This window comes from Macaca fascicularis, chromosome 3 (assembly GCF_037993035.2).
Source record: "Macaca fascicularis isolate 582-1 chromosome 3, T2T-MFA8v1.1".
Lineage (NCBI taxonomy): Eukaryota > Metazoa > Chordata > Mammalia > Primates > Cercopithecidae > Macaca > Macaca fascicularis.
The window spans coordinates 74728535-74800623 of NC_088377.1; the positions used below are offsets into that span (position 1 = coordinate 74728535).

The 72089-nt window shown below is 40.0% G+C and overlaps 2 long non-coding RNA genes and 2 pseudogenes across 2 annotated transcripts; 3 read left to right on the forward strand and 1 right to left on the reverse strand.

Annotated features, from left to right (window-relative positions):
* Positions 1-11031: 11031 nt before the first annotated feature.
* Positions 11032-25385, forward strand: LOC135969887 (uncharacterized). The gene is made up of 4 exons (XR_010585243.1): positions 11032-11595; positions 12312-12526; positions 15582-15720; positions 25233-25385. It is a non-coding gene; the product is annotated as an uncharacterized lncRNA (long non-coding RNA).
* A 1503-nt stretch (positions 25386-26888) lies between these two features.
* Positions 26889-28377, reverse strand: LOC102135276 (tubulin beta chain pseudogene; annotated as a pseudogene).
* Positions 28378-34489: 6112 nt separating this feature from the next.
* LOC102142837 (cell division control protein 42 homolog pseudogene) lies at positions 34490-35985 on the forward strand (annotated as a pseudogene).
* A 7036-nt stretch (positions 35986-43021) lies between these two features.
* LOC135970139 (uncharacterized) lies at positions 43022-51327 on the forward strand. The gene is made up of 3 exons (XR_010585651.1): positions 43022-43442; positions 44122-44161; positions 49925-51327. It is a non-coding gene; the product is annotated as an uncharacterized lncRNA (long non-coding RNA).
* Positions 51328-72089: the final 20762 nt, after the last annotated feature.

Sequence of the window (72089 nt, forward strand, 5' to 3'; positions counted from 1 at the left end):
CCATTTGTCAATTTTAGCTTTGTGTTTTGTTTTTTGAGACAGGGTCTTACTTTGTCGCTCAGGCTAGAGTGCAGTGGTGCAAACACAGCTCACTGCAGCCTCAACCTCTTGAGCTCAAGCGATCCTCCTGCCTCAGCCCTCCAAGTAGCTGGGACAGCATGTGTGTGCCAGCATGCCTAGCTAATTTTTGTATTTTTTGTAGAGACAGGGTTTTGCCATGTTGTCCAGGTGTTCTCAAACTCCTGGATTAGGGAGGGATCCCTCCGCATCAATATTTTGGAATAGTTTCAGCAGGATTGAGAACGGCTTTGGTTCTGATTCAGCTGTGAATCCATCTGGTCCAGGCCTTATTTTGGTTAGTAGGTTTTTTATTATTGCTTCAATTTCAGAACTTGTTACTGGTCTGTTCATGATTTCAGTGTTTTCCTGGTTCAGTCTTGAACATTTTTGTGTTTCCAGAAATTTATCTGTTTCCTGTAGAAGTTCTAATTTGTGTGCATGGAGGTGCATGGAGGTGTTCATAATAGTCTCTGAGGATGTGTTTTATTTCTGTTGGATGGGTTGTAATGTCATCTGTGGTGTTTCTGATTGTGCTTATTTAAATATTCTCACTTTTTGGTTAATCCAATTAGAAGTCTATCAATCTTTTTTAATCTTTCAAGGAATCAATTTTTGTTTATCCTTTGTGTGGGTTTTGGGGTTTCAGTGTCATTCAGTTCTGCTCTGATTTTAGTTAATTCTTCTGCTAGCTTTGGGGTTATTGTCTTATTTTTTGGTTCCTCCAAATGTAATGTCAGATTGTTAATTTCAGATCATTCTAATTTATTGGCATTTGCATTTAACACTGTAAACTTTCCTCTTAGCACTTCTTTTGCAATATCTCAGAGGTTTTGATATGTTGTGTATCTGTTTTTGTTTATTTTGGAGATTTTTTTGTTTCTTATTTAATTTCATTGTTTACCCAAAAGTCATTCAGGAACAAGTTTTTTAACTTCCATGTAATTCTGTGGTTTTGAGATATCTTGGTATTGATATGTTTTTATTGCAGTGTGATACAAGAATGTGTTTGGTATGATTTTATTTTTTAATTTATGGAGACTTGCTTAATGGCCAAGCATGTGGTTGACCTTAGAGTATGTTCCATGTGCACATGAGAAGAAAGTATGTTCTGTGATTTGGGGATAGAGTGTTCTGTAGGTGTCTGTTAGGCCTAATTGATCAGGAGTCAAACTTAAATCCAGAATTTCTTTGTAGGTTTTGTCTCAGTGGTTTGTCTAATGCTGTCAGTGAGGTGTGCAAGTCCCCTATTATTATGTGGCTCTCTAAATTTTTTCATAGGTCTGGAAGTACTTGTTTTATGAATCTGGGTGCTCCAATGTTGGGTGTGTTTATATTTAGGATAATGAAGTCTTCCTGTTGAATTGAGCCTTTTATCATTATGTAATGCTTGTCTTTGTGTTTTTTTACTGTTGTTGATTAAAGTCTGTTTTATCTGATACAAGAATAGTGGCTTGGCGCAGTGGCTCAGGTCTGTAATCCCAGCACTTTGGGAGGCCAAGGCGGGCGGATCATGAGGTCAGGAGTTTGAGACCATCCTGGATAATATGGTGAAACCCCATCTCTACTAAAAATACAAAAATTAGCTACTTGGGAGGCTGAGGCAGGAGAATCACTTGAACCTGGCGGTGGAGCTCGCAGTGAGCTGAGATCACACTACTGCGCTCCAGCCTGGGTGACAGAGCAAGACTGCATCCCAAAAAAAAAAAAAAAAAAAAAGAATGGCAACCTTTACTCTTCTTTGCATTTTATTTGCATGATAGATCCTTCTTCATTCCTTTACACTGAGCCTTTGCATGGTATTGTATGTGAGATGGGTTTTGAAGACAGCCGATGGTTGGTTTTCGTTTTTGTGTTCAACTTACCACCCTGACTTTTGAGTGGAGCATTTAGACCATTTAATTTGAGGTCAGTACTGGTGTATGAGGTTTTGATCTTGTCGTGATATTGTTAGCTGGTTGCTCTGTGTTCTCCATTGTGTAATTGCTCTGTAGGATCTGTGGGCTATGTACTTAAATCTGTTTTTGTGATAGCAGTTACTGCTTCCTTCCTTTATGTGTTTGTAACTCCCTTAAGAATTTTGTTTGTTTGTTTGTTTGTTTTTGTGACAGAGTCTCGCTCTGTCGCCCAGGCTGGTTGCGATCTCAGCTCACTGCAAGCTCCACCTCCCGGGTTCACGCCATTCTCCTGCCTCAGCCTCCCAAGTAGCTGGGACTACAGGCGCCGGCCACCATGCCCGGCTAATTTTTTTGTATTTTTAGTAGAGACAGGGTTTCACTGTGTTAGCCAGGATGGTCTTGATCTCCTGACTTCGTGATCCACCCACCTTGGCCTCCCAAAGTGCTGGGATTACAGGTGTGAGCCACCGTGCCCAGCCTCCCTTAAGAATTTTTGTAACACTTCTAGCAGTAATGAATTCTCTTAGAATCTGCTTTTCTGAAAAAGTTTCATTTTTCTACTTTACTGATGAAGCTTGGATTGGCAGTATATGAAATTCTTGGTTGAAGTGACTTTTTTAATTTTAGGATGCTGAAAAGAGGTTCTCACTTTGTTCTGATGTGTAAGATTTTTATTGAAAAATCCACTGTTAGCCTGATGGAGTTCCCATTGTATGTCATCTGACCCTTTCTCTAGCTGCCTTTAAGACTTTTCTTTCGGCTGGGCGTGGTGGCAGACGCCTGTAATTCAAGCACTTTAGGAGGCCGAGGTGGGCAGGTGACCTGAGGTCAAGAGTTCATGACCAGCCTGGCCAGCATGGCAAAATCCCGTCTCTACTAAAAATACAAAAATTAGCTGAGTGTGGTAGCAGGTACCTGTAATCCCAGCTACTCGGGAGGCTGAGGTGGGAGAATTGCTTGAACCTGGGAGGCGGATGTTGCAGTGAGCCGAGTCGCACCACTGCCCTCCAGCCTGGGTGATAGAGCAAGACTCTATCTCAAAAAAATAAAAAATAAAAATAAGAAATTTTTCCTTCACTGTACTCTTGGAAAGTCTGATTGACTTTGTGTCTTATACATGTGATCATCATGTATAGTGTTTCGTCTCCAAAGCTTTGTTTAAAGAGTGATTATTTACTTGATATTTTGGTTTCTCTCTGAGGTTGAGGCATTTTTTACTGAATTTACTTGGCCATCTTGTCCCCCCTAAAAACATCATAGATATTTTAATAGAAATCGCATTGAATCTATAGATCGCTTTGGGTAGTATGGTCACTTAACAGTATTAATTCTCCCAATCCATGAGCATGGCATATTTTTCCATTTGTGTGTCCTTTTCACTTTCTTTCATCGTGTTTTGTAGTTTTTCTTGTAGAAGTTTTTCACCTTGGATTAATTTGTTCCTAGATATTTTATTATTTTTTTAGCTGTCATAAACATGATTTCTTTCTTGATATCTTTTTCAGCTAGTTCATTATGGGTGTATAGAAATATTTCAAACGCTATTGGCTTTATTTTTGTATGTTGATTTTGTATTCTGCAACTTTGCTGAATTCATCAGTTCTAAGAGGTTTTTTTTTTTGGTGGAGTGTTTAGGTTTTCCAGTATATAAGATGGCGTCATGTGAAAAGAGGGATAATTTGACTCCCTCTCTTTTAATTTGGATGCCCTTTCTTTCTTTTTCTCACCAGTTGCTCTGGCTAGGAGTTCTAATACTGTGTTGAATAAGAGTGGTCAAAGTGGGTAACTTTGTCTTGTGCTGGTTCTTAGAGGAAAGACTTTCAGCTTTCCTCATTCAGTGTAATGTTAGCTGTGAATTTGCCATATATTGCCTTTAATGTGTGTGCTGAGGGATGTTTCTACTATGCCTAGTTTGTTGAGAGTTGTTACAGTGAAGAATGCTGAATTGTATCAAATGCTTTTTCTGTGTCTATTGAGAAAATTGTATGGTTTTTAATCTTCCTTCTGTTGCTGTGATACATCCCATTTATTTACTTGTATATGCTGAAACATCTTTGCATCACTGGGATAAATCCCATTTGATCATGGTGTATTATCTTTTTGTGGTGTTGTTGGATTGCTTTTGCTAGTATCTTGAGGTTGTTTGCATCTCTGTTCTTCAGGGATATTGGTCTGTAGTTTTACTTTTGTGTTGTTGTCTACTTTTGGTTTTGGGGTCGTGCTTACCTTGTAGAATAACCTAGGAAGAAATTGGAATAATTTGAGAAAATTGGTGTTAGCTTTTCTTTAAAAGTTTGATATAATTCAGCATTAATGTTATAAAGTTTTGGACCTTTATTGGAAAGCTTTTGTTGCTGATTTAATATTATTACTTGTTATTTGTCTGCTCAAGTTTTCATTTATCTTCGTTCATTCTTAGTAAGTTATACAGTTCCCGGGATTTATCCATTTCCTCCAGGTGTTCCAATTTGTTGGCATATAGTTATTCATAATCGTCTTTCATGACCCCTTGTATTTCCCTGTTATCAATTTTAGTATCTCCTTTCTTGTTTCTAATTTTGTTTCCTTGGTTTTTTTCTCTTTTCTTCTTGTGTAATATTAGCAGTTTATCAACTTTGTTTATCTTTTCTAAAACCAACTTGTTACCAAAATCCTTTGTATTTTATTTTAGGCTCTACTTCATTGAGTTCTCTTCCTTTATCATTTTTTTTCCTTCTACTAAGTTTGCATTTGGTTTGTTCTGGCTTTTTTTTTATTCCTTTGGGTGCATTTTTAGGGTGTTTATTTGAGGTCTTTCTAATTTTAGATGTGTTAGTTACTGTAAACTTCCGTTAACAGCTTTTGCATTTTTTCACAGGTTGTTTTGATGTGTTGTTGTTTCCATTTGCATTTGTTTCAAAAAATTGATTTTTTTCTTAATTTATTCATTGACTCTGGTCATTCAGGAGTATGTTAGTCTGATATGGATTCCCTTGTATCTGACTTGGTGTTTTCCTCTTGCTTTTTTTAGAATTCTTTCTTTGTCTTTGACTTTTGACATTTGACTGTGATGTGACTAGAAGACCCTTTTAAATTGAATTTATTTGGGCTCTTTTGAATATCTTTATCTAGATGTTTATATTTCTCACAAGACATGGAAATTTTTCGACTATTATTTCATTAAATGGATTTTCTATGCTTTTCCCCATCTTTTGTCCTTCTGAACCCCAGCATTCAAAACAATTTTTGCCTCATCGTGTCCCTTACATCATGTAAGCTTTCTTCATCCTTTTTTTTTTTTTTTTTTTTTTGAGACATAGTCTTGCTCTGTTGCGCAATCTTGGCTCACTGCAACCTCCGCCTCCCGGATTCAAGGGATTCTCTTGCCTCAGCCTCCCGAGTTGCTGGGAATACAGGCACGTGCCACCACACCTGGCTATTTTTTGTATTTTTACTAGAGACAGGGTTTCACCATATTGGTCATGATGGTCTTGATCTCTTGACCTAGTGATCCACCTGCCTCGGCCTCCCAAAGTGCTGGGATTACAGGTGTGAGCCACTGCACCCAGCCTCTTCATTCTTTTTCGATTTTTGTTTTTCTGGCTTGGTATAAAGATCTGTCTTCAGGTTCAGAAATTCTGTCTTCTGATTGATCTACTCTACTGCTGAGCTTCTCAGGCATTTATTTTATTTATTGAATTCTCAGTTCCTGGATTTCTGTTTGCTTCTTTTTAATGCTATCTATGTCTCTGTTCAATTTCTTATTTAGATCATGAATTGTTTTCCTGATTCCTTTGTATTATCTATGTGTCTTATTTTGTGTCTCCTTAAGATCATTATTTTGAATTCATTTGTAGGCATTTTGTAGACTTGCTTTTCTTTGGGAGCTGTTACTGAAGAATTACTGTGTTTCTTTGGAGTTGTCACATTTCAGTGCTTCTCTTCCTGTTTTTCATGTTTCTTGTGTTTTTAAGTTTGTATCTGTGCAGCCGTGGAAATAGTCACTTTTTCCATGTTCAGGGCCCGGCTTTCATAGGGAAAGACACTTTTTTTGTAGCTGAATCTGTATTGTTGGTTGAGTATGGTGTTTTGGTATTGAGTGTGGTAGTGGTGACTGTATGGTGGGCGCATTGGTGTAGTCTCCGTTTGCTTATGCTTTGAAAAAAGCTGTAATCAATGTCAGCAGTTTCTGTAAGTTCCTCAGTGGCTCAGGCTGCTACTTGGGGGAGGCTGTGGTGAGGCCTCGATGGGCATGGGGAGGTCAGCAGTCTGGTCCTTAGGCATTTTGGTGGCATGCATGGGTACTAGTACTGGCAGCACCAGGCCAGGCACGCCAGTCCTTGGTAGCAGGGGGTTGCCTTGGTGGGTTGGTCCTGGGGCCTCCAGGTAGTGGGTGCTGGGATAGGAGGTGGCAGTGGCATGACAGTCCTAAGGACCCTGGGTGGAACTTGTGTTACCTACAATGACAATAGCAGTGAAGGGCCAGATCCTGGGTAGCATGAACGAGCACTGGTAATGGTGACAGCAGTGTGGCTGGGCGTTTTCCTGGGCCCCTGTGTAGCACATTTGGGTGGGTTTCTACAGCCATGGGTGGGGCAAGTTTGTTTATGGGTTCACTGAGTGCACATGCAGGAGCCTTTGTCAGTGGCGGTGGGGGAGCCCTGTCCTCAGGCTCTGGAGGCATGTGTGGGTGCCAGTGGGGCAATGGAATTGTTCTCAGGCCCATGGACAGTGTTTCTGGACACTTACAGAAATAGGGATGCCAATCCTCAGGCCCCCAGAATACAGGCACTTGTGGTGATAGTGGCCGATGGGGCAGGCCTGTCTTCAGGCCCCAGAATGCACGTAGGCCTGTGGGGGATGGGCTCATCCTCAGGCCCTGGACGGCATATGTAGGCACTGGCAGCAATAGTGGCAGTGGCAAGCAAGGTGACCTTGTCTTCAGGCTCCCATATGGCTCACACGGGCACTGCCCCTGGTGGGTTGGGCAGGCTGGCTTTCAGGATTTAGGATGGTGCACATGTGAGAGTCAGTCCTCAGGCCTCCTGAAGGTATGCACGGGTGTGCAGCAGTGCTGCCCCTGGAGGGGACAGGGTTACTGTTGGTGGCAGTGGCCTCAGTCAGGTGGCTGTCAGGCTCTGGGAACACACACTTACGATTCCTTTGTCCTAGAGTAGCTTTTCTGGTGTAGGGTGCTGCAAGGTTAGGGTTTTGGGGACCCAGCCACATCAGCTGTTGTGGGTCCAGCTGGCACATGATGCCACAAGTCCTCTCTGTGAATACTGTGAAATGTCACCGGGGCTCCACTGAATGTGGAGATGCAGCGGCTGTTGGGTCTCTGGGCAGGATGTAGTCTGGTTGGGGGGGGTGGGTTGGGCTCTTAAACAGATGCTGATTTAGGTGCTGCAGCTTGAGTCTCAGGGTGAGTGGGACAGGCTTCCAGTAACAGTCTCTTTGAAGCCCTTTCAGCGTTCATTCTTACTCTTCTCTAGGTCCTTTCAACTTCTACTTAGCTCCTGGCCCAACGGTATCCTGCCGTGTTTTAGTAGTATCTTTTAATGGCAGTAACCCATAGTTAGTGTCAGTATCTGTATGTTACCTATTGCCGTGTAATACATCACCTCAAAATTCAGTGTCTCCAGACAGCATCTATTTTGTTCACTATTTGCAGTTTTAGGAAAGGCTCAGTGGGGCCAGCTCACTTTCTCTGGTATCAGATGAGGTGACTTCAAACTCTCCAGTTTGAAGAATCATTGAAAATATTAAAGTCCTGTTGATTTGCCTGTGTGGCAGTTGAAGCTGGCTTTTGGCTGGGAAGTGAAGCTGGGGCAGTCAGCTGGAACACCTACATGAGGATTCATCATGTGGCTCAGTCTTCCTCACAATATGGTGGCTGGATTCTAAGAACAAGCTTCCCTGGAGAGAAAGTCAGGTGAAAGCTTTATTATAATACATTTTCTTATCCAGCGTTAGAAGTCACACCCAGTTCTGCCATATGATGTTCGCTAGAAACCAGTTACCAATGCCAGCTTGTATTCAGGAGAGGGAATTTCATGGGAGACATGTCCAACAATTAGTAGTGGTGCGACTCCACTTACCTTTTTTAAATAAAATATTCATTCCATCTAAAGGAAAAATTATTCTTTCCAACTCAGTAGCATTGAAATTTTAGCAAGATCTTTTGTTATCATTGTTTAGTATGGCGCCCTTACTTTGTGTAAAGTAACAGAGGATTGATTATAAGATCGTGCTATTGAATTCAGACATTTTTGTTCAGAAAAATTGTATGGATCATCATGCTGCTGAACTTTTATACTAGGAGATATAATTGCTGCTTAACCCCAAGAATCATTACTCCTTGAAATGTAATTCAAATTAGCATAAAACATTTATAGTTCAGAAAAAGGCGTATAACATTGGAATCCACATTTACAGGATTTACAAATTAGAGTCTTATTTTCAAAGTTTTATTTTGGGAGCCATGTATTGACTGAGACCTAAATCATTCAATATGATTTCCCTGAAACCTCTTTGGAAATTATGGAGAATGACAATGTAGGGGAAAGAGTAAAAGTCTTTGTAGTAAGGGGTGACATAGAGGCATTATAATAGAAAAAGAAGTGTAAATGTTGTATGGCACAAATGATGACAGTAAAGAATATATTTTTGTGACTCCTAGTGGTTTTAACTTTCTTTTTGATTTTGTGAATAACTCAAGGGTCCAAATATTATGAATCTACTACAGTATATATAACATTTTATTGCAGCTGAATTTCTTTCAAAAGTGGTTATTGGTTTTGTGTTAGACCATTCTCGGCCTTCCTCCTTCATTACCAAACTATTTTATTTCACGCAGGATGATCTTCCAGAAGCATGGAAAACCACATCTTCAAAATGTCTACATCTGGATACAGAGAATGAAGTTCTTCAACAGACGTTAAACAATATAGAAGAAATAATGAAGACAATACAGAATATGAAAACAATGCAGAAGAAATATGAAAACAATAAAGGAGAATTGTGAAACACTACAGAAGAACAATAGGCAGTTAGCACAGGTAGTATTAAACTTCAAAAGTTATATGGAAAGAAATATGTTAGAACAGGGTAAAGCTGAACAATATAAATGAGAGACAAAAGAAAGAGCAAGACAGGAGATTGTAGAAAAGTTAAGTCAATCTCTTCTTGCAGGTTGTTGTGTTTACCTGTAATGTGCTTTCATTCATTTCACTGCAAATTATATTTTGGATATACACATTGTATGTGTTTTCCCTACTTACCTTTATAGCAATTTGTTTGGTAGATTTTAAGAAGGATGGTAGTAGCTGTTTCTTCCTTTAAATAATTTTAGTTCCCATCATTATTATAACTAAGTTGATCTGCCATAATAATGATTCTTACTAGAGGATCCTTTGATTACTAAGACCAATTGGCATAAAACAAGATGAAGAGAGAAATAAAACATTTGTGATTTAGAAATTAAACCATATTCTTGGATTGTTCTTAAGTTATATTGTTCAAATTTTTAAATTTAAAATTCATTATATTATGCTTTGGAATATCACATTATATAAGTACTACCATAAGAATGACTCAGTTTTTTTTTACAATTCAGATTAAGTTGTGAATTCAGTTGATACTCATGATAAATGTATTAAACTTTAGCTTCTTTTTTTTTTTTTTTTTTTTTTTTTTTTTTGAGACGGAGTCTCGCTCTGTCACCCAGACTGGAGTGCAGTGGCGCGATCTCGGCTCACTGCAAGCTCCACCTCCCGGGTTCACGCCATTCTCCTGCCTCAGCCTCCGGAGTAGCTGGGACTACAGGCGCCCGCCACCACGCCCGGCTAATTTCTTTTTGTATTTTTAGTAGAGACGGGGTTTCACCGTGTTAGCCAGGATGGTCTCGATCTCCTGACCTCGTGATCCGCCTGCCTCGGCCTCCCAAAGTGCTGGGATTACAGGCTTGAGCCACCGCGCCCGGCCACTTTAGCTTCTTTTTAAAAAATACCTAAAATCACTCTCTGAACCACTGACTGAAAACTAAATGAAGCAAATACACAATAATTATTCAAGTGATAATTACTATTAAAATGTCTCTTTTAAATGCTCGTTTTAGACAAAAGCAGCATCTCAAGAAGAGTTAGAGCAGTTAAGAGAAGACAGTGTTACTTCACTAAAAAGTCAGATGAAACTCAGAGTTAAAGATCTGGAAGCCAAACTCTCCAAAATGAAAACTTCACAAGCAGACTTTAATAACAGTGAATTGGTAAACTATAAGCAGCTGTATCTGGAAGAATTAAAAATTAGTGGATCCGTTCAGGCGCAGTGGCTCACATCTGTAGTCCTAGCACTTTGGGAGGCCGAGGCAGGCGGATTATGAGGTCAGGCATTTGAGACCAGTCTGGCCAACGTAGTGAAACCCCATCTGTACTAAAAATACAAAAAAATTAGCTAAGCGTGGTGGCGGGCACCTGTAATCCTAGCTACTTGGGAGGTTGAGGCCAGAGAATTGCTTGAAGCCAGGAGGCAGAGGTTGCTGTGAGCCAAGATCGCTGCAGTCCAATCCAGGCAACAGTGCGAGACTCCGTCTCAAAAAAAAAAAAAAAAGTTAGAGGATCCTTGTCAGGTGAACTAAATAAGTCAAGACACAGAATCACTGAAAATAAATGAAGCTCATTAATTTGCCTTCAAAACATAACTTTTTGTGAGACAGGTTTCTGAGATTCGTGGGAAGTCAAAGCTAACTAGATTCGACAATTTTCAAAAGTGATGTTAGTAGATGAACTTACCTTTAAAATGTTAGTCCGGGACAGTTCATGTGCCTCCCCTGTTTTGAGGTTTTATCTGGCATTTTTTCCTTAATATTTCTCATGTAGTTAACCTGATCTATTAGGTTTTCAGCTAAGTATTTTTTATCTTTATAATTTAGACAGTGATAGTATCATAAAATTGTTAGTCATCATTCTCCTAAATAGAAATATCAACAAATGTAATTATTTTCTGAAAGATGACAAAGCAAGAGTCAAGTAGTACTACTATTCTGGGCACATTCTGGCACTCAGTAAATTTCCTTTCCTTGGTTGTGATCTATCTTGGGTATTATCATTAGAGGGTGCCTTGAGACAACAAATACTGTATAGTTTTTCCACTCCACATAAAGGCATACTTCTGAAATAGGGAATGATTAACATTAGGCAGAAGGGAAGTATAATCCACAAAGTGGTGAAAAATAACACCTTGGTCAGCCTGAGAGGGTGTGTGGAAGACAGAAAGGGCAGGCCCCACCTCTGATGTCTGGGCCACAGTGTTAGGAGCTAATTGCCTTTGGAGCTGCTTTAGTTGTCTTTGATCTCAGCTATCTCATTCTCCCCCAGGAGTTGTTGCTCTGTGATATGGTTTGGCTGTGTCCCCACCAAAATCTCTACAGTTCCTGTAATCCCCATGTGTCGTGGGAGGGACCCAGTGGGAGGTAACTGAATCATGGGAGCGGTTCCCCTGCCCCAGCTGTTCTCCTGATAGTGAGTGAATTCCCCTGAGATCTGATGGTTTTGTAAGGGGCTTTTCCCACTTTTCTCGGCACTTCTCTCTCCTGCTGCCCTGTGAATCAGTGACTTCCACCATGATTGTAAGTTTCCTGAGGCCTCCCGAGCCATGCAGAACTGTGAGTCAATTAAACTTCTTTTCTTTATAAATTACCCAGTCTTGGGTATTTCTTTTTTCTCCGTATTGAAAACGGAGTAATACACTCTGAATAATTCCTCAGTGGCAAACCCTTAATTTTTCCCAGACAATGGGTTAAATGTAAAAGGCTGGTGAAAATGATTGCTCAGCAATGTCTTTGAGGGATAGTTTTCTAAAATCTCACTGGTTTACTAAATACAAGTATTTCTAGCTTTTTTGAACTTTTTTTATCGTATAATTTAAGAAGTACAACGTGATGTTTTGATATGTTTATATGCACAGTGACATGGTTATTATAGTCAAGAAAATGAACATATTCATCACTTCACATAGTTGCCCTTTAAATGCAAGCATTTTTAATGGCATCCCTAAGAAGCTCATAGGTAGAGCCATTCCAGAAAGCAGGAAGTGTTATCTGTTAAGCCATACATTATTGAAAGCCTTTTCCCTCCTCTCCCTATTTTGAATTACTTGTTTGCTATAAATCCCCCTAGAAATATTCGTACTTCTTCAGAACAATTTAAAAACTATAATTGCATACAGTAGGCATGCTCTAACACATTTTTGGAGTTAAAACATGACTTATGGTATATTCCACTTACTCTTATGGCAACTTTTAAAATGCTGCAAGTCATTTAGGAAAAAAATGAAATACTAAGCATTTGTCTTTTGCATTGTCTTTTGCAATCTTCACAGAACTAATGACATGCTAGCAAACGTCAGCACCCTACTTCCTGTGGAGAAAGAGCAGACCAGATCTTTAGTCACTGTTCATATTAGGAGGCCAGTCTTAGAGTCACTGTGTGCCGGAAATCTTAATGATAGTTTGGGTCTCAACAAAAACCATATTCCAAGAGAAAACTTAAGGATCTCTGCCTCAAGCTCACAACACAGAGAACTGTTTGTTGAAGGTCAGTTATATTATCTTTTATCCTTTGGCTTTCAGATTTCTGATATAATTCTTGCATTTTATTTGGAGAGCTGTTTGTCTTATGCATGAAAGTAGAGGTCATAATTATCTGTGTTAATAGAAAGAGGAAACAAATTTTTTTTTCTTTTTTTTTTTTTTTGAGATGAAGCCGTGCTCTGTCGCCCAGGCTGGAGTGCAGTGGCGCGATCTCGGCTCAGTGCAACCTCCACCTCTAGGGTTCAAACGATTCTCATGCCTCAGCCTCCTTAGTAGCTGGGGTTACAGGCACCCACCACCACACCCGGCTAATTTTTTTGTATTTTTAGAAAAGGCAGGGTTTCACCGTGTTAGCCAGGATGGTTTCAAACTCCTGACCTCATGATCCGCCCACCTTGGCCTCCCAAAGTGCTGGGATTACAAGCATGAGCCACAGCACACGGCCAAACCCAGAGATTTTACAGTTATATTTAAGTCCCTGGAACTCTCATTTGCCAGAGATACCCATTTAACTTTATTCAGTAATTGTAACTGAACTGACACATTTTAATTTGTGTTGAAAACTCCATTTAAGTTACATTTTAGAAATGGAATGTTATTGCCTAACAGCTAAAGGTATACTTTGGGATGCTTACTTTGTAGTTGATTTTAGTTTGGGGTTAATAACACCTTTAAAGATTTCCTGCACCATCTCAAGTTTTCTACCTCAAAAATGTGAATGAATGGTATCCAAAATTTAACCACATGCAATGTTCATTATTTAAAGGAATCCAAGATAATATTTTTATGAATTACATGAACCTGTATTACTAAAAAAGATTAATTTCTATTTTTTTAAGTTAAGCTTTGTGTCTTTCTTACAAGTGTATCCTTAATTGCTATTGTATTTACATTTTACTTCCAATTATGTGGTCAATGTTAGAATAAGTGTGATGTGGTGCTGAGAAGAATATATTCTGTTGATTTGGGGTGGAGAGTTCTGTAGATGTCTATTAGGTACACTTGGTCCAGAGCTAGTTCAAGTCCTGAATATCCTTGCTAATTTTCTGTCTCACTGATCTGTTAATAGTGACATTGGGGTGTTAAAGTCTCCCACTATTATTGTGTGGGAATCTAAGTCTCTTTGTAGGTCTCTAAGAACTTGCTTTATGAATCTGGGTGCTCCTGTATTGGGTGCATATATATTTAGGATATTTAGCTCTTCCTGTTGCATTGATCCCTTTACCATTATGTAACGCCTTTCTTTGTCTTTTTTGATCTTTGCTGGTTTAAAGTCTGTTTTATCAGAGACTAAGATTGCAACCCCTGCTTTTTTTTGCTTTCCATTTGCTTGGTAAATATTCCTCCATCCCCTTATTTTGAACCTATGTGCGTCTTTGCACGTGAGATGGGTCTCCTGAATATGGCACACCAATGGGTCTTGACTCTTTTTTTTTTTTTTGAGACGGAGTCTCGCTGTGTCGCCCAGGCTGGAGTGCAGTGGCCGGATCTCAGCTCACTGCAAGCTCTGCCTCCCGGGTTTTTACGCCATTCTCCTGCGTCAGCCTCCTGAGTAGCCGGGACTACAGGCGCCCGCCACCTCGCCCGGCTAGTTTTTTGTATTTTTTAGTAGAGACGGGGTTTCACCGTGTTAGCCAGGATGGTCTCGAACTCCTGACCTCGTGATCCGCCCGTCTCGGCCTCCCAAAGTGCTGGGATTACAGGCTTGAGCCACCGCGCCCGGCCGGGTCTTGACTCTTTATCCAATTTGCCAGTCTGTGTCTTTTAATTGGGGCATTTAGCCCATTTACATTTGAGTTAATATTGTTATGTGTGAATTTGATCCTGTCATTATGATGCCAGCTGGTTATTTTGCCTGTTAATTGATGCAGTTTCTTCATAGCATTGATGGTCTTTACAATTTGGCATGTTTTTGCAGTGGCTTGTACCAGTTGTTCCTATCCATGTTTAGTGCTTCCTTCAGGAGCTCTTGTAAGGCAGGCCTGGTGGTGACAAAATCTCCCAGCATTTGCTTGTCTGCAAAGGATTTTATTTCTCCTTCGTTTATGAAGCTTAGTCTGGCTGGATATAAAATCCGGGTTGAAAATTCTTTTCTTTAAGAATGTTGAATATTGGCCCCCACTCTTCTCTGGCTTAGAGGATTTCTGCAGAGAGATCCTCAGTTAGTCTGATGGGCTTCCCTTTGTGGGTAACCCAGCCTTTCTCTCTGGCTGCCCTTAACATTTTTTCCTTCATTTCAACCTTGGTGAATCTGACGGTTATGTGTCTTGGGGTTGCTCTTCTCGAGGAGTACCTTTGTGGTCTCTGTATTACCTGAATTTGAATGTTGGCCTGTCCTGTTAGATTGGGGAAGTTCTCCTGGATAATATCCTGAAGAGTGATTTCCAACTTGGTTCCATTCTCCCTGTCACTTTCAGGTACACCAGCCAAACTTAGGTTTGATCTTTTCACATAGTCCCATATTTCTTGGAGGCTTTTTTTCATTCCTTTTCATTCTTTTTTCTCTAATCTTGTCTTCACACTTTATTTCATTAAGTTGATCTTCAATCTCTGATATCCTTTCTTCTGCTTGATTGATTTGGCTATTGATACTTGTGTATGCTTCACGAAGTTCTTGTGCTGTGTTATTCAGCTCCATCAGGTCATTTATGTTCTTCTCTAAACTGGTTATTCTAGTTAGCAATTTCTCTAACCTTTTTCCAAGGTTCTTAGCTTCCTTGCATTAGGTTAGAACATGCTCCTTCAGCTCAAAGGAGTGTGTTATTACCCACCTTGTGAAGCCTACTTCTGTCAATTCATCAAACTCGTTCTCCGTCTGGTTTTGTTCCCTTGCTGGTCAGGAGTTCTGATCCTTTGGAGGAGAAGAGGTGTTCCAGTTTTTGGAATTTTCAGCCTTTTTGCACTGGTTTTTCTCATCTTCATGGATTTATCTACCTTTGGTCTTTGATGTTGGTGACCTTTGAATGGGGTTTTTGTGTAGATGTTCTTTTTGTTGATGTTGATGCTATTTCTTTCTGTTTGTTGGTTTTCCTTCTAACAGTCAGGCCCCTCTGCTGCAGGTCTGCTGGAGTTTGCTGGAGGTCCACTCCAGACCCTGTTTGCCTGGGTATCACCAGTGGAGGCTGCAGAACAGCAAAGGTTGCTACCTGTTGCTTCCTCTGGAAGCTTCATCCCAGAGGAGCACCCACCAGATGCCAGGTAGAGCTTTCCTGTATGAGGTGTCTGTCGACCCCTGTTGGGAGATGTCTTCCTATTTGGCCATCTTCAGAAGCATTTTTTACAGTACAACTTTATGGCATTAAGCACATTCACAATGTTGTCACATTCACTGTCATATTCTGATTTTTTCCTGTCTTTTTAAAAATTTCATTTTATTTTAAATTTCAGGATATGTGTGCAGGACATGCAGGTTTGTTATGTAGGTAAACGTGTGCCATGGTTGGTTTGCTACACTTACCAGCTTATCACCTAGGTATTAAGCTCCACATGAATTAGCTATTAATTTTTATGCTCTCCCTCCCCCTGCTCCCCTGATAGGTCCCAGTGTATAGTGTTCTCCTCCCTGTGTCCATGTATTCTTATTGTTCAGCTCCCACTTATAAGTGAGAACATGTGGTATTTGGTTATCTGTTCCTGTGTTAGTTTGCTGAGAATAATGACTTCCAGCTCTATCCATGTCCCTGCAGAGGACATGATCTCACTCCTTATAATGGCTGCATAGTATTCCATGGTGTATATGTACATTTTCTTAACCAGTTAATCATTGGTGGGCACTTAGGTTGATTCTGTGTCATTGCAATTGTGAATAGTGCTGCAGTGAACATACACGTGCATGTATCTTTATAATAGAATGATTTATATTCCTTTGGGTATATACCCAGTAATGGGATTGTTGGGTCAAATGATATTTCTGGTTCTGGGTCTTTGAGGAATTGCCACACTGTCTTTCATAATGGTTGAACTAATTTACATTCCCACCAACAGTGTAAAAGTGTTCCTATTTCTCCACAGCCTCACCAGCATCTGTTGTTTATTGACTTTTTAATACTCACTATTCTGACTGGCTTGAGATGGTATCTCATTGTGGTTTTGATCTGCGTTTTTCTAATGATCAGTGATGTTGAGCTTTTTTTCATATGGTTGTTGGCTGTATGAATATCTTCTTTTGAAAAATGTCCATTCATTTCCTTTGCCCACTTTTTAACAAGGTTGTTTGTCAATTTGTTTACATTTCCTTGTGGATGCTGGATATTAGACCTTTGTCTCAGATGGATAGATTGCAAAAGTTTTCTCCCATTCGGTAGATTGTCTCTTCACATTGATGATAGTTTCTTTTCCTGTTCAGAAGTATTTTAGTTTAATTAGATCCCATTTGTCAATTTTTGTTTTTGTTGCAATTGCTTTTGATGTTTTCATCATGAAATCTTTGTCCATGTCTATGTCCTGAATGGTCTTGCCTAGATTTCTTCTAGGGTTTTTATAGTTTGGGGTTTTACATTTAAGTCTTTAATCCATCTTGAGTTAATTTTTCTATAAGGTGTAAGGAATGGGGTCCAGTTTTTCTGCATCGGGCTAGCCAGTTTTCCCACAACAATTTATGAAATAGGGAATCCTTTTCCTATTGCTGGTTTTTGGAAGATTTGTGGAAGATCAGAGGGTTGCAAATGTGCAGTCTTATTTCTGAGTTCTCCACTCTGTTTCATTGGTCTATGTGTCCTTTTTTGTACTAGTACCATGTTGTTTTGATTACTGTAGCTTGGTAGTATAGTTTGAAGTCAGGTAGCATGACGCCTACAGCTTGTTTTGTTTTGTTTTGTTTTGTTTTATTTTTGTTTTTTGTTTTATTAGGATCGTGTTGGCTATATTGGCTTTTTTTGGTTCCATATGAATTTTAAAGTGTTTTTTTCCAATTCTGTGAAGAATGTCAATGGTAGTTTAATGGGAATAGCATTGAATCTATAAATTACTTTGCTCAGTATGGCCATGTTCAGGATATTGATGCTTCCTATCCATAAGCATGAAATATTTTTCCATTTGTTTGTGTCCTCTTTGATTTCCTTGAGTAGCGGTTCGTAGTTCTCCTTGAAGAAGTCCTTTACTTCCTTGTTAGTTGTATTCCTAGGTATTTTATTCTCTTTGTAGAAATTGTGAATGGGAGTTCATTCATGATCTGACTCTCTGCTTCTCTATTGTTGGTGAATGCATATGCTTGTGATATTTGCACATTGATTTTGTATCCTGAGACTTTGCTGAAGTTGCTTTTCAGCTTACGAAGTTTTTGGACTGAGACAATGGCATTTTCTAGATATAGGATTATGTCATCTGCAGACAGAGACAATTTGACTTCCTGTCTTTCTATTCAAATACTATTTCTTTCTTTCTTTCTTTTGCATTTATTGCTTTGTACTGCCCTGACCAGAATTTCCAATACTATGTTGAATAGGAATGGTGAGAGAGGGCATCCTTTCCTTGTGCTGGTGTTCAAGGGGAATGCTTTCAGCTTTTGCCCATTCAGTGTGCTATTGGTTGTGGGTTTATAATAAATGGCTTTTATTATTTTGAAGTATGCTCCATCAATACCTAGTTTATTGAGAGTTTTTAACGTAAATGTTGAATTTTATTGAAGGTCTTTTCTGTATCTATTGAGATAATAATATGGGTTTTGTCTTTAGTTCTGTTTATGTGATGAATTATGTTTATGTGTATTCATTTGCATATGTTGAACCAGCCTTGCATCCCAGGGATGAAGCTGACTTGATTGTGGTGGATAAGCTTTTTGATGTGCTGCTGGATTCGGTTTGCCAGTATTTTATTGAGAATTTTGGCATTGCTGTTTATCAGGGGTATTTGCCTGAAGTTTTCTTTTTTTGTTGTATCTCTGCCAAGTTTTGGTATCAGGATGATACTGCCTCATAGAATGAGTTAAGGAGGAGTCTCTCCTTTTCAATTTTTTAGAATAGTTTCAATAGAAATGGTACCAGCTCTTTTTTGTGCCTGTAGTAGAATTCAGCTGTTAATCCGTTTGGTTCTGAGCTTCTTTTTGTTGGTAGGCTACTTATTTCCACCTCAGTTTCAGAACTTGCTATTGGTCTATTCAGGAGTTTTATTTCATTCTGGTTTAGTTTTGGGACAGTGTTATGTCTCTAGGAATTTATCCATTTCTTCTAAATTTTCTAGTTGATTTGCATAGATGTGTTTATAGTATTCTCTGACCTTTGCTTGTTTTCTTCTCGGCTCAGTGGTGACATCCCCTTTATCTTTTTTATTGTACTTATTTGATTCTTCTCTCTTTTCTTCTTTATTAATCTGGCTAGTGGTCTGTTTTATTAATTTTTTCAAAACACCAGCTCCTGGATTCAATACATTTTTTAAGGATTTTTTGTTTCCCTGTCTCTTTCAGTTCTGCTCTGATCTTGGTTATTTCTTGTCTTCTACTAGCTTTGGGGTATGTTTGCTCTTAGTTCTCTAGTTCTTTTAATTGTGATGCTGGGGTGTCGATTTGAGAACTTTCTGCCTTTCTGATGTGGGCATTTAGTTCTATAAATTTCCCTCTTAACACTGTTTTAGCTGTGTCCCAAAGATTCTGGTATGCTGTCTCTTTGTTCTCATTGATTTCAAAGAACTTCTTGATTTCTGCCTTCATTTCATTATTTCCCCTGGAGTCATTCAGGAGCAGGTTGTTTGATTTATATGTAGTTGTGTAGTTTTGAGTGAGTTTCTTATGTGAGTTCTCAGTCTCAGAGACGTTATGATTTCAGCTCTTTTGAATTTGCTAAGGAGTGTTCTAGTTTCAATTATATTATCAATTTCACAATAAGTGCCAAGTGGTGCCGAGAAGAATGTATATTCTGTTGCCCTTGGGTGGAGAGTTCTGTAGATATCCATCAGGTTCACTTGCTCCAGAGCTAAGTTAAAGTCTTGAATATTCTTGTTAATTTTCTGTCTTGATGATCTAATATTGACATTGAGGTATTAAAGTCTCCCACTATTATTGTGTGAGAGTCTAACTCTCCTTGTAGGCCTCTCATATGAATCTGGATTCTCCTGTATTGGGTACATATATATTTAAGATAGTTAGCTCTTCTTGTTGAATTGATCCCTTAACCATTATGTAATGCCCTTCTTTGTCTTTTTTGATCTTGTTGGTTTAAAGTCTGTTACATGAGAAACTAGGATTGCAACCTCTGCTTTTCTATTTTTTTTATTTGCTTTGTAAATTTTTCTCCATTTCGTTGTTTTGAGCCTATGTGTGTCTTTGCATGAGATATATCTCTTGTGTACAGCACACTGATGTGTCTTAACACTTCATCTAGGTTGCCATTCTGTGTCTTTTAACTGGGGCATTTAGCCCATTTGCACTTAAAGTTAATATTGTTATGTGTGAATTTGATTCTGTCATCATGATGCTAGCTGGTAATTTTGCAGACTTGTTAATGTTATTGCTTCATAGTGTCATTGGTCCCTGTGCTTCAGTGTGTTTTTACAGTGGCTGCTACTGGTTTTTCCTTTCCATATTTAGTGCTTCCTTCAGGAGCTCTTGCAAGGCAGACCTGGTGGTGACAAATTCCCTCAGCATTTGCTTGTATGAAAAATATTTTTTTTATCCTTCACTTATGAAGCTTAGTTTGGTCAGATATGAAATTCTGGGTTGGAGATCTTTTTCTTTAAGAATGTTAAATATTGGTCTCCAATCTTTTTTTTTTTTTTTTTGAGATGGAGTCTTGCTCTGTTGCCAGTCTGGAGTACAGTGGCGTGATCTCAGCTCACTGCAACCTCTGCCTTCTGGGTTCAAGCGATTCTCCTGCCTCAGCCTCCCAAGTAGCTGGGACTACAGGTGTTCACCACCATGCCCAGCTAACTTTTTGTATCTTAGTAGAGACAGGGTTTCACCATGTTGGCCAGGATGGTCTCAATCTCCTGACCTCATGATCCGCCCACCTCGGCCTCCCAAAGTGCTGGGATTACAGGCTTGAGCAATTGTGCCTCGCCGGCCTCTAATCCCTTCTGGCTTGTAGGTTTCTGCTGAGAGATCTGCTGTTAGTCTGATGGGCTCCCCTTTGTAGTTGACCTGGCCTTTCTCTCTGGCTGCTCTTAACATTTTTTTCTTTATTTCAACCTGGAAGAATCTGATGATTATGTGTTTTGGGATTGATCTTCTCATGGAGTATCTTACTGGGGTTCTCTGGATTTCCTAAATTTAAATGTTGGCCTCGCTTGCTTGGGGAAATTCTCCTGGATGGTATCCTGAAGTATGTTTTCCAACCTGGTTCCGTTCTCCCTGTCTCTTTCAGGTATCCCAATCAGTTGTAGGTTTGGTCTTTTTACATAATCCCATAGTCCTCAGAGGTCTTGTTTGTTCCTTATCATTCTTTTTTCTCTAATCTTCTCTGCCTGTCCTATTTCAGCAAAATGGTCTTCAGGCTCTCACATTCTTTCCTCTGCTTGGTCTATTCTATTCTATTATTGATACTTGTGTTGCATTGTGAAGTTCTCACGTTGTGTTTTTCAGCTCCATCAGGTTGTTTACGTTCCTCTCCAAACTGGTTATTCTGGTTAGCAGCTCCTGTAATGTTTTATCGTGGTTCTTAGCGTTTTTGCATTAGGTTAGAATATGCTCTTTTAGCTCAGTGAAGTTCATTATTAACCACTTTCGGAAGCCTACTTCTGTCAATTCATCCATCTCAACCTCTACCCAGTTCTGTGCCCTTGTTGGAGTGGTGGTGTAATCATTTGGAGGAAAAGAGGCATTCTGGCTTTTTGAGTTTTTAACATTTTTTTGTTGATTCTTTTTCATCTTCATGAGTTTATCTAGCTTTGATCTTTGTGGCTGCTGACCTTCAGTTGGAGTTTTTTGGGGGACTTTTGTGTTGATGCTGTTGTTGTTGTTGTTTTTGTTTTTCTTTTAATAGTCAGGCCCCTCTTCCATAGGGCTGCTGTGATTTGCTGGGGGTCCACTCCAGACCCTGTTCACCTGGGTCCCTCCCACACCTGGAGGTGTCACTAGTGGAGGCTGCAGAACAGCAAAGATAACTACCTGCCCCTTCCTCTGGGATCTCTGTCCCAGCGGTGCACCTACCTGATGCCAGTGGGAATGCTGTTGTGTAAGGTGTCTGACAACCCCTGCTGGGGGTCTCACCTAGTCAAGAGGCATGGGACCAGGGACCTGCTTAAGGAAGCACTCTGGCTGCCCCTTGTTGGAAGAGCTGCACTACACTGGGGAGAATCCCACTCATCTGTACTGCCCAGATTCCTCAGAGCCAGCAGGCGGAAATACGAAATCTGCTGATCCATGGAGACCATGGCTGCCCCTCCCCGCAAGGCTCAGTACCAGGGAGGTCAGAGTTCTGTCCCTAAACCCCTGGCTGGAGCTGCTAAAATTCTGCAGGGAGGCCCCAGTGTGTAAGGAGGGATGGATCAGAGTCTGGCCTAAAGAGGTAGTCTGGCCACAATCTGCCACAGCTGCTGTGCTGCATTGTGGGGAATTCCTCCTGGGTCCAAACTACCCCATCTCCCAGCACCAGCAGGGGAAAATGGCAGACTGGAGCTGCAGTGATGCCTGTCACCCCTCCTCTGAGGGAGCTCAGTCATCTTCAGTAGCAGGCAGCTGCCGTGATAATGGCCACCCCTTCACCAGGACACTTGGTCATTTCTAGCAGTCTCCAGCTGAGTGGCCTCTGAGAATCTGCACAGCTCTGTGTTTGGAACCCAAGGCCCCAGTGATGTGGGCTCACAGGAGGTATCTCCTGGTCCACAGGTTATATAGATCTGTGGAAAAAGCGTAGTTTCCCTGGCAGGGTATCATGATCACTAACCGTCTCCCTTGGCTGTGGGTGGAAGATCCCATTGCCCCATGTGGCTCCCAGGTGAGCCGTTGCACCACCTTGCTTTTTCTCACTCTCCATGGGCCATGCCAACTACCTAGTCAGTCCGAGTGAGAGAGCCTGGATACCTCAGTTGCTGGTGCAGGATTCACTTGCTGTTTTCATTCTTCCTGGGAGCCTCCAACTGCAGCTGTTTCTAGTCAGCCATCTTGGCCCCTCCCACTGTATTCTGATTCTTAAGAATTAAGCCTGGATCACAACCTAGAGTCACAATTTGCCATAATTTGTCACAATTTGACAGCCTCTCTATCCTTTCACCACTTATTTTGCCAAAGCAACTTGTCATTCCAGAGTGCCTTCTACTGGGTTTGTTCATGTTCATCCATCTGCCTATTTTTGGTGGTGAAGAGGCATATGAAATCACTCCAGCAGGCGACTGCCATGCATGAGTGAAATGCAGCTGAGGATTACCCATGGACGTGCATGAGAGAGTGAGAATACATCATGAATCCTCAAGATGAATGGTAAAAACATGCACCTAGAACAGAGTGTTGCAGCAGGGAGTATGTTAAACCCAAAACCAAGGGTGTATGGTTCAAAACTAAACCCTGCTAGGTCTGGGTCTCTATCACTCCACTCCTGTGTTTGACACCGCAAAAGTCAATTTAGTATCCCCCTGTCACTGAGCCACCTCAGGAGGACACAGAGTAAGATGTTAACCTCCACCGTAATGGTTCTCAAAGGGCGTAGTGGCGTTTCCTGAGTTAGGAAAAGTAGGGGAGTGATATTTTGCCCCAGACAAATGGAGTTTCTTACACACACACTCCTCTCCTGTTCTCTGCAGTGTGAAAGCCTCAGCCTATGGGAGGGATTGTGAAATGAAGTTTTTAAGCCCTAGACCATAGATGTCATCAGCTCTGACAAGATGAGAGTTTTCTGCATTTGAATGAAGCAATAGAATGGGGTGCGTTTGAACAGATTTGCTGAAGCAAATCAATTTGGGAGCCTAGGCTAGGAGTTTTCTCTTACTTGGTGAGCTAGGCCCCATTCTACAGAAAATCTTTCAGAAGAGAAGCATAATTTGGTATTTTGGGCAAATGGTCACAGTGGCAAGGTTATTTGAGGAAGAGATGAGACTTGTTCTGGAAGTACCTTCTCACATACCTCTGGGTCTTTCCCTCATGACTTTGGCCTGAGAGGGGGACAGGGAAGGGGTGATGGTGGGAGAACCTCTGCTTTGGTCATTTGGGGATATACACCCTTTCTCCATGAGAAAGCTTAATTTATTCTTTTTTTTTTGAGACGGAGTCTCGCTCTGCCACCCAGGCTGGAGTGCAGTGGCCGGATCTCAGCTCACTGCAAGCTCCGCCTCCCAGGTTCACGCCATTCTCCTGCCTCAGTCTCCCGAGTAGCTGGGATTACAGGCGCCCGCCACCTCACCCAGCTACTTTTTTTTTTTGTATTTTTAGTAGAGACAGGGTTTCACCGTGTTAGCCAGGATGGTCTCGATCTCCTGACCTCGTGATCTGCCCGTCTCGGCCTCCCAAAGTTCTGGGATTACAGGCTTGAGCCACTGCACGTGACCAAGAAAGCTTAATTTATTCTAAGAAAATTATGTGACTTCTAAGGCACCAGTACTTTTGTTCTACTTTAGCATAGATGCACCATGCATTTCACTCACGCATGGCAGCAGCCTGCTGGAGTGATTTCATCTGCCTCTTCACCACCAAAAATTGGCAGATAGACAAACATGAACAAACCCAATAGAAGGCACCCTGGAATGACAAGTTGTTTTGGCAAAATAAGTGGTGAAAGGATAGAGAGGCTGTCAAATTGTGTATATTCAATTATTATTCTGTTTTTAAACATTTTTAGGGTTGCCAATTATTTTGTCTTACACTTATTGCTGCAAGAAGTATCTTGGTTTATGTATTTTTGTGTAGTAATGTTTTTAATTATTTATTTTTGATTTTATAAAATTGTGGTGAAATACACATAAAATGCACTGTCTTCAATTACAATGTTATGCCACCATCACCACCATCTGCATTCCTCTTTTCACCTTGTAAAGCCAAAAAATTGTAAGCATTGAATAATAACGCCCCATTCTTCCAACTCTTTCCTCCTTGCCCCCACCCACTCCCTGGCAACCACTATTTTTCTTTCTGTCTCTATCATTTTGACGTCTCTAAAAATTTCACAGCATTTTTCCTGTGGTTTAAAAAAATAAAAAAGACCAAAAAATCCCATAAATTTTACCATGTGTTAAAAAATGATTCTATGACCCTTTTAAAACGTGGCAAGGAAGACTTTATTCAGAGCCATTCTGATAGGTACAGGGATCACTGTATGTGAGTCTTACAATGGGGAAGAGAGATGGGGCTCTCTCCAAATTCAGCATGGGCAGTTGGAAATTGATAGCTGCCATTAAGGAATGGGGGGTGGGTACAGTGGATGGAGAATGACAAAGAGTAAACATCAGTAGTGAAGGGGAGGCAAACTGTTGGACCCTGTCACACCAGATGAATGAATCATGCTTGTCCCCAAAATAGGGCCCAGTTGGTGAAGTAAAGTAGGTCCATCATGGCGATATGAATTGTGCTTGTGTGTAATTCAGGAACCTAAGGAAAGCTCTGAGGCCCTAGACCATGCATGTGGTCTTGGGCCAAAAGCAATGTTAGCTTTCTATCTAGCTGTGGGGTCACTAAGACTAGGCTAAGAACTGTATGGCCACGTAAGCCAAAAAATACCCCATCTCTCTTGTTCTTAGAAGCTCAGAGAGGTAGTGACCAAATAGGACTTGAAATAAAAGAACTACCACGTCCCATAGGCTTTTGGCTTTCTTATTTGACGTGAAACAGCCAGTCAATTCTCTCTTTGCTCTCCTAGGGCAGGAGGAGGATTTCTCTCAAATGGCAAAGGATGAAATGGCCTTCACATCTGAAGTCAAATAAACAGCTACATCTTTTACACGACTGAGAAAACAACACTCAGTGAGATCTCAGTGTTTTGAAGTCACTGATCTCAAGAAACGGTATAGCATAATTGGTCAGTCTAAAGTGCTTCACCCATACATGACACACAAGCAAAGATAAAATGGCAAATAAATATATATATACATACATAAATGCATATATTTTTGTGTATGAAGAAATAGGTACCATATATGAATATACACAACACATAAATGAATAAAATTAAAATAGAATTATTTATATATATAGTGTTATAGAGTGGTCTGCCAGTTGGTGGTGGTATTTCTCCATACAAGAGAAATAAAAACATATTTTTTCATAAATATATATTTAAAAATAAACATAGATATTACCTATAATGACAGATACATACATAATAAACGTATATGTGTATATAAAATATATGTATAAGATACATATAGTGCAGAGAAATACACAGACACACTGAAACGCACACAGATGCACTTACATCTCAACTAGATGCCATAAGGTTGTCTCATCACCTATTGGCAATAAAAGAAGCCAGAAAGACACAGGAGTCTTTCCATGCAGGTTTCATGTGACCCTACACTAATGGCACACACCAGGCCAGAGACTTAAACCAGATCCAGCCCAAGCAGCATCACCCAACAGTGGGAAAACTGTCCGCTTCTAGACAACCTCTTGATCAGGATAGGTGCCCTTCTTTGGGACATCTGAGGTGGGTGCATCCAGTGGTGTCCCAGTATGACACTTCACTCTGTGAAGGAAAAGCTTTTCACAGAGAGTTGGAAAGGCTAGATCGAGACCCGAGGATGTGCTGGGATGAGATGATATCAGGCCAGAGCAACCCCAGGCCAGGGTTGAACTGAAATGCGAGACACTGGGAGCTTTTCAGAGCCAGGAAAATGGCCGCAGAAGCCAAAGGCTTGAGTAATTCTATTCTGGCTGTTCCCAGCTGATTCTAGAGAACCCTACAGGGCAGTACTAAAGAATCTCTGAATCAGAGACACCCGAAAAGCCAGGTGTCTGAGGCCTCCTCCACAAGTTTCAGAAGCAAGAAATACAGATGTCTGGCTTGACAAACACTTCTGGATGCTAAAGTAGCTGTTAGAAAAAGAAAACTAGGTTAGAGGCAGACTGTTGGACCCTGCCACCCCAGGTGAATGAATGATGCCTGTGCTCAAACTAGAGTAGGTGAGATGAGTCCATCACGGCAGGTAAGAACTGCGCATGCACAAGCCAGAAAGCTACAGAGGGCCTGGAGTTTCTGAGTCAGGCATGCAGCCCTGGTTCAGAAGCGCTGGTCAGTGTCCGACCAACCTTTAGGTCCTCAAGGGTATTCTGAGAAGTGTATGGCCATATAAGCCAAAAAACTTCTGCATCTTTTCTGTTCTTTTTTTTTTTTCAACAAACCAGTGTTTATTGAGCACCTACTATGTGCCAGGCACCATTCTAGACCCCCCAGAAGAGAAAAAGACAAAACACAAGATAGAAACAGCAAACACAAATTCTGAGGGAGAGGAAAGGAGCAGTTGAGTAAGACAACTAAGGGGAACTGAGAAGCCTGGGGTGATGGGGGGCCTTTGCCTTAGGCCTCTTCTTCAGCCTCCTTACTGAAATCCTCCTTCTCTTCTGTGGTAGCGTCCTGGTACTGCTGATACTCAGTGATGAGGTCGTTCATGTTGCTGTCAGCCTCAGTGAACTCCATCTCGTCCATGCCCTCGCCTGTGTACCAGTGGAGGAAGGCCTTCTGGTGGAACATGGCAGTGAACTGCTCCAAGATGCGCTTGAAGAGCTCCTGGATGCCAGTGCTGTTACTGATGAAGGTGACAGCCATCTTGAGGCCATGAGGTGGCTGTCACAGACAGCTGTCTTGATGTTGTTGGGGATCCATTCCACAAAGTAGCTGCTGTTCTTGTTCTGCATGTTGAGCATCTGCTCATCGACCTCCTTCATGGACATCCGACTACGGGAGACAGCAGCCATGGTGAGGTATCGGCCGTGGCGGGAGTCACAGGCAGCCATCATGTTTTTGGCATCGAAGACCTGCTGGGTGAGTTTGGGCACTGTGAGAGCTTGCTACTACTGGCTTCCATGGCTGGTGAAAGGGGCAAAGGCAGGCATAAAGAAATCGAGACATGGGAAGGGAACCATATTGACTGCCAACTTGTGGAGGTCAGCACTGAGCTGGCCAGGGAAGTGGAGGCAGGCAGTGACACCTCTCATGGTGGCTGAGACGAGGTAGTTCAGATCCCAGTCGGTTGGCGTGGTCAGCTTCAGAGTGTGGAAGCAGATATCCTAGAGGGCCTCATTGTCAATGCAATAGGTCTCATCGGTGTTCTCTACCAACTGATGAATGGAGAATTGTAGGGCTCAACCGCAGTGTCATATACCTTGTAGGAAGGTACCACACTGAAGGTGTTCATGAAGCAGTCAGGATACTCTCCTTGGATCTTGCTGATAAGGAGAGTGCCGATTCCAGAGCCTGTGTCCCAGCCAAGTGAGTGGGTCAGCTGGAAGCCCTGCAGGCAGTCACAGCTCTCCGCCTCCTTCCATACCACATCCAGAAACGAATAAACCAGCTTGGTTCCCTGTGTGTAGTGGCCTTTGGCCCAGTTGTTGCCTGCCCCAGACAGATCAAAAAGAAAGTTGTCTGGTCTAAAGATCTGGCCAAAATGACCTGAGTAAACAGGTTCTAGATCCCAGGTTCTAGATCCACCAGGATGGCACGAGGAACATATTTGCCACCTGTGGCTTCATTGTAGTACACGGAGATGCGGTCCAGCTGCAGGTCGCTGTCCCTGTGGTAGGTGCTGGTGGGTCGATGCCATGTTCATCACTGATCACCACCTCCCAGAACTTGGCACTGATCTGGTTGCCACAGTGACTGGCTTGGATGTGCACAATTTCCCTCATGGTTAAAATTTAATTTTTTTGCTCGCCACAAGGTGTGTATGGAGCAAGAAAATATGTAATTTTTTTCTCTGCTAGTCGCAGGCTGAAAGGATGGAACGCGCCCCAGAGGCTGGAGCAGTGAGGTGCGAGCACCGTGGCAGGAAGGCTCTGAGAGCTTTTCTGTTCTTAAAATCTCAGAGAGACGGTGTCCAAATAGGACTTGAATGGAAGACTGCCTAATATTGCCAGGTTCCATAGACATTTGGTTCCTTCGTTTGCCCTGAAACAGTCAGCCAACTTTCTCTGCTCCCTCCTATAGGAGAAGTGAACTTTTTCTAAATGCCAAGGGAAGAGATGGCCCTGACACGTGAAGTCCAATGTGTAGCCGCATCTTCCCACTTAGACCAGAAAAAGCCTCAGTAGGATCTCGGGGTTTTGGAATCGGTAGTCTCAGGAAACAATGTAACACAATCGATCAGTCTGGAATGTTTAAGCATACAGGGCACAAGTAAAACCATAACTGGAAATTAATATATACATACACATAAATGCATACATTTTAAATGAAATAGGAAACATTTACAAATATATCATCAACATATAAATAAATAGAAATCAAAATACAAATATTTATACATACAACATTGTAGCACTGTCTGCCAGTTTGTGGTGGTGCCTTTGCATGCAAGCAAGAAAAAATTCATATAGATTATAAATAATAAAATATAGATCTTATATGTAATAACACAAAAATATACATTTATGCATACATACATAAATACATATTTGTATAAATATGCATGTAATAAACATAATGCAAACACACACACAGACACACACACACACACACAGTTGCGCTTATAGTTATACTAAAGGCCATAGGGCTAGCTTTTCACCTACTGGCAGGGAAGGGAACCAAAAAGGCAACAGTAATCTTTCCCTGCAGTTTCTATGTGACCCTACACCTACAGCAAGCACTAAGCCAGAGAATTTTAATCAGAGCAGCCCAAATTCTGTCACCTTCCACTGGGAGAGTTGTTTACTTTCACAGATGTGTCGATCAGGGTAGGTGCTTTTCCTTAGAACACCTAAGGTAAGTGTATAAAATGATGTCCCTGTATATCTGGGTAGAGAAAGGTCTTTCTGCAAAGAGGAAGAAAGGCTAGATCTGAGCCTTCAGGGTGCCCTGGGGTCAGTGTGAGTATTGGTGAGATAAGATGGTACTGGGCTGGAAAAACAGGTAGGCTAGGGTAGGACCAGCTCCTCTAATACCCTCCAATATGTCCCATGAGGTGAGACAAGATAGTATCTCCTGTGAATGGTCCCAGAATAATGGGATAGCTAAATATTCACCTCCAATTTTTTTCTCCCTCTGAAAAAATAACATGGTTACTGGAAAACACTGTGTGTATCACTGTGCAGTTTGGGGAAAGGAGCAACTTGGTCAAAGTGAAATCATTCCTCGTACACTTATGTGTGGCTATTGGTCTGTAGTTTGAGAAGACATCTCAGATTCACTCCCAAGTTCTGGGATATTTACAAAGGTATCCTAGTCTGTGGAAAATTGTTAGTTGAATTTTTATGGAAGCAAGGAGAGTGAGATAGTTTCTATTCTAACAACTTGCTGACATCACCGTCTCTGGTAACAAATATCTTTAAAGAAGCATATTGAAACACGTTATTACATACTGTACAGCTTGGTAAACACTTAAATTTACTGAATACAGTTAACAACACATCTTTTAAGTAGCATTCTTAGATTTATCTTTCAACATATAAGCACCTCACTACGTATATTACATACGTTAGATCCACTCATTAAAATAAAAGCTTTTTGCCATAGAATGTTTCTTACCCAAAATGCAATGGTAAGAAACATCTTTAAAAAAATATGCTTGGCTGGCCATGGTAGGGTGGCTCCCACCCGTAATCCTAACACTTTGGGAGACCGAGGTGGGGCAGATCACCTCAGGTCAGAAATTTCAGACCAGCCTGGCCAACATGGTGAAACCCCATCTCTATTAAAAATACAAAAATTAGCGGGGTGTAGTGGCAGTCACCTATAGTCCCATCTATAGGAGGCTGAGGCAGGAGAATTGCTTGAATCCAGGAGGCAGAAGCTGCAGCTAGCCATGATCGCACACTGCACTCCCACCTGGGTGACAGAGTGAGACTCTGTCTCAAAAAAAAAAAAAAAAATGCTTAAACGCTTTACACATATATGATAGCTTATTAAACACTTAAATTCCCTGAATTAATCCAGTTAACAACATATATTTTAAGTGACATTATCAGTTTTATCTTCTGAACACGTGCCTGCAAACCTAGTGAGTAGGTGTATGTAGTGAAATATTCGATGTACTCTCTAATATAACACTCTTCACAAGAAAGATTTTTAAACGTATAATTTTAAAAATCTATAAATAAGCATGTTTAAGGACTTCGTTACATACTTTACAATTTGGTAAACACTTGCATTTAATTAATACTTACATTCATTGAATTAACACTATTATCAACTAATCAGTAACATTTTTAGAATCATCTTTTAAGCATATGCTTATAAACATTTTACAGTGAGCCACATTCACTCACTGATGTAACAATTTTCAGAACAAAGCTTTTAAAATGCGTGGAAAGAGGCCGGGCACCGTGGCTCACACCTGTAATCCCAGCACTTCGGGAGGCTGAGGCAGGAAGATCACCTGAGGTCAGGAGTTCGAGACTAGCCTGGCCAATATGGTGAAACCCCGTCTCTACTAAAAGTACAAAGAAGATTAGCTGGGCCTGATGGCACCTACCTGTAGTCCCAGCTACTCAGGAGGCTGAGGCAGGAGAATCGCTTGAACCTGGAGGGCAGAGGAACTTGCAGTGAGCCAAGATTGCACCATTGCACTCCTGCCTGGGTGGCGGAGTGAGACTCCATCTCTCTCTCTCTCTCTCTCTCTCTCTCTCTCTCTCTCTATATATATATATATATATATATATATATATAAATGTGTGGTAAGAAAAATCTTTAAAGAACCATGTTTAAACACTTTATTACATACATTCCAGTTTGGTAATACTTGCTTGCATTCACTGAATCAACATAGTCACCAACTCATTTTATCAATAACATACTTAGGTCATCTTTTAGGCGTGTGTCTACTAACTATTCCCTGCATAGTATTACATCCACTCACTGAAATAACACTCTTCATTATAAAGCTCTTAAAATGAATAACAAAAGCATCTTTTAAAACATGTTTAAACATATTATTGCATGCTTTATCATGTGGTAAGCACTTACATTCAATGAGTTAACATAGTTACCAACTCATCTAATAAATAGCATTATTAGAATTATCTTTAATGTAAGTGTCTACAACCTCACACTACATATCCACTTACTAAAAGAACACTCTTCACAACAAAGATTTTAAGATGTATAGTAAGGAACTTCTTTAAAGAAACATATTTAAACATTTTATTATATATTTGCAATTGGGTAAACACTTGAAATCACTAAATTAATACATTTACAAATTCATTTTATCAACAACATCTTAGAAATATCTTTTAAGGGCCGGGTGCGGTGGCTCACGCCTGTAATCCCAGCACTTTGAGAGGCCAAGGCAGGTGGATCATGAGGTCGGGAGATCGAGACCAACCTGGCTAACATGGTGAAACCCCGTCTCTATTAAAAAATACGAAAAAATTAGCCGGGCGTGGTGGCGGGCGCCTGTAGTCCCAGCTACTCGGGAGGCTGAGGCAGGAGAATGGCATGAACCCGGGAGGCGGAGCTTGCAGTGAGCCGAGATCACGCCACTGCACTCCAGCCTGGGTGACAGAGCAAGACTCCATCTCAATTAAAAAAAAAAAAAAGAAATATATTTTAAGTGTGTGTCTTACAAGTACCTTACTACATGTTACTTATATAACACCCTTCACAGTAAAGCTTTCAAAATTCATAAGGACAGTGACATCACCAAAAAGGCTGAGTAGAAGCAAGCTGGTTTCCACTTCCTGACTGACAGAAAACCTTAAACAAATTCAAAGATTATCATCAGCAATATCACAGAACTCAAATATGCAAATAAGATAGTTACTGAAGTAATGGAGAAGTGAAAAAATCCATGCAGATATAAAAGAGTAAGACTTTTATATTCCTGACATCCTAGCACACATCTGCCGGACACCAAGTGTGCAGAAAATTTTTCGCCTATTAAAGCTTACTAGACCAAAAAAAAAAAAAAAAAAGGTGAAGAAAAAGAAGATTCAGGAAGACAACAGCTTTCCCGCCATCTTGGGATTCCAGACAGAAGACACCCACAAGAAGTATAGCCAGTGCCTTAAGGGAGGGAAAACTCCTGAGGACACCCAGAAACAAAGAGATTAGGTAACAGGTATCCCCAGCCTGGGAAATGTAGCTATTTAGCCAAAGGAGATGCCAAATCACAGTGGCTGTTCGGTAACACCATGCTGTAGGAGCTATGTTTCATAGGTTCTCAGATCACAAATCCCTAGCTAGCCTTGCCAAGCTTCCCTGGTATTCCCTTTAGGACCTCCCTCATCTGGCACAAGAGGTGCTCTGAATGGTTGCTAGAGCTGAGGCAAACCTGGGATTAAGGTGCCATCTAGTGCCAAAAAGGAGGTAGTGACACAGCAAAAAGGATATTCAAGGTAAATTGCAAACTCTCTCTAACAAACACACCCAATACAAAATAAAACAAGCCAGATAGAGAAGATTTGAATGAATAATCCTTTAATGCAGACACATAGATGTACATTCATAAGAGAAAACAGCAGACAAAAAAACCATAATCTTCCCAAGTGGACAAAGCAAGAAGCCACTGGCCAACACTAACTAAACAGTGATAGTTAGTCTCTCTGATCAAGAATCCAAAATAGTAATTTTTTTTTTGAGATGAAGTCTTGCTCTTGTCACCCAGGTTAGAGTGCAATGGCATGATCTCGGCTCACTGCAACCTCTGCCTCCTGGGTTCAAGTGATTCTCCTCCCTCAGCCTCCCAAGTACCTGGGTTTACAGGCACCTGCCACCACACCCAGCTAACTTTTGTATTTTTTTAGTAGGGATGGGGTTTCACCATGTTAGCAAGGCTGGTCTCGAACTCCTGACCTCATGATATGCCCACCTCAGCCTCCCAAAGTGCTGGGATTATGGCGTGAGCCACTGCGCCCAGCCCCAAAAATAATATTTTTAAAGAAACTCAGTGATACACAAAATAATACAGAAAAGCAATTCAGAAATGTATCAGAGAAATTTGAGGAAAAGATTGAAATTATTTTTTAAAAACATCAAAGGGAAATCCTAAGACTAAGAAGTATATCGGCTGAACAAAAATTCATGAGAGGCTCTCAATGGCAGATAAATCAAGCAGAGAAAGAAATCAGTGAGCTTAAAGACAAGCTGATGGAAAATACACAGTCAGATGAGATAAAAGAAAAGAATGAAAAGTAGTAAAGAATGCCTATAAGATATAGATAATCACATCGAAATAGTAAATCTAAGAATTACTGATATTCAAGAGGAAGCTGAGCAAAAGCAAGGAATAGAAAGTTTATTCAAAGAGGCAGGGTGCAGTGGCTCATGCCTGTAATCCCAGCATTTTGGGAGGCTGAGACAGGTGGATCACTGAAGGTCAGGAGTTCAAGACCAGCCTGACTAACGTGGTGAAACCTTGTCTCTACTAAAATTACAAAAATTAACCAGGTGTAGTGGTGTGCAGCTGTAATCCCAGCCACTTAGGAGGCTGAGGCAAAATAATTGCTTGAACTTGGGAGTCAGAGGTTGCAGTGAGCTGAGATCATTCCTCTGCACTCCAACCTGGGTGACAGAGTGAGACTCCTTCTCAAAAAAGAAAAAGAGGAAAAAAATGAAAGTCTGTTCAAAGAAATAATAACAGAAAACTTTCCAAAATTTGGGAAAGATATAAATCTCCAAGTATAAGAAGGTCAGAGATCACCAGACAGAGTAAAGCCAAATAAGATTACCCTAGGACATAGGATAATAAAACCCTCAAAGGCCTAAGACAAATAAAATACTAAAAGCAGCAAGGGAAAATAAGTGAATAATATAAAAGAGCTCCAAATGACTGGCAACAGACTTCTAAATGGCAACTGTCCAACCCAGGAGAGAGTGGGAGTATATGTAAAGTACTGAAAGACTAAAATTGTCAACTGCGAATACTGTACCCAGCAAAGCTATCCTTCAAACACGAAGGGGAGATAGTCTTTCTCAGACAAACAAAAGTTAAGAGAATGCATCCCATCAGACCCCTCTGACAAGAAATGCCAAAGAAACTTCTTCAGTCTGAAAGAGAAAAACACAAATGTGCAAAAAAGAAAACATCTAAAGTTATAAAAACCAGTGGTAATAATAAGCCCACAGACAAACTCAACATTTTGTAATTGTAACTGTAGTATGCAGTCCACTTATCATTTTAGTATGATGACTAAAAGACAAATCTATCAAAAACAAAAGTATCTACAGAACCTGTTAAGAGAGAAGAAATACAAAGATACGTAAAGTGACATAATAAAATTCAAAATGTGGGGAAGTGTAGAGCTTTCTTAGTTTTTTTCTTTGTTTATATTATTTTGTGATTAAAGTCATCACTTTAAGATATTTTTGTAATCTTCATAATCACAAAACAAAATGTTCTAATAAATACACTGAAAATAAAAAGCAACAAATTAAAACACAGTACCATAGAAAGTTAACCACAAAGAAGAGACAGTGAGAAAGAGAGGAGTTACAAAACAACAAAGATACAAGTCACAAAATGACAATAGTACTTATTTATCAGTACTTATTTATCAAAAGAATGAACTCATTTCTTCAATTGAGAGACACTGAGTGGATGAATGAATAAAGAAACAAGATTCATATACACACTGCCTACAATGAACCCATTTCATCAGTAAAGACACGTAGAAACTGAAAATGACAGGATGAGAAAAAATTCCATGCGAATGGAAACCAAAAAAGAGCAGGAGTGGCAATACTTATATCATATAAAATAGACCACAAGTAAAATGTAAAAAGATAAAGAAGGTCACTATGTAATGATAAAGGGGTCAATTTCGAACACCCCAGTGGAGAAGCTGAGGTCAACATCATATTTTAAGTATTTAAGGTGGATACAAAACTATTTCAGCAATACAGACAATTAAGTGTGTTGTTGTGGACGATGATGCTGTTGGTAAAACAAGTCTCCTGATATCCTACACAACAAACAAATTTCCATCGGAACATGTGCTGACTGTTTTTGACAATTATGCAGTCAGTTATGATTGGTGGAGACCCATATACTCTTGGGCTTTTTGATACTGCAGAGCAAGAGCATTATGACAGATTACTACTACTGAGTTATCCACAGACAGATGTATATCTAGTCTGTTTTTCAGTGGTCTCTCCACCTTCATTTGAAAATGCGAAAGAAAAGTGGGTGCCTGAGATAACTCGCCACTGTCCAAAGACTCCTTTTTTGCTTGTTGGGATCCAAATTGGCCTCAGAGATGACCCCCCTACTATTGAGAAACTTTCCAAGAACAAACAGAAGCCTATCACTCCAGAGACTGCTGAAAAGTTGGTCCGTGACCTGAAGGCTGTAAGGTATGTGGAGTGTTCCGCACTCACACAGAAAGGCCTAAAGAATGTGTTTGACGAAGCAATATTGGCTGCCCTGGAGCCTCCAGAACCAAAGAAGAGCCGCAGGTGTGTGCTGCTATGAACATCTCTCCAGAGCCCTTTCTGCCCAGCTGGTGCTGGCATCATACTAAAAGCAGTGTTTAAATCAAACTAAAGATTAAAAATTAAAGTTCATTTTTGCAATAATGGCAAATGCCCTGCACCTACCCACATACACTCACGTGAGATAAGGCCATAGGTATGGCCCCTTCCCCCTCCCAGGACTAGGTGACTTTGAGTAATTGTGTATTGTCAGAAAAGTGATTAGTACTAGTTTTTGTTTTGTAGCTTGAAAAAATAATTTTTTGTTTGTTTAAAAGCAAGGTATACAGACTAACAAATTGTTGAAGCTGCTCCCTGGTTCCACTCTGGAGAGTAATCTGGGACATCTTAGTGTTTTGAGTTTTTTTTTTTCCTCCTCTTTTTTTCGAGGATTGTGTGTGGGGTTTGTTTTTAGTCTTGTTTTTTTAAATTCATTAACCAGTGGATAGCCGTTAAGGGGAGGAGGATGGATTGATTCCACCTTCCACTTCCTAGATCTAGTTTAGAAAACATGTTCCTCATCTGGTGCTCTTAGGAAGGAGTAGAGTAAATGCTTCATTTAGTAACATGTGGCTTTTTGAAAGCTGCCTTTTCTCCCCACCCTGGAGTAGATCCAGTATTGGATGAAACTCATGAAAGTGGGTGGAGCTTGTCTTGCCCCTTCTCTTTTCTAGGACACACTATATGTGATTGTGACTTTCAAGGACATTTGTTTGCCATTTGCTGATTTTTTGGGGAAGTTAATTTCTAACTTCTCTCACTGATAAATGAAGAAAAGTATTGCACCTTTGAAATACACCAAATGAATTGAGTTTGTAATTTAAGAAAATTTTTTCCCTGTCTAAAAAATGGAGTCAATCTAGCAAGAAAATATAACAATTATAAATATATACTCAAAACAAGAGCACCCGAGTACATAAAGCAAACATTAATAGATCTAAACAGAGAGAAAACTGCAATATATTAATAGTAGGGTACTTCAACACTCTGAGGAAAGAACAGCTCATTCTGACAGTAAATCAACAACCACCACAAAATTGGAGTTAAGCTACACACTTGACCAAATGAGCCTGACATTTATAGAACATGTCAGTCAGTAGCTTCAGAGTACATATAATTCTCATCAACATGTGAAACATTCTCCAGGCCTATATGTTAGGCTACAAAATAATCCTCAACAAATGCAAAAAAAGTCAAAATTATATCTTTTTTTTTAACCACAAAAGAAAAAAACTTGACAACAATAACGAGGAACCTTGGAAACTACACAAACACATGGAAATTAAAGAACATGCTTCTGAATATTCAGTGGTTCAGTAAAGAAGAAGAAAATTTTAAAATGTTTGGAAACAAAAATAGAAATGCAATATACAAAAAAACTGAAGAATACAACAAAAGCAGTGATGAGAGGGAAGTTTATTGCAATAAGTGCTTACATTTAAAAAAAACAGAAAAGTTTTATATAAACAACATAACAATATACTAAAGTAACTAGAAAAGCAAAAACAAACTAAATCCAAATTTGGTAGAAGCAAAGAAATAATAAAGATGAGAGGAAAAATCAGTAAAATTGAGACTAAGAAGGTATACAAATGACCAACCAAACAAAAAGTTGAGGATTTGAACAGATAAAAGAGACAAATCTTTAGCTAGACTAAAAAAGGATAGAAGACCCAAAGAAATAAAATCAGAAATGAAAAAGGAGACATAACAACTGATATCACAAAAATGCAAATAATTATTAAAAACTATTCTCAACAACTGTATAGCCACAAACTGGAAGACCTGGAAGAAGTGCGTAAATTCCTGCACACAAACAACCTACCAAGACTGATCCATGAAGAAATAGAAAATATGAAAAAAACCAGTCAGAGTAATGAGATTTAAGGCATTATAACAAGTCCCCCATCAGCAAAAAGCCAAGGATCTGGCTTCAATGATGAATTCTACCAAACGCTTAAAAAGGAACTGATACCGGCCGGGCGCGGTGGCTCAAGCCTGTAATCCCAGCACTTTGGGAGGCCGAGACGGGCGGATCACGAGGTCAGGAGATCGAGACCATCCTGGCTAAGCCGGTGAAACCCCGTCTCTAGTAAAAAACACAAAAAAATAGCCGGGCGAGGTGGCGGGTGCCTGTAGTCCCAGCTACTCGGGAGGCTGAGGCAGGAGAATGGCGTAAACTCGGGAGGCGGAGCTTGCAGTGAGCCGAGATCCGGCCACTGCACTCCAGTCTCGGCGACAGAGCAAGACTCCGTCTCAAAAAAAAAAAGGAACTGATACCAATTCTATTCAAATTCTTTAAAAAAAAAAATTAAAAAGAGGCCGGGCACGGTGGCTTATGCCTGTAATCCTGGCACTTTGGGAGGCCGAGGCAGGTGGATCATGAGGTCAGGAGATCAAGACCATCCTGGCTAACACAGTGAAATCCCGTCTCTACTAAAAAAAAAAAAAATACAAAAAATTAGCCAGGAGTGGTGGCCTGTAGTCCCAGCTACTTGGGCGTCTGAGGCAGGAGAATGGCATGAACCCAGGGGCTGGAGCTTGCAGTGAGCTGAGATCACACCACTGCACTCCAGCCTGAGCAATAGAGCAAGACTCTGTCTCAAAAAAAAAAAAAAAAAAAAATTAAAAAGGAGGGAATACTTCCAAACACATTCTGTGAGATAGCATTTGCCTGATACTAAACCCAGATAAGGATATAACAATAGCAAACTACAGGCAGGACAATATCTTCAACGAACATAGACAAAAATGTGCTCAACAAAATACTAGAAAATCCTCACTCAATCCATATTGAAAAGATCATTCACCATGATTAAATAGGATTCATCCCAGGATGCAAGCATGATTCAACATACATGAATCAATAAAATCTCATATATCACATTAACAGAACCAAAACCAAAACCATATTATTATTTCAATTGATGTTTAAAAAGCATTCGACTTCATAGTAAAATAAATAGAGTGTACAGTAAATACAGTATAATTAAAATCCAACTTTATAGTAAAACATTCAACAAACTGTGTAGAGAAGAAATGTACTTCAATGAAATAAAAGACTAAATATGACAAACCCACATCTAACTGCAAACTGGAAAGAATTGGAACTGTTTTCTCTAAGTTTTGGAACAAAACAAGGATACCCACTTTCACCACTTTTATTCAATATAATATTAGAAGTCCTATCAGACCAATCAAGCAAAAGAAAGAGAAATAAAGGGCATGTAAATTGGAAAGCAAGAAGTCAAATTATCCTCGTTCTCAAACAACATGATCTTGTATTTAGAAAACCCTAAATATTCTACAAAAAAATTGGTTAGAACTGACAAATGAATCAGTAAAGTTAGGGATACAAAATCAACATATAAAAATCAGTAGCATTTATGTATGCAACAATGAATACTCTTAAAAAGAAATAGGCTGGAGGTGGTGGCTCACGCCTATCATCCCAGCACTTTGGGAAGTCGAGGCGGGCAGATGTTTTTTAAAAATATTTTAAAGGAGTATCTTTAAACACTTTATTACATATATTATGGTCTGCTTGCCACTTATACTCACTGAATTCACATTGTTAGCATCAGTTTTAAGAAAATTATTAGAATCATTTTAAATGTATCTACAAACACTTCATACATAATATGCATAACTGACATAACCCTCTTCACAACAAAGAAGTAACATATATAAGAAAAAGTTTTTATTAAGGAAGTATGTTTAAACACATACATACTTTAGACATTGGTAAACACTTTTATTGATTGAATTAATACTATTTATTAATGCAACTCATAAGTAACATTCTTAAAATTATCTTTTAAACATAGGTGTAGTCACACTTCATATATTACATTGATTCATTGAAGTAACACTTTTTTATTATTATTATACTTTAAGTTCTGGGATACATGTGCAGAACGTGCAGGTTTGTTACATAGGTATACACGTGCCATGGTGGTTTGCTGCACCCATCAACCTGTCATCTACATTAGGTGTTTCTCCTAATGCTATCCCTCGCCTTGGCCCCCACCCATCGACAGCCCTGGTGTGTGGTGTTCCCCTCCCTGGGTCTATGTGTTCTCATTGTTCAACTCCCACTTATGAGTGAGAGCATGCAGTGTTTGGTTTTCTGTTCTTGTGTTAGTTTGCTGAAAATGGTGGTTACAAAGCCTGTAAGCCTCATGCTACAAAATATCTTTGAAGTAAGTATGTTTTGGATATCACTACAGATATTATAACTTGGTAACCATTTACAATGAGTGAATTAACACTGTTAACAATACAGCTAATAAGTAATATTGTTAGATTTATTAAATGTGTCTATAAAATCTTTACACATACATGTATTCACTAATATACTACTACTTGCAGTGAAGCCTTACATAGTAAGATACATCTTTCAAACAAATAACTTCAAACCCTTTATTACATACATCAGAGTATAGGGTCAAACTGAAATAATCAAAAAGTTCAGAGTCTAGTTAAAAGAGAACTTATTCAAGTATAAAGATTAAGGATCAGCCAAGCATGGTACCTCATGCGTATAATCCCAGCACTTTGAAAGGCCACGGTGAGTGGATTTCCTGAGCTCAGGAGTTCAAGACCAGTCTGGGCAACATAGCAAGACCCTGTCTCAACAGAGAATACAATAATTATCCTGGCATAGTGGCTCAGGCCTGTGGCCAGAGACATTTGGAAGACTGAGGTGGGAGGATCACTTAAGCCTGGGAGGCAGGTCATACCACTGCACTCCAGCCTGTGTGACAGAGTAAGACGTTGTCTCAAAAAAAGGATTAAAGATGGTCACCCAGGAGCATAGATTCAAGTTGCCCTTAATTTACATTCTGATTAGTAGTCCTTACAACTGGATTTTTTTTAAAGAAGTGGCAGGCGGCCAGGCGCGGTGAATCACACATGTAATCCCAGCACTTTGGGAGGCTAGGTGGGCAGATCATAAAGTCAAGAGATTGAGACCATTCTAGCCAACATGGTGAAACCCCATCTTTACTAAAAATACAAAAATTAGCTGGGCGTGATGGCGCATGCCTATAGTCCCAGCTACTTGTGAGGCTGAGGCAGGAGAATAGCTTGAACCCAGGAGACTGAGGTTGCAGTGAGCAGAGATTGTACCACTGCACTCCAGCCTGGCGACACAGTGAGACTCCGTCTCCGAAAGAAAGAAAGAAAGAAAGAAAGAAAGAGAGACAGAGAGACAGAGAGAAAGAAAGAGAGAGAGAGAGAGAGAGAAAGAAAGAAAGAAAGGAAGGAAGGAAGGAAGGAAGGAAGGAAGGAAGGAAGGAAGGAAGGAAGGAAGAAAGAAAGGAAGGAAAAGAAGTGGCAGGCTTGGTGTGGTGGTTCATGCCTATAACCCCACTATATTGAGAGGCCAAGGTGAAAGGACTGCTTGAGACCAGGAGTTCATAACCAGTCTTAGCAACATAGTGAGACCCCATCTCTACAAAAATAATGATTAGGGCTAGAATCTCAAAACAGGTGTTCTACAATTTTCTTCTGAAACATAATTTTGCTCTCCCAAGTTCTCCGTTTCTACCAAAGATAAATTTTAGTAGTACCAAGTTATTTGTAAAATAAGTTTTATAGTCTTACTATACTTGTCTTATTATTTGCATAAAGTACAGCAAGAATAGTGATCCGCCATAAAGGTTCTCGTAAGTTGGCTTTGCTGGTACTTTTTCATAAGGAATATCAAATTAGACTTTTAAAAGCTTCTTGGGGCTAGAAGGCCAAGCCAAGGATTCACCATCGGACTGTGCCTGCAATGCCTGTATGAATTGGGTAAACTCTTCTCAATGTCCCGAAGTATTCTGAGGTTCATGGACCTGTCAGAAGGTGGCATTTTTACTTACCATAAGGTCACAAACTTTGTAAGGAAACTGTACAGACAAAGTATTGGGCCAGTCTTTCCAAGGGCCCTTTTATCAGTTTGGTAAAACCAACCTCCTCTCCTTAAAGCAATCTAGTCATATCTGAAAATATGCCTTTCCAGTCCAAGCTTTGGTAAAATTATCAGTGTCTCCAATGTGTCCCCTTATAAAAGAAAACATTATTGATGAACTTAGGCAAATAACTACGTCGTTATAAATTAAAAATACCTAGATAGTTTCCAAATTCTGGAAAAACCAGATAAAGAGAAATATAAATGTTTCAATTTTGCTCACAAAAATATGCTTTATTCAATTTTCATAAGCTATAAATAGCCCCCAAAAAAATTGACTGTAGAAAACAAAACATCTTATTTACCAAAAACATACTCAAGTCATGTATACTAAGAGGCATTTGAGTTACTTTCTATTTTTCTGATAAGATGTTTAGTTTAAGCACCTACTTTTCCTTTAAGCCAATTAATTAGAGTTCTTTCATATATTTTGGTGGTAAAATATAACATACACATGACACATATAGACATACAGACTCACAGACAGGAGATTTTATAGCTTTATTAGGTTTCTCATTTTCCCGTTTTCAAATGATTTCTCTCCCCAATTTAAACTGCCAAGCCCTAAACAATTGTTAGCTAGGCAATCCTAAATTTGCACTTCTAATAGGATGGTTCCTTAAGTGAAAATTTACATCCCAAAGGCACACAACCTAAATCTAAGCAGTGTTGTTCGTGAGACAAGAAGAACACAGGTAAAGGCTCTGTCAAAACAAGATTGACAGGGAAAGTATCTTAAACATAGGTAAGGCTTGCTATGTAAATATTAAGCAAATGTCTTTTCTATCTTAAAAGTTTCTAGTGGTTTGAATGCAGGAGAAAGATGCCTTTACAAATAGAAATTTTCTTTATAGATGTAAATTTATTTTACAAAGAGTTTCAAAATAACTAGGTAAACTCCAGCAGTCATGTTTTGGAGACCAATATGGTTAGAGAGATGGTCTTTTCAACTTAACCTGTTTCTTGATTAGATTGTTGACTTCAGGGTGGATCCCCTTAATGAATAAGGCAACAAAAGCGTGCCCTATGCCTTGACTCAGGATATATGACTCTGAAAAAGCAGCTAGCCTACTTTACTTGTGAAATTATCTTTTATAAACACTGTAACCAGCTTTTTTTTTTTAAAGGTAACTTTTCTAGTAACTCATCAAAACCAATAAACCTTACCTAATGTTGTGACTTAACCAAGGAAGGTTGAACTAGAAATCTCCAAAGAGGTGAAAAGCAATCCTCTCAAGATCCACAATCAAACCAGAGGCAGCTAGAAGAAAGAAAAGTCTCACTAGCTACAAATGCAATGACCTGTATTTCTGTCCAGCTGTGTTTTCTAGGATCTCAGTTTCCCAGCTGAGTGCTTACACCTGAAGACCAAAAAGACTGGCGTGTCCCATAGATGGAAAGAGAGGAAATCACAAGATGTCCACAGAAGAAAGGAGAATCAACAAATGGGTACCCCCTGTGAAAGGAAAATATCTTGGGCCCCTTCAAACTGGGAACTCTTCAGGACAAATCGGCCTCCCATTCTATTCAAAGTCATCCTTCTGCTCACAGAGGTAGATGCATATTCTGATTAGCTCCTTTGGAAAGACTTATCAGAAACTCAAAAGAATGCAACCATTTGTCTGTCACCTACCTGTGACCTGGAAGCCCCCAGCATTGGGGGTTCCTTGCTTTGAACCCTCCCTACCTTTGGGAGGGAACTAATATACTTCTTACATACATTGATGTCCCATGTCTCCCTAAAATGTATAAAACCAAGCTTTGCCCTGACCACCTTGGGCACATGTTGTTAAGACTTCGACACTATGTCATGGGCTCATCCTCAACCTTAGCAAAATAAACTTTCTAAAATAACTGAGACATGTCTCAGATTTTCAGGGTTCACATTTTGGTAGCCACGGGGGGATTGTGAATGGAGATGCCCCTGACTTTTGACAAATCTCCTATTGGTGCTTGGTACCAGCATGAGCTAACATTATGGCTCAAACCAAAAAGACAGTTTGCTGAAGTCTGAGAGCACCCCCTCCAGAGAAGCCCTGATCTCCCAAAATTTGGTCAGGATCTAAAGTGTATTTTGCTGTACAACTCCTCTTTTCCTTGGAGGTTTACTTGCTTCCAACACAAGTAAGGCAAGTTTTTCCTGCTTCCATAATGATGAAAGGCAGGTAACTCCTTTGTGGAGTTTGAGCTCACTTCCAACAGGGAAGATGAGTTTGTTTTTTCTGCTTCTAGGATGGTAGAGAGTAGTCTTCAGCCTGAGACCCATCCCTAGGTAAGTAACTGAATTGGGGTTTGTCTTGGCCAAAGTTAAGATAACAACCAGCTAGTCTTAATTTCTCCTTACGATTAGAGCACTCAGTGATCAATTGTTGGGTTTCTTTGTTGTTTGTTCCCTTCTGAAGTTGTTTAAGGATCCTAATTCTAGTTCAGAGATGCGTTCTAAAGGGTCATCTATTGCTTTTTCTCCCAAATTTAATCTTAATTTGGTTTTTCTGTGTGACTTTGCATGAGGAACTGAATTGTTGTTGCCATATGTTAATGAAACTGAGTTTTCTCAGCTGTGAAAAGGAAGGGCATTTTTGCCCCTCCCAGCCAAAAGGCACCCCTGGGCCTCATGGGAGTGTCTGAGGGGTTGATCCCCCATGACATGCAGTGGCCCTGCAGGGAAATCCCTCCAAAAACTTAATTTTAAAAATGACTCATCCAGGAAACACATATGAGGGCTGATCACTTGGCATTTTGAGCCCTCTCTGAGGTCACAGACCTTTGGAGAGAGAAACTGAGGCACATAAAAGGGTGGAAACAACTCAGTGGTGACACAGTGTAGAGTCCTGCCCACAAGCAGCACATGTCAATCCACCACACAGAAACCTTGACCACAGCTCAGTTCCTCCTTTTAAGAAAAAAAGCAGGCCGGGCGCGGTGGCTCAAGCCTGTAATCCCAGCACTTTGGGAGGCCGAGATGGGCGGATCACGAGGTCAGGAGATCGAGACCATCCTGGCTAACACGGTGAAACCCCGTCTCTACTAAAAAATACAAAAAACTAGCCGGGCGAGGTGGCGGGCGCCTGTAGTCCCAGCTACTCGGGAGGCTGAGGCAGGAGAATGGTCTAAACCCGGGAGGCGGAGCTTGCAGTGAGCTGAGATCCGGCCACTGCACCCCAGCCTGGGCGACAGAGCAAGACTCTGTCTCAAAAAAAAAAAAAAAAAGCAAGAAACAAGTGAGGAAAAAACAAGGAGAAGGACCTCCTTTTGAGCACTCTGTAGATTTAATGGCACCTCTGCTTGCCAAAGTTTATGGAAATAATATGGTCTTTGTGCACATTTACATTAAGGAAAAATAGCCCTAAAGTAGACCTGCAAACTAGAGCGTTCGTAAGTTCCCCTTTTCTCTATTTCTTCTTTTCTGCCGCTCTAAATCTGCTGTTATTTTTCTATTAAGATAAAAACCACTGTTTAGATCCAACAAGTTTTTTATTTTTTTGCAAGCCGGTAAATTTGTATTTATCTCATGGCTAAAAGTTCTGAAGTAAAAGCTATAGGATTTTTGTGTGTGTGTTTGTATATATTTTAAAGGACTTTATAATTCCTATAATCCAACCTTTTTCTCTTTGTATTTTATAAAGTAAATGTTGCTATTTGACTTTCACCTGAGTTGCTTCCTTTAATATGCATATTTAAGGCTATTTAGCTGACAATTGCCCAGGGTTGTAAAACAGGTTATCAAGAATCTAAAAGTCTAATATAGGAAAAAAAGGTTTTTATGAATCTATAAAAACATTAACATACCTAACCTATGTATTTATGTGTTGTGTACACAGTGTTTCACTACTAAAAATATATAAAAGAGTTCTAATTGGCTTACAAAAAATAAAAGCACTTAAATCAGATACTAAGAAAGAAAACGTTATACAAGTTCATATAACTTAATTAAAATATTTAATAAATAAGCTAGCTGTAAAATTATTGGTAAAGTAATATTAGAAATGTCTTGGCCGGGCACGGTGGCTCAAGCCTGTAATCCCAGCACTTTGGGAGGCTGAGACCGGCGGATCACTAGGTCAGGAGATCGAGACTATCCTGGCTAACATGGTGAAACCCCGTCTCTACTAAAAAATACAAAAAACTAGCCGGGCGAGGTGGCGGGCACCTGTGGTCCCAGCTACTCTGGAGGCTGAGGCAGAAGAATGGTGTAAACCTGAGAGGTGGAGCTTGCAGTGAGCTGAGATCCAGCCACTGCACTCCAGCCTTGGCGACAGAGCCAGACTCCGTCTCAAAAAAAAAAAAAAAAGAAATGTCTTAAGAATTGCCAGCATACATTTTTGTTTGCATTTATTAATCAAGCAGTTTCATACTTATCCCAGCGAAATACTGTAAGGTGTCAAAAATGTGGCATAGGGGTTACAAAACTATAAACCTGGCCCAAAAGAGAATGATCTTTGCTTGTGTAATGTCTTTTTCTTTTTTTTTTTTGAGATGGAGTCTCACTCTGTTGCCCAGGCTGGAGTGCAGTGGTGTGATCTTGGCTCACTGCAACTTCTGCCTCCTGGGTTCAAGCAATTCTGCCTCAGCCTCCCAAGTAGCTGGGACTACAGGTGCCCACCACCACACCTGGCTAATTTTTTGTATTTTTAGTAGAGATGGGTTTTCACTGTGTTAACCAGGATGATCTTAATTGGTTGTGTAATTTTTAATAAATAAGACATCAGTATAGGTTTAATGAATATAGCTGCATCTTAAATTTAGTAAGATTACCATAACTTCCAATCTTGTGGCTTTAGGCAATCTAGTCCACAGGCAACAAGGAGGTTTGTTTTTGGAAAGGACTGTTACCATCTTTGTTTCAAAGCTATAAACTAAGTTCCTCCCAAAGTTAGTTCAGCTGATGCCCAAGAATGAACAAGGAAAGCTTGAAGGTTAAGAGCAAGATAGAGTCAGTTAGGTCAAATCTTTTTTCACTGTCTCAGTTATAATTTTGCAATGGTGGTTTCATAACTTTGAATCATGACCATCACAGTTTTCATAAATAATCTACATAAACAATTAAAATTAAGTAATTATGTAAATGTAATGGGATAAATACTTATAGCCAAACCAGTCATAATTTGGAATATAAAGCTATACTGAATTAAATAACAGATATTTCATTATTTGGGTATTTCTCAATAAATATATACTGTAGGAAAACATTGTTGCAAAAAAAAAAAAGTGTGTCTTTTAAAAAAAATGTGAACAAGTTTTGTCTCATTCAAAGCTTATTTAAAGGTTATGTATAAAACAAAAGGAACCAAAAAAAAAAAAAAAGAAATATAAAGAAAGTTATAAAAATAAAGAACTATTTTGTGGTAAGAAAGCTTTAAGAGAAATAATTTTATATGAAAAACAATCTTGTATGGTAAATTTAGTCCTAAAATAAAATGACTGGTTGTTTAAGAAGGAGGAATGTTCAGACAAACCAGAAAGTCCAAGCATGTCATGAACAGTTGGTGCAAGTCACAGTAAGAGGATTTATGTTTAAAAAAAAAAACTTTGGCGCCAGGTGTGGTGGCTCACTCCTGTAATCCCAGCACTTTGGGAGGCCGAGGCAGGTGGATCACAAGGTCAGGAGACCAAGACCATCCTGGCTAACACACTGAAACCCCGTCTCTACTAAAAATACAAAAACAAAATTAGCCAGGTGTGGTGGTGGGCACCTGTAGTCCCAGCTACTCGGGAGGCTGAGGCAGGAGAATGGCATGAACCCAGGAGGCAGAGCTTGCAGTGAGCCGAGATCGAGTCACTGCACTCCAGCTTGGGTGACAGAGTGAGACTCCGTCTCAAAAAAAAATAAAAAAAGAACTTTGATATGATCGAATTGTCATATTTAAGTTTTGGTTTCCTTAGAAAAAGAATTGAGAGAAAAATATTTTTTAATAAAGGTTATTACATCTATGTATCTTCCTGTATGTGCTTTTAAAGTCCTTGTGACATTAAGTTACAGGGCTTTGATTCCTAGGTCTAAAAGGGACATCAAGTCCTGCTAAATCTTAAACATTGACACCAATCAAAGCCTCATTTCAGGCCGCATAGAAGATGCCAATAAAAAGAAACTGCATTCCTGAGACACAGGGCAATAAATTAAAGCTATTGAACTCCTTGAGGCCCAGGGACTATTACAGAAGAGGTGGGCATATAAGACTGTAAGGGTCAATTTTAAAAGATAAAAAAGTTCAGTTTCTCTATAAATTAATTATTAATTTCAAAGACACACTGATACAAGACCAGCATATGGGCCCCTGTGTGGGATTAACAAGGTTTTTTTGAAGCACTAACCAACTCCTTAATAAACATTACAAAAGGCTTATGGGGCCGGGCATGGTGGCTCATGCCTGTAATCCCAGCACTTTGGGAGGACAAGGAGAGTGGATCATGAGGTCAGGAGTTTGAGACCAGCCTGACCAACATGGTAAAAACCTGTCTCCACTAGAAATAAAAAAATAAGCCAGGCATAGTGGCATGCTTCTATAATCCCAGCTACTCAGGAGGCTGAGGCAGGAGAATCGCTTGAACGTGGGAAGTGGAGGTTGCAGTGAGCCATGATCACGCCACTGCACTACAGCCTGGGCAACAGAGCGAGACTCTGTCTCAAAATAATAATAATAATAATAATAATAATAATTTTAAAAGGCTTATGGAAGCTATATCTTATGGTCAAGAATAAATTTTTTTTTGAGATGGAGTCTCACTCTGTTGCCCAGGCTGGAGTGCAGTGGTGTGATCTTGGCTCACTGCAAGCTCTGCCTCCTGGGTTCACACCATTCTCCTGCCTCAGCCTCCCAAGCAGCTGGGACTACAGGTGCCCGTGACCATGCCCAGGTAATTTTTTGCATTCTTAGTAGAGATGAGGTTTCACTGTGTTAGCCAGGATGGTCTCGATCTCCTGACCTTGTGATCCACCTGCCTCACCCTCCCAAAGTGCTGGGATTACAGACGTAACCCATTGTGCTCGGTCAAGATTAAAATTTTATAGATTGTTTACAAAATTTTGAAAAACAAATTTAACTGGCTTGTAGCTATTATTATTAAGGCTTATTTGGAAAATTAAGTCTCCTCTCTCAAAGAATAAAGGTTTTCACCTTTAAAAAAAAAACTTTGAGTTATCACTTTGGTTAAATAAATGACTTATTTTACAAAGACCTGTGGTCCTGTCTTGTGATATCAAGTGTTTAAAACCTTTGATATTTGACAAAATTTCCAACATCAACTTATAAATTATGTCTTTTTCTGACCTAATTAGTCCTTTAACATATTGGGTTCCCTAAAGTCCAAAAAATAGCATAGTTTGATTTATTTGGTACAAAAATTATACAGGAAGCATTGTCAAATATGAAATGGTGTTGGGTTTTCTTTGGGCTTTATTTGTATAAATATGTTATTGATATCTGTCCCAAAATTATGGGAAACTCCTATAATTCTGATATAACTTAGAGTACATTATCAGTAATTATAATAATTGTTATGTTAAAATTATTGGGTGCCACAGGGGTAACAAATTTCCTCATCAATTGTGTCTTTGACTATGGCTGCCCTAAAACTTTTGTCATCTGTAGACAATTGTTGTCTTGTTTTGGTCCTCTTTAGAAGATGGTTTTATAATCAAATATAAAACTCTTAACAGGTGTTCTTCAATGCAAGTTTCTGATAACTTTGGAGACTGTAACATCAGAATAGAGGAAAAACTTTCAGGACTCATGGAGTGCTAAAATGTTCATGAATATCAAGCAGAACAGGAATTAACTGCATGGACTGAACTAATCTTCTTGACTTCTTGCTTAAAATATTTGCTGACCCTTTGTTTTGTTTTTCAGTGTCTTGAAACTTTTCAGCTATTGACATCTTTTAACAATTCAGTATACTCCTATGAACAAAATTTGGAGCATATTTCTTTCTCTCTACCTGATTTCTCTAGAATTTGGAAATGATTTGTGAGTATTTTTAACTTATGGCAATATAGTTATTTGCATAAGTATAGTAAGAATCTGTTTCATTTTAACAGGACACAATTGGAGAAACTGGTTATTTTACCAAGGCTTTTACTGGAATGGTGTGCTTTCCTTTAAGGAATCAAACTTGACTTATGGAGCCAATAAAGCCCCTGGAAAAACTGGCCTCATATTGAGAGGTGACAATGTGCTAGCAGCCCTCACTCTCAGTGCCTCCTCGGCCTCGGAGTCCACTCTGGCGGTGCTTGAGGAGCCCTTCAGCCTGCCACGGCACTGTGGGAGCCCCTCTCTGGGCTGGCTGAGGCCAGAGCCGCCTCCCTCTGCTTGCCGGGAGGTGTGGAAGGAGAGGCGTGGGTGGGAACAGGGACTGCACTCATGGGCCGGTGTGAGTTCCAGCGGGCACGGGCGTGGGCGCGGGCTCAGCGGGCCCTGCACACAGAGTGGCTGGCCAGCACCGCTGACCCAGGGCAGTGAGGGGCTTAGCACCCAAGCCAGCAGCTGCGGAGGTTGGGCCGGGTCCCCCAGCAGTGCCAGCCTACCAGCACCGCACTCAAATTCTTCCTGGGCCTTAGCTGCTTCCCCGTGGGGCAGAGCTTGGGACCTGCAGCCCGCCATGTCTGAGCTCCTCCCCCTGCAGGGGGCTCCTGCGCATCCTGAACCTCCCCCACGGGCGCTGCCCCATGCTCCATGGCACCCGGTCCCATCGACAGCCAAAGGGCTGAGGAGTGCAGGCGTGGCTTGGGACTCGCGGGCAGCTCCGCCTGCAGCCCTGTTGCAGGATCCACTGGGTGAAGCCAGCTGGGCTCCTGAACTGGATGGGGACTTGGAAAACTTTTATATCTAGCCAGGAGATCATATGTGCACCAATCAGCACTCTGTGTCTAGCTCAGGGTTTGTAGATACACCAGTCAGTACTCTGTATCTAGCTAACCTAGTGGAGACTTGGAGGACTAGCACTCTGTGACTCTGTGTCTAGCTCAAGGACTGTAAACGCACCAATCAGCACTCTGTGTCTAGCTCAAGGTTTGTAAATACACCGATCAGTACTCTGTGTCTAGCTCAAGGTTTGTAAATACACCAATTGGTACTCTGTATCTAGCTAACTCTGTATCTAACTAACTAGCACTGTGTGACTCTGTGTCTAGCTCAAGGATTGTAAGCCCACCAATCAGCACTCTGTCAAAACGGACCAATCAGCTCTCTGTAAAGTGGACCAATCAACTCTCTGTAAAATGGACCAATCAGCAGGATGTGGGTGGGACCAGATAAGGGGAAAAAAGCAGGCTCCTGGAGCCAGCAGTGGCAACCTGCTTGGGTCCCTTTCCACACTGTGGAAGCTTTGTTCTTTTGCTGTTTGTAATAAATCTTGCTGCTGCTCACTCTTTGGGTCCACGCTGTGTTATGAGCTGTAACACTCACTGCGAAGGTCTGCAGCTTCACTCCTGACAGCGAGACCATGAACCCACCATAAGGAAGAAGCTCCAGACACATCTGAACATCTGAAGGAACAAACTCTGGATGCACCATCTTTAAGAAATGTAACACTCACTGCGAGGGTCTGCAGCTTCATTTTTGAAGTCAGTGAGACCAAGAACCCACCGATTCTTGACACAATATTTTGTGTACACAGTCCCTGTACAGGATTTTTTTTTGTTTGTTTGTTTTTTGAGACGGAGTCTCGCTCTGTTGCCCAGGCTGGAGTGCAGTGGCAAGATCTCGGCTCACTGCAAGCTCTGCCTCCCGGGTTCAGGCCATTCTCCTGCCTCAGCCTCCCAAGTAGCTGGGACTACAGGCACCCACCACAACACCCGGCTAATTTTTTTTTGTATTTTTAGTAGAGATGGGGTTTCACCATGTTAGCCAGGAAGGTCTCGATCTCCTCACCTCGTGATCCACCCACCTCGGCCTCCCAAAGTGCTGGGATTACAGGCATGAGCCACCGCACCCGGCCAAGGATTTCTAACCTGTGTTAGTAAAGAATATCACTTTCTGACAGGCCCGGAAGCCCCAGGATTATCTTAGGACCTCAAGAGGAGAGAAAATTCACCCAACTCGTACATATTTGATGACACAAATCTGTGGCTGGCTCAGCTTTAAAAAGTCTTATCTGAGATTCCTCCTGTGGAAGAAGTTCCATCAAAGCCAATTTAAAAGCCTATATAAAAAAATATTATTCTTGATGTACTGTATACAAATAATTAGGCCTAGTAAAGCAAACCAGTCCTGCCATGATTTATCTTTAGTACAAATAGGAAATTGGAGAGAGAAAAATTGTGTTTCAAAACTGTAGGATACCTGTTCTTAGATTCTAGTTTTGCCTAATGTTTTTTCAATTTTTTTTATTTTCTACATAACTGAATTTTTTATTTTCTAGAACTGAATTCTAATTTTTCTTTCTTTCTTTTTTCTGAGATGGAGTCTCACTCTATTGCCCAGGCTGGAGTGCAGTGGCACAATCTCAGCTCACTGCAAGCTCTGCCTCCTGGGTTCACGCCATTCTCCTGTCTCAGCCTCCCGAGTAGCTGGGACTACAGGCCCACGCCACCACACCTGGCTAATTTTTTGTATTTTTAGTAGAGACGAGGTTTCACTGTGTTAGCGAGGATGGTCTCAATCTCCTGACCTCATGATCCGCCCACCTCGGCCTCCTGAAGTGCTGTGATTACAGGCGTGAGCCACTGCACCCAGCTGAATTCTAATTTTTCTTGGCTACAAGTCTTCAAAATAATGTTATCAATTTTTTTGCTTCTTTTTTTTTCCCCAGGTTTTCTTAATTTGGACTAAAACTAAGCTATGCTTTCTTAAAGCCCTGCGAACTGAAACCAGACGACTTAAACTTCAGAAGAAAATAACAGCAATTCATTTACATACATAAGCCACTTTCATACCTGCGTACTAATGTATAGACTTTCAGAGTAATGTGGCCTATATTATTTTTCCAGAATTGTTCTTTTGTTTGATGTTGCTTTTCTCACTTCCTCTCCCATTTTCTCTTCATAGGATAGGAGACTTCAACATGCTAAAAATGAGCTTTTAAGACCTACCCCTCTAGTAATAAACCACCCTACCCATGAGTGACCAGATGAAACCTGAGACCAGAGACTCATTTGCTTGTAAAATACTTTCTCCAAAAGATGTTAAAAAAAGAAAAGGGGAGAAATGTGAAAGGAAAATATCTTGGTCCTCTTCAAGCTGGAAACCACTCAGGGCAAATCTGCCTCCCATTCTATTCAAAGTCATCCCTCTGCTTGCAGAGATAGATGCATATTCTGATGGGCTCCTTTGGGAGACGTATCAGAAACTCAAAAGAATGAAACCATTTGTCTCTCACCTACCTGTGACCTGGAAGCCTCTGGTGTGGGGGACTGGCTTTGAGTTGTCCCCAACTTTCTGGACACAAATAATGTACTTCTTACATATATTAACACCTCATGTCTCTTTAAAATGTATAAAAAAGCAAGCTGTGGCTGGGCATGGTGGCTTACACCTGTAATCCCAACACTTTGGGAGGTTGAGGCAGTCAGATCATTTGAGGTCAGGAGTTTAAGACCAGCCTGGCCAACATGGTGAAACCCTGTTTCTACTAAAAATACAAAAATTAGCTGGGCATGGTGGCACAAGCCTGTAATCTCAGCTACTTGGGAGGCTGAGGCAGGAGAATTGCTTGAACCCAGGAGGCAGAGGTTGCAGTGAGCCCAAACCACACCACTGCACTCCAGCCTGGGTGACAGAGTAAGACTCCATCTCAACAAAAGGAAAAAAAAAAAAAAGCCACAAGCTGTGCCCCGATCACCTTGGGCACATGTTGTCAGGACTTCCTCAGACTGTGTCACGGGCACATCTTCAACCTTGGCAAAATAAACTTTCTGAATTAACTGAGACCTGTCACAGATTTCCTGAGTTCATCCCCCAAAGGGTAAAGAGTCATACAAATAATGTAAGACAAGTGGCACTGATCCCCTGACCAGGAATCAAACCTGGGCTGAAGTCGTAAAAACACAACATCTTTGCCACTGTGCCACAGGGTGGTGTGTAAACTCAACAGGGGTCCAAAGTAGGCAGCTTGAACTTTTAAAGGACTTTATAACTTTTTTAGATTAGATTTTTGCTCTTTAATTTTGTCAAGAGAATTTCTGAGGCTAGCCATGACACTATTATGTCTTTCTTTTAATTTGATCTTCCCTAAATACAAATAAGGGGATTGTTTAGAATGAAATGTCTAAAATCTTGTCTTAATTTAGGAGTCATTCTAATGTAAAGGATCCATTTCTTGGTCACTGATATTAGAATTTCTAGTGGTGTATTTAGTCCAATAGCAACTCAATATCTCATTCTCACCAAGAAAGTACACCAGAGTCACTACATCCAAGATGAGTCATACAAGTCCTTTTTTCATATTAATAGGAAATTTTGCAAGGAAAAAGAGATGAACAGTGATTTTTCCTTTGATTAGATTCCACAGAGAGACTGGGAACCTGACTACTGAGAAATTCTTACCCTTTCTGCTGGCTTCTCCGGTTCTGGGTTTTATTCACTATGAATTCAAGCAGAGCACCTTTGGCATCTTGCTCACAGTGCCAAGCTGTAGCAGCCAAGAGATGCATTCTCTTACCCTCTGAAGTTTATGCTGAAAAAACCAACTGACAAAATATTAATAATCTTTTGTTATCCTCTTGCAAAAAAATTACTTATTTAGAACCTTCTTGTTAGAAGCTTCTAAGTACATTGAAAATAGCTCTCTTGGTTATTCTGTTTTATCTTAGCCAGCTTTTTCTTCCTGAACATACCAACAAATCAGTTTAGGCATTTCAAAGGTACCCTATTTTGGCCATTGTAACTTGGGTTCTCCATGAGTTATGCAGGAGAGTTTTTTCTAAATATATACATGAAGAGCCACTGCTGTCTGTGAATCCAGCTGGAGTTTTTAAAGGTGAATCACTCCTTTAGAAATACATTTCCCCATAATTTTGATTTTCTTTTTGAATGACCAAAAAAGCCTAGTGGGAGGAATTTTGGTCACTCAAGAAGAAAGTTTTGATTTGTCAATTGAACTTGTTACAGGTAGTTAGATAGGCATGAGCGGGGCAGAAGGCTCTTTTCCCCCTACCTACTAGAAATGTCATGTGATGGTTCAACAGTCATCACACTGCCTCTCTAAAAATGATAACTCAGCAGATAGTGCCACGGAGAGTCAATCTCTTGATGATCCACAGTTGTTAACTTTAAAGTATTAATTGAATGCAGATGCCAGGGAGAAGCAACTTCCTAGGCATGTGCATTAAGAGACAAAATGGTAAAGTATGACCTTCCTGGGAAGCCCCACCAGAAAAGGGATGAACATGCGTACAACTTCCTAAACACACTGCACACGCTCAATTCCCAAGGGTAAGGAGAGCACTGCATGCGGCAGCCTACCTTAAGAGAAGAATCATAGGAAAGAGGTGAGCCTATAAAGTCATAGAATCAAGGATAAAAAGCACTTCTTCAAGTCACCCGCTTGGGTCTCTTTCAAAGTGTTCCTTCTTTACTGTTCTAAAAGCCTTTTTAAATAAACTCCCACTCCTCTGAAACGCACCTCAGTCTCTTCTGCCTTATGCCCCTCAGTTGAATTCTTTCTTTTGAGGAGGCAAGAATTGAGTTGCTGCAGACCTGTATGGATTCACTGCCAATAACTTGGACACCTTCCACTAGTAACAAACTGAGTTTCAGAATCTGGCCAGTTTTACAGATTACTTCTTGGTTTTTGTTTTGTTTGTTTGCTTTTGTTCTTGTTTGCATGTTTGTTTTTGGTTAAGCTACAAAGATTTCAGTTTCTCCTTTGGAAAAAATTTGTTTTCTCCTTGACCAAATTTTAAACAAAAGATTGCAAGCTCTAACAAGTAAGGCAAACAAAACCTTAACCTCAGAGAAAAGTGAAAATCACAAATCTTCAGTACACAGAATCTCTAGAGAATAATAAGAAAACTTCTACCTTAAAGTCTTAAAATAGATCTTCAGTTTCAGCCCCATCAAGTGTGGAATTGGATTTGAATAAAGTCTGGATCTCAATCCAAAAATCAGAGAGGCTCACACTCCAAGAAGAGACTCCTTAAAAGAGACCAGGGAGGCTCAGCAAGGTAGGATAAATAAAAATGTGTTTGTGCTGGTACCAAGTTCTTGATTGTTGGTGAAACGGAGGAATCTCTGGAAGTTCACTTTGGACCCTTTTGTGGTTACCAAAATGTTAACCTAAAATAATCTAGAACGTTTATTTTATTCAAGTTGTTTTTTCAAGAGAGTTTATTCAAGCACAAAGCTTCAGGATAGCTACTGTGGGGTATAGATTCAAGTTGATTGAATGATTTAAAATTCAAATCATAATTTGTATGATACAAATTACACACTCCAATTAGCAATAGTTACAAGGGAATTTTTGAGGGAAAGAAAGGCAGCTCCCAAATTTTTAAATGTGTTTTTATTTATTTTTTATTTTTTTTGAAATGACCTCTGTTGCCCAGGCTGGAGTGCAGTGGTGTGATCTTGGCTCACTGTAACCTCTGCTTCACAGGTTCAGGCAATTCTTCTGCTTCAGCCTCCCAAGTAGCTGGGACTGCAGGCTCACGCCACCATACCTGGCTAATTTTTGTATTATTAGTAGAGACAGGGTTTCACCATATTGGCAAGGCTGGTCTCAAAATCCTGACCTCATGATCCGCCCATCTCGGCCTCCCAAAGTGCTGGGATTACAGGTGTGAGCCACCATGCCGGACCAGCCTCCAAATTGTTTACCAAAAATAACATAATTTTTTGATTGGCTGTACATTGTTCTTTGTATCAAAATTTTCGGGAATATGAGTATAGTGGGTGGGTCAGCTAGTAAGGAGCAAAAATGCCTTTAAACAGTTGTCCCTGGGCATGGGTGTTAGGGATACAACTGAAGCCCCATAGTCATGTCTCTCTGGGCCTAGTAAATTTTGCATAGCTCAGACTGTTCTGAGATATTAGTTTTCTTTTCTCAATAGTAACAACTTAAAATCACAGAATTAACACTACTAACAAATAATCTTAAGAGTAACAGTCTTAGAATCAGGTTTCAAACGTGTCTACAACCACTTCTTGCAAATTTTATTTTATTTTATAATTTCATCTCATTTTAGAGTTGGAGGTACATGTGCAAGTTTGTTACATGGGTAACATGTTTGTTACATGATGTGGTGCTGAGGTTTAGAGCATGAATGATCCCATTACCCAGGTAGTGAGCATAGTATCCAGTAGGTAGATTTTTAGCCTTTGCCCCCAACCAAGTAACCCCCAGTGTCTATTATTCCCATCTTTATGTCCCTGTGTACCCAATGTTTAGCTTCCATGTGTAAGAGAGGATATGTGGTATTTGATTTTCTGTTCCTGGATTAGTTCAGATCATGGCTCCAGCTGTATTCATGCTGCTGTACAAGACATGTGTATTGTCCATTTTCACACTGCTATGAAGAAATACCTGAGACTGGGTAATTTATAAAGAAAAGAGATTTAATTGATTTGCAGTTCTAAATTGCTGGGAGGCCTCAGGAAACTTACAATTATGGCAAAGACACCTCTTCACAGGAGAGAGAATGAGTGCCAAGCTAAGAGGGAAGCACCTTATAAAACCATCAGATCTCATGAGAACTTACTCAGTGTCACAAGAACAGCATGGCGGGAAACTGCCCACATGATTTAATTACTTCCCACTGGGTCCCTCCCATGACATGTGGGGATTATGAGATTGCAACTCTAGATGAGATTTGGGTGGGGACACAAAGTCAAACCGTATCATTCTTCCTATGGCCCCTCCCAAATCTCATGCCCTCACATTTCAAAACACAATCATGCCGTTTCCAACAGCACCCCAAAGTCTTGGCTTATTCCAGCATTAACCCAAAAGTGCAAGTCCAAAGTTTCATCTGAGACAAGGCAAGCCCCTTCCACCTATGAGCCTGTAAATTTAAAAGCAAGTTAGTTACATCCTAGATACAATGGAGGTACAGACATTGGGTACATACACCTGTTCCAAATAAGAGAAAGTGGCCAAAATAAAGGGGCTACAGGCCCCACGCAAGTCCAAAATCCAATAGGGCAGTCAAAACTTAAAATTCCAAAATAATCCCCTTTGACTCCACATCTCACATCCATGTCATGCTGATGCAAGAGGTGGGCTCCCACAGCCTTGGCAGCTCCACTCCCAGGGCTTTGCAGTTTACAGCCTCTCTCCTGGCTGCTTTCATGGGCTGATGTTGATTGCCTGTGGCTTGTCCAGGCACGTGGTGCAAGCTGACAATGTATCTACTATTCTGGGGTCTGGAGGATGGGGTCCCTCTTCTCACAGCTTCACTAGGCAGTGCCCCAGTGGGGACTCTGGTAGGGCTACAAGCCCCAGACTTACCTTCTTCACTGCCCTAGCAGAGGTTCTCCATGAAGGCTCTGCCCCTGCAGCAGCTTCTGCCTGAACATCCAGGCATTTCCATACATCCTCTGAAATCTAGGTGGAGGTTCCCAAACCTCAATTCTTGTCTTCTTTGCACCCACAAGACCAACACCACATGGAAGCTGTCAAGACTTTGGGGCTTGCACGCCCTGAAGCAATGGCCTGAGCTGACTTTGGCCCCTTTTAGCCATGGTTACAGCTGAAGCAGCTGGGACACAGAGCCCCATGTCCCGAGGCTGCATGGAGCAGGGGGGCCCTAGGTCCCTACAAAACCATTTTTCCTTCCTAGGCCTCCAGGCCTGTGATGGGAGGGGCTGCTGTGAAGGTCTCTGACATGCCCTGGAGACATTTTCCTCATCGTCTTGGTGATTAGCATTTGGATCGTCATTACTATGCAAATTTCTGCAGCTGGCTTGAATTTCTCCCCAGAAAATGGGGCTTTCTTTTCTATGGCTTTGTCGGGCTGCAAATTTTCCAAACTTTTATGCTCTGCTTCCTCTTGAATGCTTTGCACCTTAGAAATTTCTTCCACCAGACACCCTACATTATCTCTGTCAATTCAAAGTTCCACAGATCTCTAGGGCAAGGACCCACCAGTCACAGAGTCACCTTTACTCCCATTCCCAATAAGTTCCTCATCTCCATCTGAGACCACCTCAGCCTGGACTTCATTGTCCATATCACTATCCACACTTTTGTCAATGCCATTCAACAAGTCTCTAGGAAGTTCCAAACTTTCCCATATCTTCCCATCTTCTGAACCCTCCAATTCTCTAGGAAGTTCCAAACTTTCCCACATTTTCTTGTCTTTTTCTGAGCCCTCCAAACTATTCCAACTTCTGCCTGTTACCCAGTTCCAAAGTCCCTTCCACATTTCCAGGTATCTTTACTGCAGCACTGCACTCTCTGTGGTATCAATTTACTGTATGAGACCATTCTCATACTGCTATGAAGAAATACCTGAGATTGAGTAATTTGTAAAGAAAAGAGGTTTAATTGACTCATAGTTTCTCATGGCTGGTGTGGCCTCAGGAAACTTACAATGATGGCAGAAGGCACCTCTTCATGGGGTGGCTGGAGAGAGAATGAGTGCCAAGTGAAGGGGAAAGCCCCTTATAAAACCATCAGATTTCATGAGAACTCACTCACTGTCATGAGAACAGCATGGAGAAAAACTGCCCCCATGTTTCAGTTACCTCCCGCCAGGTCCCTCCTGTGACACATGGGGATTATGGGATTACAGTTCAAGATGAAATTTGGGTGGGGACACAAAGCCAAACCATATCAACATGATTTTGTTCTTTTTTTCTGGCTGCATAGTATTCCAGAGTATATTTATATCACATTTTCTTTATCCAGTTCACCATTGTTGAGCACCTAGATTGATTCCATGTCTTCACTATTGTGAATACTGCTGCAATAAACACACAAGTACAGGCTTCTTTTTGGTAGAATAATTTATTTCCTTAGAGTGTAGACCCAGTTATGGGATTGCTGGGTCAGATGGTAGTTCTGTTTTATGTTCTTCCTGTGAAAAAATTATCAACATTACTAATCATCAGAGAAATGTGAATTAAAACCCCAATGAGGTATCATCTTATCCCTGTCAGAATGGCTACTATTAAAAGAGAAAAAATAACAGGTGCTAGTGAGAATGCAGAGAAAAGGGAATTCTTATATACTTTTGATGGAAATGTAAATTAGTACAACTTCTATGAAAAACAGTATGGCGATTTCTCAAAGAAATGAAAATAAAACTACCATTTACTATAGCAATCCTACTACTATTAATCCACCTCTTAATTTAAAAAACTCAATAAGATTTTTGATTTGTACAGGTATTTTTTACAGGTATTTTTAAGACCTGTACTTGTATCAAAAAATACAAGTACAGGTATCTTTTCAATAGAAGTTAGGTTGATTCCTTATCTTTGCTATCGTGAATAGTGTTGCGATAAATTTATGGCAAGATATGCAACCAACCTAAGTGTACAAGTACAGGTATCAAAAACCTGCACTTGTATGTTTATCATGCTATTCACAATAGCAAATATATGGAATCAACCTAAGTGTTCATAAGCAAGATAAATCAATAAAGAAAATGCGGTGTATTTGTACAATGGTATACTATTCAGTCATAAGAAAGAATGAAATCATGTCTTTTGCAGCAACATAGCTGGAACAGGAGGCCATTATCTTAAGTTAAGATCATTATCTTAAGATAAGATCATTAAGAAACGATCCAGGCACAAAAAGACAAACACCACATGATCACACTTATATGAGGAATAGAAATAAGTTGATTTAATAAAAGTATAGAGTAGAATAGTGGTTACTAGATCCTGGGAAGGATGGAGGAAGGACTAGAACAGGTTAGTCAACTGGCAAAAGGTCAGACAGGAATAATAAGTTCCGGTGTTCTATTTCACAGTAGGATGACTGAAAACAATTTAGTGTAAATTTCAAGAAAGAATTATTTTGAATGTTATCACCAAAAAGAAGTGATAATTGTTGAAAGTGATAGATATGGTAAGTTAAGTACACTGATTTGATCATTATACAATGTATACATGCATTGAAACGTCACATTATACTCCATAAATATGTATTTTTATGTGAATTATAAATTATTTAATTAAAAATGGAACTACCATGTGATTCAGCCATCCCACTACTAGGTCTATATCAAAAGGAAATTAAATAGACATGTCAGAGAGACACCTGTACTCCCATATTTATTGCAGCACTGTTCACAAGGGCAAAGATATGGAATCAAACCAAGTGTCAATAAATGGAGGAACAAATGTTCAGAATGTAGTCTATGTGCATAATGTAATACCATTTGGTTACAAAAAATAATGAAACCCTTTCATTTTGACAACATGGATAAACCTAGAGAACATTATGTTAAATGGTATAAGCCAGGCACAGAAAAACGAATACCACATTATATCACTTACATGTGGAATCTAAAAGAGTTGATCTCATAAAAGTAGAGAGTAGAATGGTAGTTACTAGAAGCTGGAGTGTTTAGCGGGGAAGAGAGAATGGGGGATGCTGGTAAAAAGATATACGATTACAATTAGATAAAAGGAATAAATTTCAAGAGATCTACTGTACAGCAAAGTGACTATGGTTTAGTTGATGATATATTTTATTCTTTCATTTGTTTTTTTGAGACATGTTCTCACTCTGTCACCCAGGCTGGAGTGCAGTGGCTCAATCACAGCTCACTGAAGCCTCAACCTCCTGGGCTCAAGTGATCCTCACGCCTCAGCCTCATGAGTTGCTGGGATTACAGGTATGTGCCACCATGCCCAAATAATTTTTAAAAATTATTTTGTAGAGATAGAGTCTATGTTGCCCTTGAACTCCTGTCCTCAAGGGATCTCCTGCCTTGGACTCCCAAAGTGCAAGGATTACAGGCATGAGTCGTCCTGCCCAATCAATTATTATATTCTTGAAAAAATGTAAACAGAACTAGTGTTATATGCTCTTACCACAAAAATAATAACTATGTCAGATGATGCATTTAATTAGCTAGATTTGGATGGGTGCACTCCTGTAATACCAGCACTTTGGGAGGCTGAGGTGGGCAAATCACCTGAGGTCAGGAGTTTGAGTCCAGCCTGGACAACATGATGAAACCTGTCTCCATAAAAATACCAAAATCAGCTGGGCATGGTGGTGCATGTCTGTAAACCCAGCTACTCAGGAGGCTGAGGCACAAGAATTGCTTGAATCCAGGAGGCGGAGGTTGCAGTGAGCCAAGATCAGGCCACTGCACTCCAGCCTGGGCAACAGAACTACACTTTCTCAAAATTAATAATAATCATAATCATAATAATCTAGATATACCCATTTCACAATATATATGTACTCCAAAACAATATTGCACATGATAAAAACATACAATGTCATCTGTCAATTAAAAATTGTCAGTTAAAGATATTTTTATCTGTCAATTAAAAATACATATTTTTATCTCCCAATTAAAAATAAATAAATATATGTTAATTAAAATAAGCATTTATCTGGCCAGGCACGGTGGCTCACGCCTGTAATCCCAGCACTTCAGGAGGCCAAGGCACATGGATCACGAGGTCAGGAGATCGAGACCATCCTGGCTAACACAGTGAAACCCTGTCTGTACTAAAAATACAAAAAACATTTAGCTGGGCGTGGTGGCGGGCACCTGTCCTCCCAGCTACTCGGGAGGCTGAGGCAGGAGAATGGTGTGAACCTGGGAGGCAGAGCTTGCAGTGAGCTGAGATCCAGCCACTACACTCCAGCCTGGGCGAGTGAGACTCCACCAAAAAAACACACAGAAAAAAGCATAAAGCATTTATCTGTCAATTAAAATAAAAAATTTCACCAACCTGATGCTAAAAAGAAAAAAATAAGTCAATAAATAAATAAAACTTTTCTAGATAAGCTGCACTCTAGCCCTCTTAGAAACATCTTTTAAACCTGTGTCCTAACAGAATGTATTACAATAGTTAAGAGTAGTTAACATATCCCTTCCCTGAATTCACACCATTCTGAATTACTTGCACAACTTACCAAATTAGACACGTGTTTAATATATGTGTTTTAAGTCTACTAGATGGAGTTTGAGTGATGAACACTTCTATTTACTGAAATAAAACTGTTGTAAATCAAGCATATAACTCATACCCTCAGAAACATTTCTGGTAAGTGTCTTAAGAGAATGTATTAAATGAACTTAAGAATGGTGAACACTTCTAATCAATTAAAAAAAATTGTTTTGAGTCATGCAGGCAAGGACCTGTGTTAGAAACTTATTTTGTACATGTGTCATACCACAATAGTATTAAGTGCCTCAAACACATCTTTAAGCTGAAATTACACGGTTCTTAATCACGTGCACAACCAGCACTCCTAGAAGAAAGTTTACACATGTGTCATAATGGAATGTAGGGAATGTGGTAGATTGCGTTTTGAGTGTTGAGAGCTTCTTTTCAGTGACCGTGTTGTTCTGAATCACTACGCAGCTAGAAACTTAGAAACATCTTTTGTGTACTTACCTTAAAAGAGTATTAGATAGACGGCTGGGCACCGTGGCTCACGCCTGTAATCCCAGCACTTTGGGAGGCGAGGTGGGCAGATAACGAGGTCAGGAGATGGAGACCATCCTGGCTAACACGGTGAAATCCCGTCTCTACTGAAAATACAAAAAATTAACCGGGCGCGGTGGCCGGCGCCTGTAGTCCCAGCTACTTGGGAGGCTGAGGCAGGAGAATGGCGTGAACCTGGGAAGCGGAGCTTGCAGTGAGCCGAGATCGCGCCACTGCACTACAGCCTGGGTGACAGAGCGAGACTCCGTCTCAAAAAAAAAAAAAAAAAAAAAAAAGGAATATTAGATAGACATAAAAGAGTATTAGATAGACATGAAAGTGAACACTTCCATAAAATAAAAATATTCTGAATTGTGTACAACTAACACTCTTAGAGATATATTTTATACATTTGTCATAAGAGCGTATTAGGATATAAAAATGGTAAACATTTCCATTCACTGAAGCAACACTGTTCGCAATCACACATGCAGCACTCCTAGTAAAGTCCTTTACATATGAGTGTTACTAAGTATTTTACATGGAGTTAAGAGTAGTTAACATTTTCATTTAATAACACTTTCAGAATCACATGTGCAACTAGAACTCATGAGAGTACTTTTCATATATGTGATTTAACATATATAATAAATTTTAAGATTTAAGAGTGGTGAATACATTGAAATCAAAGTGTGCTCAATCACTCATGCAACTTGCATTCTTGGAAACATAGTTTACGGATATGCCTTAACAGAGCACATTTATACAGAATTGATGGACATTTCATTCCCTAAAATAACACTGTTCTGAATCAGTCATGCAACTAGCAGTCTTAGAAATGTATTTTGCACATGTGCCTAGCAGAGTATATTAGATGACATAAAAGTGGAGAGACCTTCCATTCACACAAAATAACACTGTCCTGAATAATACATAAAATAGAATTCGTAGAAATAGCTCATGTCTTCACAGAGTGTATTAAATACAGTTGAGTGATGAAAACATCTATCCATTGAATTAGCATTGTTCTTAATCATTTACACAAGTAGTACTCTTACAAATAGCTTTCATACATGATTCTTAATAGAGTGTGTTAGATGGAGTCAACAGAGCTGAATACGTTCATTCATTGGATTGATACTGTTCTGAACCAAGCACACAATGAGTACTCTGAGAAATGCCTTTATACATGTGTCTGCCAGGATGTATTAGAATGAGATGAGCAGCAAACTAAACCATTCACTGAAATGACACTTTTATCTATCATGCATAAATTAGCAATCTTAGAAACATCTTTCATACATGTGTCTTAATGGGGAATTTCAGATGGAGTTAAGAGTGGTGAACACTTTCATTCACTCAAAATTGTTCTGATTCATGCATCCAATTAACAATTATAGAAACATCTTGTATACATGTGTTTTGGCAAGGTATAAAAAATGAAGTTGGCTGGGCGTGGTGGCTCACGCCTGTAATCCCAGCACTTTGGGAGGCCTAGGCAGGCGGATCACGAGGTGAGGAGATCGAGACCATCCTGGCCAACACGGTGAAACTCTGTCTCTACTAAAAATAAAAAAAAATAAAAAATAAAAAAATTAGCTGGGCATGGCAGTGCACACCTGTAGTCCCAGCTACTCGGGAGACTGAGGCAGGAGAATGGTGTGAACCTGGGAGGCAGAGCTTGCAGTGAACTGAGATGGCGCCACTGTACTCCAGCCTGGGCGACAGAGGGAGACTCCAACTCAAAAAAAAAAAAAAAAAAAATTAAGAGTGGTAATAACACTGTTCTGAAACACCACACAAATAGCTCCTTTACAAACATATTTTGTACATGTGTCTCACTACAGTGTATTAAATGGAGTTGAGCAGTGAACACTTTCATTGAAATAATACTGGAGCACACATGAAGCTAGCACTCTTATAAAGATCTTCTCTATGAAAGTGTGTTACATGGGCATGAAAGTGGTGAGCGCTTCCATTAACTGAAATACTTATTTGGGTAGCAAGCACACTGTCAATTGTACAAACATTTTTACACACTTGTCTTAAAGGAGTATACACATACTAGGTGAAGTTAAGAATGAAGAACACTTCCATTAACTGAAATAATACTTTTTTGAGTTACATACCTGAACTCTTGGAAACATCTTTTATACATGTGACCTAAGAGATTTTATAAATGGTGTTTCGAGTGGTGAACTGCTTCATTCACTGAAATTACACTATTCTGAATCAACTGTGCAACTTGCATTCTGAGAATATCATTTATATTTATGTTTGAACAAAGTATACAAATGGAGTTTAAAATGATGAAATGATAGGGAAAAAAATCCTGCCCGAATCATGGAAATAACCAGCACTCCTAGAAACACCTTTTATATATGTGCATTAACAGAGTGTTGGACACTGAAGGGCTAAACTCTGCTCACTGAAATAATGATGTTCTGAATCACATGTTCAACTTCCATCCTAAAAAACATCTTTCGTAGGTATCTTCTCAGAGCGCATTAAGTGAAGTTAAGAGGACTGAAAACTTTCATTCACTGAAGTAAGATTGTTTTGAATCACATGCACAACTACCATTCCTAGAAACTTTCTTCAGCCAGGCATGGTGGCTCACTCCTGTAATTCCAACACTTTGGTAGGCTGATGTGGGATGATCACTTGAGCCCAGGAGTTCGAGACCAGCTGGGCAATATAGTGAGACCCGGTCTCTTATGAAAAATAAATAAATAATATAAAGAAACTTTTTAATACATGTAGATGAATTAAATGTAACAAATATTGAATTAAAAATATTGAACACTTCCATTTGCTGAAATACCGTTGTGAATTAAGCTTGCAAAAATCACTCTTACAAACATATTTCATACATGGATCTTAACAGAGTATATTAGAATTGTGGGTAAACACTCCATTTACTGAAATAACACTGTTCTGAAAGATACACTCAACTAGCACTTTTTAGAAACTTCTTTTATTATATGATGTTAAGAGTGTTGAACACACCCAGTGAGTGAAGTAACACTGTTCTCAATCACCTGTGCAACTTACATTCTTAGAAATAGCTTCTATACATTGTTTTAAGAGTTTTTAGATGAAGTTAAGAGTAGTGCACCCTTCCATTTACTAAAATAATACTGTTTTCAGTTATAGTTGCAACTGGTACTATTAGAACAGTTTTTACATGTGTCTTAACACAGTGTATTAGATGGAGTGATGAGTGGTGAACATTTCCATTCAGTGTTGTGAATCACGTAAACAAGTACCCGTCTGAGAAACAACTGTCATAGAAGTGTCTTAGACAAAGGCACCAAGAAGACACAATAGGGAAAGGTTAGTCTCTTTCATATCTAGTGTTGGGAAAACTGGATATCCACCTGCAAAAGGATGAAATTGAACCCTTACCTTACACCAAAAGCAAAAGTCAACTCAAAACAGATTAAAGACCTAAACGTAAGACTTGAAACTGTAAAACACCTAAGAGAAAACATAGGAAAGAAACTGATACATATTGGCCTTGGCAATGATTTTTCTGATAGGACAGGCAATGAAAGCAAGAACAAACAAGTAGGACTACATCACACTGAAAAGCTCTACAAAGCAAAGGAAACAATCGATAAAATGAAAAGGCAATCTATAGAATCTATTACAGAAGCAGAGTGTAGTACTGTGATTATCAGAGGCAGGAAAGGGGAAAGGGGAATGGGGAGATTAAGTTAAAAGATATAAAGTAACAGTTATGAGGATGAATAAACCTACAGATGTAAAATACAGCATGAGGACAACAAGGCAATCTACAGATTAGGAGAAAATATTTGTGAACCACATATCTGATAACAGGTTACTATCCAAAATATTTAAGAAAATCAATAGCAAAAAGAAAAAAACACAAAAACCCAATTAAAAAATAGGCAAAGTACCTGAATAAACATTTCCCAAAAGAAGGCATAAAAAGCAGCCAACAGGTATATGAAAAGGTGTTCAACATCACTAATCAAGCAAATGCAAAGCCTATTATCAAAGAGACAATAGATAACAAATTGGCAAGGGTATAGAGAAACAAAAACCCCTTTGCGCTGTTAATGAGAATGTAAATTGGTGCAGCCATTATGGAAAACAATACAAAGATTGCTGAAAAAAATTAAACTACCATATGACCCAGAAATCTCTCTTCTGGGTATATACCCAAAGGAAATGAAATCAACACCTTGTAGAGATATCTGCACTCCAATGTTCATTTCAGAATTATTCATAATAGCTCAGATAGGTAAATAATCTAATTGTCAAGAAATAAATGGATGAAAAACTGCGGAGGTTGTGTGTATATCTATATACAAAATTGAATATTATTCAGCCTTAGAAAAGGAGAACCTGCCATTTTTGACAACATGGATAAACCTAGAGGACATTATACTAAGTTAAATAAGCTAGGCACAGAAAGAAAAACACTACATAATCTCTCATATGTGGAATCTAAAAAAAAAAACAATAAAATTCTGTGAATACACAGAAGCAGAGTGTAGTACTGTGATTATCAGAGGCAGGAAAGAGGAAAGGGGAAAGGGGAGATTAAGTTAAAAGATACAAAGTAACAGTTATGTAGGATGAATAAATCTACAGATGTAAAATACAGCATGAGGACTGCAGTTCATAATATTGTTTACTGGAAATTTGTTAAGAGAGTAGAATATGTGTGCTCTTAGCCACAAAAAATGGTAACCATGTGAAATCATGGGCATGTTAATAGACTTAACCTCATTAATCATTTCACTGTGCATATGTATATCAAAACATATTGTCCACTTTAAATATATACAATAAAAATGTTTCAAAAATAAAATATAAGTGCTATACATGTGTCTTAGAATGTATTAGATGGATAGTGGTGCACACTTCCATTCACTGAAATAACTGTTGAATCATGTATGCAACTAACACTGTTAGGCGTATCTTTTATACATGTGTCATAACTGTGTTTACAAGATTGAGTGAGGAACAGTGAACATCATTGTTCTGAATCACTGGACAACTTATATTCTTACAAATGAGGTAGATCAACAGGACTTGTTTTTTGAGCACTGGTAATGACCCTACTGATTAAAACAGGATGCAGTAAAAAAAAAAAAAAAAAAAAAAAAGAAAAGAGAGAGAAAACCGGTACATGGTGACAAAAGTGACCTCTCATTACCCTCACCCCTCATTAGCATGGGCAACAACCCAGAACTCACTCTATATGGTTCTGTGTACTCCCCCGTCCCTTTTCTAAAACATTCTGAATAACCCGCCTCTTAATTAGCATCTAATTAAGATTAGACGCTATGATTAGAAACCATGATTTCACATAGTTACCAATTTTTTGTGGTTAAGAGGACACATAATCTACTCTCTTCACAAATTTCCAGTAAGCAATATAGCTAGCCAGCAGTCCATGGGGGCTGTGGCTGTGGCTGCTGCTCTAGGCGGCTCTGCCTACGAGAGGTCACTTTGCTGTACACTCTTGCTCTAATACATTTGCTTTTTTTCATTGTTAGTGTGCTCTTGAATGCTTTCCTGAGCAAAGCCAAGAACCTTCCCAGGCTAAGCCCTAATTCTGGGGTGCACCTGCTTCAGAAACCTCTTTTATACACATGTCAAGAGAATACATTGCATGGAATGCTGAAAATTTCCATTCACTAAAATAACACTGTTCTGAATCACCTGAATGAACGACTTGCATTCTCTCAAACATCTTTTATATATGTGTTTATTAGAAGAATAAACTTTATGAGAGATGCCAAATCAGAACCACCCACATAAGCTATTTCCTAATTCTTCATCCACAGAGTCTTGGAGGAAACTGAGGATGAGAGAAGTTCTAATGCTTGCAAAGTGGATTCATCTAAGGAGAATCAAGTTTCTTACAGGAAGACAGCGGCAAGGAAATATTTACTAGCAAAGTGAAACAGACTCTTCTGTCCTGGCATAGAGAAAGGACTTTCCATTAGGAGTGGAGAGAAAGTTCAATCTAGCTGTGAATCTCCTCTTTGCATGTTCATGGGAAATAAAATCTGTTTTGCCCTGGGACAGCCCTCCCCCAACCCTGGAGTGAATTCCCAAAATTAGGGCAGGACATTTTCCTTATGATAGCTATTGAAAAATTACCCAGGAATGGGGTGCCTCTGCTCCCTCCCAGCCAACGATACAAATATATTTTCTCAGACTGAAGGCCCTAGAGCCTATTGCTCAACATCTCATGTCAGTATTAGATGCTGCAGAAGAATGAGCTTAAGTCCTAGCCCACTCCACTTTTCTTCCAGATTCCTCCAATTGCTCTCCCCAAATTCATTTCCTGTCTCCCTCACCACTGAGAGCTTACATTCCTAAAGAAAAATGTGTGCAAGGTTGGGGGAAGGGAATCTACCAGTTCTTGGAAACATGTTTTGTTCTACATAAACATAAAGGTCAACTATAACTCCCAGAGTAAAGGGGCTCAGACTCAGAAAATAAACACTTTGTTCCCTTTCTAGTATGTTAACAGCTTTGGATTGTTGACTGCCCCCAAAGATCACCAGAACTAAGTTTATTAAACTTAATGCTGTAAGAGAGAACACCATCTTAACTGATTATGAGGCGTGGACAGCCAGGAGAAGACATTTATTATAGTGTTTTAGGGTCTGAGTTGTGTGATTTTATGATGGGTATTTTAAGACTAAAATTTATTGGCACAGCAAAGCCACGGTCATGAAATTAGTCTTATAACTAAGCTGTTTGGGGTGGTAGGTAAGCTGTTTTAGTCGGTTTACAATATTATTTCTGAAAGCAGTAATTCCTAGAGCAAATAGCTAAGTTATTTTTACTTGTTTTCAGTATCGTTTAAGCCAGGAAAGTATGCCTAGTCTCAGAACTGTTTAACATAAAGACACAGAATTACGTTGGTCTCAATCCTCATGACGTCGAGGAAAAAAAAACCCAAATTAATATCTCAGAAAATTGGCCGGGCGCGGTGGCTCAAGCCTGTAATCCCAGCACTTTGGGAGGCCGAGACGGGCGGATCACTAGGTCAGGAGATCGAGACCATCCTGGCTAACACGGTGAAACCCCGTCTCTACTAAAAAATACAAAAAACTAGCCAGGCGAGGTGGCGGGCGCCTGTAGTCCCAGCTACTCAGGAGGCTGAGACAGGAGAATGGCCCGAACCCGGGAGGCGGAGCTTGCAGTGAGCTGAGATCCGGCCACTGCACTCCAGCCTGGGCGACAGAGCGAGACTCCGTCTCAAAAAAAAAAAAAAAAAAAAAAATCTCAGAAAATTATCCTGCCACTAAAGTATGAGGAAAAGTCCTTCCCATTCCATCTAACCTTTCCATAAATGAAACTGCTACCACTTTCAGCTTCAAATTTCTACAAATACATTTCTACAAAATGAACATGCTAAGGCCTTTTAGTCAATATACTGAAGTCAATAAAAACTGTTTCAACGATTCTCTAAAATATTATACTAGAGAGAAAATAGTATGTTTGAAGCAGAAGCCAGATAGATAGTTAACTTCTTCTAGCTGTGGTTTCCTTAGTTAGTCAAACTAATATTATCATTATTGTGGCCATTAAAGACATAATGCATATGTATTCAGAATAATTCTGGGTGTTTTTAAAGTAATATTTTTTACTTCAGAAAGTATTAGTTCCAAATTGTTCCCACAACTCACAGATATTAAGTGATATCAGAAAGAGTCAGAGTTTCTTCTATAATGAAACAAAAATCACTCATCCATTGTGACATCTCTCCAAGGAGACTTGCTGCCCCATTGTAAAAGAACTTATGACATGGAAGAAGAAAATGAATCCCATATTTTGTAGAATAAGGGATCATAAAGAGGCCAGAATGACAGCAAAGAAGTTAGGCACCAGCGTTCTCATTTATCCTCTTCTATTGTGGTTGTTAAAGATTTTAGAAACATCCTGATGAGAATGGGAGAGTTCAAGAACTCCAGGGCTAATGACTGTCTTTCTTGGGTGCATGAGTGACAAAGATTTCCTCCTTGACCAAACTTTAGTTAGGCTCCTCTGAGCCTTCTTGACCAAGCCCCTACTTAGGCCTGTCTTTAATAAGAATCCTGCTAATTCAGTTTAGTGAGAATCCCTCACCCTTGATATCTGATCAAGTTCCTCACTTCTCACCCCTGATGTCTAAATCCTTAGCCTGCCTTTAGCAAGAATCCCTCTGCCCCCTCCTCTTAGTAATTTGGCATCCACTGATGCCTTCACTGTGCTTGTTGGCTATAATTTCCACCTCCTGTCTTTGTTGTATTTGGAGTTGAGCTCAATTTCTCTTCTTTATTGCTAAGTCGTGACCCCCTTATAAAAGTTTTGAATAAATCTCCCTTACCATTTTTAACGGTGTCTGAATATTTTTTCCTGAACATGAAGGGCACAAAAAGCTAAGAAAATCCTAGATGCAGCCATTTCTGCAATAGTGTGGAATAATGATGCATCAGCAGCAGTAGAAAGTGTTCAACCTTGTGAGCCTAAAGAGAGTTTCCCATTCCTGTGGCTTGTGTGTGGTGTACTGGGGTTCCAGAAGCTCTCACTTGTCCTTTTAAGGACACAGGAAGAACCATACATACCCCATATAACCGGTCCAGGGCCACCGTGGACCAGTCACTCTATAGCAGAGATGGTAATGGTTCAGAAATCTTGGCTCAGATTTAAGAGACCAACATA